Source organism: Protopterus annectens, chromosome 1.part1, assembly GCF_019279795.1.
Source record: "Protopterus annectens isolate FY-2018-M chromosome 1.part1, PAN1.0, whole genome shotgun sequence".
Lineage (NCBI taxonomy): Eukaryota > Metazoa > Chordata > Ceratodontiformes > Protopteridae > Protopterus > Protopterus annectens.
Genome location: NC_056726.1, coordinates 1,026,011,274 through 1,026,083,362, shown reverse-complemented (window position 1 = coordinate 1,026,083,362; position 72,089 = coordinate 1,026,011,274).

The following is a 72,089-nucleotide window of genomic DNA, read 5'->3' as shown; positions in this document are numbered from 1 at the left end:
GACAGTGTACTTGACTGTTAGAGAAAATTCTAAGATGAATATTCTACTTTTTATAATGTTTGAACCATGTACTCAGCAAACACAAATCCACAGTAGAACATTCACAGTAACACGTACAACAATCTTAGCATAATGAGCTCATAGGTTCATGGGTGTGCACTAACCTAACAATCACTGGGGCCTTTTTAAGCCTAGCCATGCATCCAAATCTCTGACAAGTTCTGATACCCTTGATAAGTGTAAACAGGGGCTTGGAAGATGAAACATTTATAGGCTGCCTGTGTCCATTAGAGACATTGGCACCAAACCAGCGATGAATTTTCCAAGTTACACTTGAATTAAGTAGAAGATTTAATTTTGTGAAGTGTTTCACCACAGTGTATTGTGATATGTAAGCCTGCAGTGCACCTTTTGTGGAATTCCTCTTTTCACCACTGTGGTGTGACCATGGAACTGGTATATATAATTTTGGGGGTATGGAGCCTCCAACATTGGGTTTGTATAGGTGTTTTTTAATGTTTTGTTTTGAGCAAGATTTCAGTATTTAACTTTTGATTAATGTTGAGACAAACAAAGGCTCCCCAGTGGCTAATAGGTAAACTGGGTCATGTAGTCAGCAAATGAAGGCTGAGGGATCAAACCTTCCACCACAGAACTATCTCTGTAACAGTTTATATCCTTAATCCTCTGCACTAACTGCCAGTCAACAAAGGAAGGTCAAGGGAGTCAAACCTTGTACCATAGGTTCATAGGTTGATACTAGGCTACCTGCCCTAGAGCATTTATAAGCCTAGCGAGAATGTGTTTGGCTTTCACCACCCTTTTAGATTAGTTGACTGTGCCTCTGTATAGTAGGTCACAGAAGATAGCCCTTTTAAGGTTAGTTTACTGTGCCTTTGTCTAGTAGGAACACAGAAGAGATCCCAGGGGTAAACCTACAATCTCCCATCCACTCGTCAAGATTTCTCTTGAAGAGGGTCATTGAGGGGCTCTGCCTAACATGGATTGGGATTTTGTTCCAGAGTGATGGGAGCCTCTGGGATATGAATCTGTCCCTCCAGCATGTCCTATTTATTTCTGTGCTGAGGTTTAATTCCCTGGAGCATGTAGCTCTAAGGGATTTGGATTTCCTGAGGTGGAGCATGTCCATTAATTCTGGGTTGGACATGGCTTTATACATCAGGCACAGATCGCCTCTGAGTAGGCGGTAAGCAACTGAGTAGAGCTGGAGTTTCTTTAGCCTAACTGCATAGGGCATCTGTTTGTGTCCCTTGATCCTCTTGGTGAGGTATTTTTGGGGTCTTTCCAGTTGCTGCAGGTGTTGGGTAAGGTACATCCCGAATGGGGCATTGTATTCAATTATGGGCCTGATGAGTGATGAGTAGAGGGGCACAATGACCTCTCTTGATCTAGATGTGAACCCTTTCATGATAAGGTGGGCTATATAGAAGGTCTTTCTAACCACTTTGGCAATGTGATTGTCAAAGGAGAGATTGCTATCTACTTGGGTCCCCAAATCCCTAGTTACTTCTTCCATACTTAATTGATTACCACCTATGTGGTAATTTGTGGGCACTTTGTTTTTCCCAAAGGGGATGATTATGCACTTTTTGGCATTTAGCTTTAGGCCATGGCTCTGGCACCAGTTATCTGTCTCTGTGAGACCTTTTTGGATGATGCTTGTGTCAGTTGGCGAGTCGATTATGGCACCCAGTTTGCAGTCATCTGCAAACTTGGTCAGCCATAGTCCTCCCGTGTTAGCCTGTACTTCAGAGAAACATATACCCAACAAGAGAGGTCCCAGGACTGAGCCTTGTGGAATGCCACTTGTAACTGGTTTAGAGCCTGACATGGCACCTGCAATTCTGACCATGTGGGTTCTATCCCGGAGCCAGTTTTCAACCCATCTTGTGACATAGGGGTTGATATTTAAGCTGGTGAGCTTATTTATGATGCCCGAGTGGAGTATTGTGTCGAAGGCTTTTGCGAGGTCCAGGTAGGCTGTGTGGACTACCTTCCCTTCATCTATGGCCTTGGTGACTGTTTCAAAGAAGTCAACAAGGTTCAAGAGGCAAGATCTGCCCTTAACAAAGCTGAATTGGGTAGGATCCAGTGTCTGGAGGTTCCCAATGTCTTTGTTTATGAGTTCCATGATGATACGCTCCATAGCTTTGCAGACCAGGCTAGTCAGGCTTATAGGGCGATAGTTTCTGGGGTCCGTTGTGGCACCACCTTTGTGGAGTGGGACCACTGTTGCTGCACACCATTCCTTGGGTACATATCCTGTAGTAAGGCTGAAACTGAACAGTGACTTTATGTGAGGGTTCAGTTCTTCTTGGAGCTCATATAAGACGCAGCCTGGGACACCGTCCGGTCCCATTGATGCTGTGTTTTTTGCTTTGGAGAGGGCAGCTCTCACCTGTGCATCTGTGATGTCAGGGAGGCTACACTCTGTTGGAATAGACATTTGCTCTTTTGGGGGGGAAGGGGGGAGAAGTTTCCACTGAACCTGTCTGCCAGGATGTTGGCAATGTCTGTGGATTCAGTGTATTTTCTGTCATTTTGCACTAACTCAGAGCATATCAGGGAGTTGCCATCCAGGTTCCTGACATAACTAAAGAAGGCCTTGTGATTATCTTTAGCGTCCTGTGCAATTTTTCTTTTGAAGCAGGCCTTAGATGATTTTATGAGGGATCGTAGTTTCTTGCTAGTACTGATCAGAGATGCCTTCCCTTTTTGGGATTTTACTCTATCATGTAGTAGCTTCCTCCTTCTGTTGTATAGCTTATTTATGGCTGGGGACCACCAGACAGGTCTCCTGCCTTTGGAGGAGTGAGTCTTGATTTTATTTGGGATATCACGATGCATGCATTCCTGTAGGTGTCCATAGAATGTGTTTGTAAAGGATTCTGCGGTTTGGGCCATATATTCCACTGTCTCAGGGGCTTTGAAGGATTCCACCTCGGTTTTGAGTATTGTGAAGTTTGCTTTTGAGAATTTCTTCACTGTGGTTTCCTTGGCTGGGGTGGGGATGGGATATGGATGTCCCGTGAGATTAATTTATGGTCAGATCTTACCAATGAGGGGTATACCTCTGGTATGGAACATAGAGTACCCATGTTGGTGATGATCAGGTCCAATATGTTTTCACCTCTTGTGGGAGTGGTGACCAGTTGTTCCATAGCATTTGAGTTTATAAATTCTAGGAACCGTTGGGCGAGGGTGTTGAAGCTTGAGTAGTGCTCCCAGTCTATGTTTGGGTAGTAGAAGTCACCCAATATAATGGTGTTTGGAGAGACCTTCATATTCTCCAGTGTTCTCAGGAAAGCCGAGTGGGGTTCCTGAGTTTGGGAGGGTGATCTGTAGCAGGCTACAAACTGAAAGGCAGTTTTGCCCACTGTTAGTTGCACATGGATGGTCTCCGATACTTCGTGCAGTGCCACTATCCTGGAGGTCTGAGTATCTTTGATGAATATGGATACTCCTTCTCCTTTTGTGGTTCGGTCCGAGTTTTGGGGCCGAAAAGCATGGTATGAGGTATAACCTGGTAGTGCTGGGGTGCTCTTGGGACCCTTGAACCAGGTTTCTGTTACTGCACAGATATCAATATTCTCCATACTGAGGAGATCCTCGAGTGTGTGCATCTTGAGGTTTAGACTTCTGGCGTTGAGCAGCATTACCCTTAGTTTCTTTTTCCTTGTGTTGTCTATGGAGGTGGGTTTGTCTTTTGAGCCTTGCCTAAAAAAGGCACTATGGGGGTGGCAAGAGCCTTAGCCTGTATTCAAAAGCCCAGGGGTGACAGGTGCAAGCCGTCCCTAGCGAAGCAACATGGCTTATCGAGCATGTCATCCCAGGCTGACAGACACTGGATCCCCTTTGAATGACACCAATACTTTAGCCAATTGTTAAAATTGATCATTTTGTCTTTATACTGTGGCATCATTCTTGTTGAGGGTAAGATGCTACTTAAGGTCAGGGTCATACTGGCCTAGGCTACATGATCAGAGAGCTCCTCTATGTCTCTTTTCATGTAGTCCAGGGAGGTACGTCTCAGGTCATTCACACCAGCATGGACAATGACGGAGTCATATTTGCACTTGCTTTGGAGTGACCTGAGTGCTTGTGTTATTTGGCGGATCCTGGCACCCGATAGGCAGCTTACAGTGACCTTCTCCTTGTTCTGCCTGGTGAGTGGGATGTCAGTGTGTCTGACAATAGAGTCACCTATTACAAGTGTATTAGGTGTGTTGTTTAGCATTAAGGGCTGCGACTGTGTGGAATACTGACTTTGTGAACTATGTGATACGTGGGTATTGTTGTGGGGTAGTGGTTGCTTGGATGTCTGCTTTGGAGGGCTCTGCTGCTTGGGCAGATTTTTATTTAGAACCTCTGAGTATGTTTTTGTGTGTTTATGTGTTTGGTTTGCTGTTGTGATAGGTCTATGTGAGACTGGATTTGTGGTGTGTGTGTTTAACTTCTCCTCCTGACTGACTGTGCCAGTACTGGGTTGAGAGAGCTCATCCTCCAGTTTGGCTATATATTTGCAACTCTCACATATATTTGAGCTTGTTGGGAGGAGTAGAGGGTGGTCGGTGTACATAAGGCAGTTGTAACATTGCCTCAAGTTTCCCAGATTCATCAGCTGGACTGGAGAGTAAACCCAAAACTGACTTTTGGACATGCCAGAATAGTATAAGGAACTACGTTTTGACTGATCAAAAAGGACCAATAGGGAGCCAAGTACTTAAAGGGAGTATAAGAGGGTGTAGTGCTTTAGTTTATTAGTGCTTACTTATAAGATTACTTATACGAGCAACTGCAGGGCTTTAGAATGAACATAGAGTGCTTACTTTGACATTTAGAACAGTTCTAATTGAAAAAGTGAAGAGCAGACTTTGTGGAGCCGGGAATACTTTAAACCCATTTAAGTGGCGCTGCCCGATGCTGCACAATGTGCAAAATTGCACAAAACCCCACAAATGTGGGTTTTAAAGCAGGGAAACTGAAAAAGATAGGAATTGACCCAGAACGACCAATAAGCTACTAGTTTCAGGGCTGAGACCACTTCTCCAGGGAGAGATAGGCTGCTCAAACCTCCCCACTCTTACTGGTGAACAGACAAGCTTCCTCCTATCCAAGTAAGGATATGGGCAATACAGGAAACTATACCACAGTCCGGAATTCAGCAAAACCTTAAATCTGGATTAATCTAGTTCAGCAAAGGCGGGAAAAGAGAATATTTACCAATAGTTCATTAACTGCTTCTTGGCTTAATCCACTGCACTAACTGCATCTTGCATGTTGTTAGTGAGGTAATTTCATAATTATCAAGTCATGGCATGTACATTTTGGATATATTGATACTGGTGCCATACTTTTTATAGGTGTAAGAACATCACAGTGTACCATTTATTTGGAAACAATGCTTTTCTACTTATAGGCATTCAGCTTTACACATCCATAAGCAGAATACATTATAGTTGCAGATTGCACAGTATGTGTTCCTATCAAGATGAGTTCATCTATCCTACTGCAGGGAATCTCTCAGTCAATGGCATGATGTATGGACTTACATCCATGACCTAGCAGACAAGCAAACTCAGGTTATACATGTTGGGGATAGGGTCAGAGGTTGTGCCATGTGTGGGAGAACATGTTTGCATGGGTGTCCCAGAGGATTGGCTAATTTCAAGTGTGGTATTGGGTATATTTTATATATTTATTTTATTTGTTTAACATTTGTTGACCGGGAAAGTCCGACTAGGTTCCACAGAGCCTGTTTTCAGCGGAGGCCCGGGGAATAAATGCTCCAGATGCATGTCTTTGGAATGTGGGAGGAAACCGGAGTACCTGGAGGAAACCCACACGAACACAGGGAAAACATGCAAACTCCACACAGAAGGCACCCCAGCCGAGAATCGAACCGGAGAACCTCTTGCTGTGAGGTGACAATGTTAACCACTGCACCACTGTGCCACCCATAGTATCATTTGTTGGGGGAAGTTATGCTGTAGCCCTCTATCAGGTGGCAGCAGTGTGTCCATTGACACCATATTGCCCATGTTTCCCTCCAACATAAATCAGTTCACTCTGACTGTTGGAATGAAAGTGCTTAAGTATTCTGCTACATTAATTTCCTCCAGGGCTTGATTGTTTCACTCTACTAGGTTGTTTACTGCTTCCATAAATCAGTTCTTATCACACTTTCGCCAGAATCTGATAGGTGACGAAACCCCAAAGTGTGAGAAACAAGCTTTTCATCAAAAGGGAAGAAAAACACCTTTATTTAAGTTATGCTTAAATGTTTTAAGTTGCACTTATAGGGACATTTGTGATGATACTTTTCATGTTTCAGCTTTTTTTCCATGTTTGCATTTTTTTTTTTTTGTTCTGGGAAATTAGTCTTGTAGCATCATTTGCAGTTTTGGAAGACTGAGTATTACTGCAAAATACTACCATTGTTAATACATTACACTGTACTTCTATCTCCATATGTAGAATTAGGAGAGCTCTCTGTTTGTATTTTGACCCAGTATTTGGATCTTAATCTTGTTGTTTCATTCACAGTTGTGGAAGAACTGTAAACTACTGCAATATTTGAGCATTTAGTAATTTTTTATAACATTTCTTCCATAAAGAGTGTTACTGGTAAATTTCTGCAGTCGGATGCCTTAGTCTGTGGTGGGATTGCAGTCGTGGTAGTAATGTCAATTCTGCACCAGAATTTGTGCTTCAGTACTTTTACAGCTGTTTATATTCCAGGTTTGATGTCCATGTTTTATATTCTGCTTATTAATTACCTCCTTATGGTTGCATTCCAGTGCCTTTCTGTTCAGTTTGCTTCTGTTTTTCCCGTTCTTTGTGTCTGATCCAGCCCCCCCACTGAGATATTAGATCAAAGTTTCTGAAATTCTAACCACAGAACTAGCGCTCCAATATTGGCTTTATTTGATTGGATTCCTCTCTAGCAAGTCTGCTTCTTCCAGCTTGAATTTTTTCACAACCCTTCCACACTTTTCCTATTGTGGTTTTAAAAGGCTTTGCCTCTGGCTTCCATCCCTTATAGTAATTTGATTTCCAAAGTCCCTTCCCTCTTTTGCTCCAATTGTCTGATGCTTAAGCTGTTTAAATATGTTTCCCACCAATTGTTTTCCCTAAATGCATAGCATCAAGTCCCCATCCAGCAAAACAGTATTGCTTTTGAGTAAATTTCCCTTTCTACAAATTGCCTCCTGGTCGTTTTCCCAAAGTTCCTATCAGTTTGGTGCCCTCATCACACTGAGAGTCTTGAGTTAATTCTGACCCATCTTTTTCAGATAAAATATTTATTTTATTGTTTTTTGCACTTCATTTAACTGTTTTAGAGTACCACTGTTTTATTTTTGCTTTAGTTTGTTTACTTTTATAATTTTAAAGGTCCCTAATACTTGAAATTCCCTTGTCCATGAAGTTTAAATTTTTTGTTTTGTTGTAGTATTGCAGTCTCATGCAATCTTTTTTGTGTTTTTATATTTACTTAGTAATTTGTTGATTTGTTTATTTTTTCTTACCTGTGTAGTGTAGTGTAGTGATTAAATGAGCAAATCAAACAGCACCAGGATTACCTGGTCTAAAGACTTAAACCTTGCTTGTGATATAAATAGGGCCTGTTGGAGAGACAGGAAAGTATCCCAGAGACTAGTCCTTCTCTGGAACAGTCTCCAAATCCATGTGAAGCAGAGTTCCTCCCTAACCTGATTCAAGTGTAATTTGTAAAGTTTGATGAGGAACGGGAAATTCATACCTGGCGTGGCACCTATGTCTCTAATGGACACAGACAGCCTGTAAATGTTTCATCTCTCAGGCCCCTCCTTGTAAAAGTGTTACCTCCCAAGCCCCTGCTTACACTTATCAAGGTTACCAGAACTTGTCAGAGATTTGGGATGCATGGCTAGGCTTAAAAAGGCCTTGTGGTTGTTAGCCTAGTAAACACCTATGAACCTATTAACCTTAAACATATTTGCAGATACATGTACATGATAAAACCATATACATATTTACAGATGGAGGAATATGCTACAACATTTAGTTCAAGAAGCAGTTTACAATAACAAAGCATGGATTTAAAAGTGGAATTATGCTTAGTAGAGCTTTAAGGACAAGACATAGTCATAATGACTGGGGTTACTTATGCTACAGGGATAGGTTAGCAATGATGTGTGCAGACACAAATGCCTAGCTAGTAAATTTTATCTATAAAACCACCCTTAGAACTGAAACCTGTAAATCTGTGTGGCTAAAACAAAGTCATTACATGGAGACAGGCTTAGTGGAGCTAGTTTGTGAGTTAAACAGCAGTACTATCAAATCCTAGCACAATCTAACCTAGTCCATAACTACAGCAGCCCATCCAAATACAAGTCCAGACAACATGAATATGGAATTTCCAATTGTCAATGTTGCCACCTTCACTTAAACTGAAATCGCTGGCTAATAAATTCAGCTCAGTCTTTGCCTCCTACTCACAGAACACCTCACTCCATGAAATATTCGTTAGCACCCCCCCCAACCAACTATTAACAGGGATCTGATCCTGGCAGAATTCACTAAGGCCAAACACACAGTCTCAGTGGGCCCTGACAATATCCTAGGATGCCTCCTAAATAACTGGAAACATAACCTATCAGGACCACTTGATTCACTTTTCAGCTATAGCCTCACAACAAGCTTTGTACCAAGAAAATGGAGGACAGCAATAGTTTTCCCATTTACGATGGTGGAACATCAACTGACCCTAAAAACTACAGCCTTATTAGTCAAAATAGTCTAGTATACAAAGCTATTGAACAAATTACCATGGAGTGATCATCAAAGACATAAATGACCTTCAGACATTGAACTGAATCCAGTTTGGCTTTGTCAACCATTTTCTAAAGATCTCAGTTTCAGTTGTTTTATTTCTTTTACTATTTTCACTACTTCTAGTATAGTTGGCTTAGATTTTGATTTAAATTTTCTAGTAATTGCTTTTTTGGCAGCCACCATTATTAGACGCAGCAAGGCTATACCATGTCTAGGCAATTCCGATTCTGTATCGTAGCTCAGAAAAATCATCTCACTCATCAGACCAATCTACCCACTCAGCATCTCCGACAGTGCATTCCACAGGGTATCCATAAAATCCACCAATTCACCACACTCAAAGAAAATATGTTCCCAATTACCTCTTTCTTCTCCATCACACCTCCAACATTTGCTGTCTGCCTGAGGAAAAATGCTCTGGAGTCTACTTAAGATATAGAAATATCTATGCAAACATTTCCAGGCAAATATCCTAAATCTTCTGGATTTTGTTGCATATTTGGGAGACATACATATATCCTCCCATTGTTTATTTGTGAATTGCTCATCAAATCTCTCTTCCCAATCCTTTCTAACCTCTTCTGATTGATTCTTATAGTTATCATGCAATATTTTGTATGGTCTACTAATTATTCTTTTTTTAATGGCAGCTTCTGTTCTAGACTCTATTAAAAACTCTACCAGTGCTGGTCTTTTGTTTAGGCCACCCTATTTATTTCTCTTTGCTTATACTCTGATATCAATCCCTGATAGGGAAGGCAATCTCTAACCTGCAGTCCAAATAAATTCTTGGTGTCGTCCCATCTTTCCCTGTCTACTAATTTGGTCCCAATACCTCAGTTCCTTTGCCAGTTTTCTCCAATAAACTCCAACCCCTTTTGCCTATTGTCTGTATCCCTAATTACAATCATCCCTATCGGCAGAATCTTCTTTCTCCAATCCTGTGTTGGCTTAGCTCTTAAAATACTTTCTGCTATTTTATGGATATAATATTCTGTATGATTATTGTTATTCTCCTTAAAGGCCTGCATCCAAAATCCCAGTCTCTCCTTGTTTCTTGAGCTTACCCTGTGTTTCATCATCATCCCATTCCACTTTGAGATATAGTTTTCTGCTTGTGCTATGTATAGGAATCTTAACTGTGTAGCTCTGAAATACCCCTCCAAATTGGGCAAACTCAATCTGTCCTGTTCTACTGGAAGAATCAGATTATCCCACTTGAGTCTTGCTGCCTTCCCTTCCCAGATAAAGTCCATCAGCTGTTTATTTATTGCTATGCACAACTTCTCCTCTGGTTGATACAAATACGCCGGACCTGTGTATAAGACTAAACGGACTAAAAACATCTTGACTGCTTGTATCTTATTATCCATATTCTTATAACGAAGCTTCCATCTTCTCAGTTTTTGTATTATCTTTTCTTTAGTTTCTTCCCACATATCCTTAGATGCCACATTAGAATTATTTTAATCCATACTCCTAAATACTTCATTTTATCATGTTCCCATAAATATGGCTATTCCTGAACCAGTTCCTGTGTTGGTGAACAACTTACCACTCTTGTCTTTGTTTTAGCTTCATTAATTTTGTATCCCAAAAAGATCTGAAACTGTCTCAAAATATTCCACAGCACTGTAATGTCTCTCTCTTTGGTATTGTCAGGTATAAAATAATATCATGTGCAAATAAAGCCAGCTTTTCTTGACTACCATACCAATTATATCCTTGAATTTGACTGCAGAAATATTCTTAGGCTGAGATGAATGAAATCTCATTATCTGGGATATCATAAAGCAAGTTATGATTGGTCATTGTTAGCATAATATCATCTGTGATTTGATATTCATTTATTTATTTTTTATTTGTTTTCTGACATATGGTTACCAGGAAAGGCCAGTTTCAGAACAAATGTTCAAAAATAATACAGAAACATCTACAGTTTAAATAATTATACCAAATTAGACATAATATAAAAACATTGGTTAAGAATAGGTACAATTCATATGACAATGATTTAATATGATTACCTTTACTACCCTTACCTTCCTCCTATATCCAAACTTTCCCTATCTCTTCAGCTCTCCAATGATAGTTTTTCTTCCTGGCCTCTCTCCTTCTGTGGCTCTTCCCGCTCCGTTCGCCCTGCGGGCTCACTCCGCTCCCCTACCCTACCCCAAATCCCACCCACCCCCAGTGCATCTACATTTATAGTCCCCTCCCAGCCCCTCCCCTATTGCACTCAGCCTATCCCATCACATTGCTCCTCCCCCTCCTAGAGATTTCTCTTTAAACCACCCCTCCCCCTCTCACTCCCCTTTCCTGACTCCTCTCTCTCATACATCCCCTCCTTATATCTCTATACTCCATAGCCTACCCCTTCCCTATCTTCCAATATCTATCCTACTCTACTCCTCCATGTCTCTTCCACACTATCTCACCTCACTTACATGTCTTTTCATTCTTACCACTCTGTATAATGCATCTTCCTATTCCAATACCACACTACCCACCTCTTTTTCACCCCACTCATCCTCCACTATCTCCTATCCACATCCTTCATCCCTCCATTTTTATTTAATATCCCCCTCTCTCCTTCAACCAAATCCATTTCATTACTTTAAACTAAAACACCATACACTCTACATAAAATCTCCCACTTTCAAATGTAAATTACATCTCCTTTACTTTACTCCAATTCTAAGTTTCAACTCCTCTATTCCTTCTCTTGTCTTGCTCTTGCAGGAGATGTCCATCCTAACCTGGGCCAACACCAACTAACATTCTCTCCCACTACCTCCACAAATAGGCACAATAATAAATACCTTAAATTCATTACCATTAATACCCAGAGTATTAATAACAAAATAACAAACTTCCATGCCTGGCTAAATGTAACTGAACCTGACATAGTAGCAGTAACAGAAACCTGGCTAAAACCTCAAACTAGTAACTCTGAAATTTTACTACCTGGCTACCAAGCGCTTAGGTCCGATCGCCAAAACAAAAAAAGGAGGTGGTGTAGCCTTAGTCTACAACTGCCTGCTAAATCTTAGCCCATACCAAAATACCATTCCTAACTTTAATAATGCAGAACTAGTCATAGGAATCCTCAAAATAAACAACTTCAAAAGCATCTGTATTATAACCATCTATATCCCTCCTGGAGACAACTCCTCCACCCTAGAGAATATTCTGTGTTGGGCCTCAAACAATATTAAACAGGAGACTTTCATTCTAGGTGATGTAAATATTGATTGGAATACAATTAATAACAATACTCCCCTTCAGTCTATCAATCTTTATAATTTTACTCAACTAATAAACAACATTACCAGACCTAACAAAACTAACCCTCCGGGGTCCATCTTGGACTGGATTCTAGTCAGCCACCCTAACAATATCTCCAACTCAGGTACCTTACCAGACTCATTAAGTGATCATCTCCCAGCCTTTATTAACCAAAAAACCCAAAAGCTCCCACACCAACAACAATATGCCCACTCTCGCAACCTAACTAATTTTAATCCTTCAGTATTTTCAGAAACCCTTAAACTAACAAACTGGGATTCACTAAACACTCTTCCCCTAGATGAAGCCCTAGAACTCTTCAATACTACCTTCCTTAAAATCCTAGATCCCCAAGCCCCTCCCCGTACAAAAAGGATAAAGTTCAACTCTGCCCCTTGGCTAACTAAAGACACCAAAACTCTAATGCGACAAAGGGACAAAACTTGGAAACTATACAACAAAAATAAAAACTCAGCCTCTTTACTGCAATTTAAGCAACTCCGCAATCTTGCTAAAAAACTTATTATGAAGGATAAGAAATCTTACTACGGCAAACTTCAATCTACCCTCACAAATAATCCCAAAAAATTCTGGAATTCCATCAATTCACTCTTACATCCAGGTACAAAATCCAATCCCTGTCCAGACATTAATAAGACTGACACTGAAATCGCAACTCTCTTTAACTCCTTTTTTACTGGCTCAATAGCTGAACTGACTAAATCCTTCTCCACTTCCACCCCTACCCCTAACCCAATGCATCCTTCCACACCCATCCCTCACTGCAACTCTCATAACCCCCCTCCCACTTTCATTCTACATCCCGTGTCTACTACCAGTATCAAACAACTTCTTCTCAAACTCAAACCATGCTCCAATGCCCCTGACAACATCCCATCACTCTTTCTCAAGCTCGCAGCAAATGGCATCGCCATACCTATCAGCATTCTCATCAATAGATCCATCCGAGAATCTTATGTTCCCAAACTTTGGAGAGCTGCTCACATTCTGCCCCTCCATAAAGGAGGCAAAAAAAACACCATCTCTAACTTCCGCCCAATAGCAATTCTTTCCCCAATTTCAAAAATTCTTGAAAAATGTATACACCAGCAACTCATGCCCTACCTTCTCAATAACCATCTCCTCACTCCTACACAACATGGGTTTCGGCCTGGCCACAGTACCATAACTGCTCTTCTTTCCTTCCTAGAAATTGTCAACCAAGCCCGTGACTCTGGAAATATTGTCTCCACTGTTCTTCTTGACCTTTCTAAGGCCTTCGACACTATATCCCACACTCTCCTTCTCAACCACCTCTCTAACCTCAATCTCTCCCACAACTCTCTTTCTTGGTTCAGAAGTTATCTCTCTGATAGATCCCAAGCTGTGAAATGGAATACTGGTACCTCAAACTTCCTACCAACCCCTACCGGAGTCCCTCAGGGTTCTATTCTCGGGCCTCTGCTCTTTAACATCTTTATCAATGATCTCCACTCTTCTATTCCTCTTGCTCAAATAGTACAATACGCAGACAACTCCACTGTTATCTGCTCTGCCCTAGCCTTCCCGAGCTCCAAGCCAAAACCCAATTGGCCTTCACAACCATAGAAAATTGGATGCTTCAGAATCATCTTTCCCTCAATGCCAATAAATCCCACATCATTCTCTTCTCCCCCTCAAAAGCTCTGACTCTTGATAAGTCATCCTTCATAATTTCCAGCCTCTCCCAGTGCTCAATAGAAGTTGTTAGTAGTGCTAAATTACTCGGAGTAACCATTGATGAACACCTGAAATTTAATAATCATATTCAACTAAACATAAAGAAAACTCATCAGAAGCTCGGTATGCTTTATAGAAATGCAAACTTTCTTACTCCATCTTCAAGACAAACTCTCGCCACTACCTTCCTTCTCCCTTCTTTACTGTATGGTGCTCCTCTTCTATCCAATCTCTCCACTTCTATCTCCTCAAAACTTGAAATTTGCTACTACAAAATTGCCAAATTCGCTACTAACTCCGCTCATTCTACACACCACTGCATCTGCCTCCGTAGTCTTCAATGGCTAGAACTCCCTAATCAACTCAATTTCCTCCAACTTACTACTGCACACAAACTAATCTTTAAACCCACTGCTTGTCCAGCATTATCTAATATCTTAACCATATACACTCCTCCAAGGCCCCTAAGATCTAGCCACCAAAATCTTATTTCAGTATACAAACCCAAACGACCCCCTGGCCAGCTCCTACTTTCCTATACTACAGCAAAAAAATGGAACTCACTTCCTCCCCTTCTAAGAGCCACTACAAACTATGAACACTTTAAATCTCTTCTCCATTCTCACCTCTTCCAAAATTGGAAATGTAATTGTATACTTCCTACCTAGATCTCAATATATCCTAGTTCCACCCCCCCCCCCCGTTCCCCTTTTTCTGACACTTGCCTTAGCTCCCCTCTCTCTTCTTCATTATCTCCTCCTTCCTCCCTGATTAAACCCTTTATTTTCCTTCAAGTGCTCTCATCCCACTGCCCATTTGTATGCTTACTCTCACCTTTAAATCTTTTGCCTTTTTCTCAAGGTGTTCTCCTGGACTCAATCACAAAATGAACACTAGTTTATCTGTTCTTTTTCTATCCTCTTTTGGACACCTCCCCTTTAATTTCTTTGCTTCTTCTTCATTTCTCCCATGCTTCCCTGCTCTTGTATTCAAACTCTATCTATAATTTCCTTTTCCTTTCCTACTTTACTAACATTACAGTTGCATTAATATATCATTTCCTTATGTATAGTGCCCAATGCACCTCATTCTTATTTGGAAATTGTTAAAGTATTATGCTACTAGAACAGAGTGTGTTTTTGTGTGTAATGTATTAGTTTACAGCTTTTCTGCTGTGTTTTTGTGTGTAATGTATTATCATGGAGCTTTTCTCCCCGGGCCTCCACTGAAAACGGGCTTTCGGGCCCAGTGGACTTCCCCGGTTATCAAACTGGAAATAAATAAATAAATAAATAAATATGAAAAGAAATGTTATCCAATTTATAGACAAATTAAAGGTAATTTAGTATAATACAAACAAGAATTACAATATGAAGTAAGAAGAAAACAGGGTTATGGTATATTGTGAGAGAGAGCTAAGAGAGATAAATTGGCAGAAGTAAGGAAGTGACTGAAGAAAAAAGAGTAAGGAAGTGTAAGGTATGGATAGGTATTTTATCCTGGTGTTGAGCAAGAACAGGGTCAATCTTTCACTAGAAAGACATACCTTTCAACTGTCCAGATTTTTGCAGAATGTCCAGATTTTTCCCTTGTATTTTTGATTTGTTCCTCATAAAATTTGTGGTTTTCTTTCAAATCATGGAAAATGAAAGTTAATAATTAATTACATATATTTCAGTTTTAGACTTCATATCCTTTGGAAAATGTGTACAAACACAAATTCGGTTATTCTAGCAACTTTCTGAGTTTCTAAGAGCAACTTATAAAATCTGTCCTTATTTTTGGGCCTTTGTGCCCCCCCCCATTATTTTGGGCTTTGTCCAGATTTCTTGCACTAAGAGGTTGAGAGATATGCTAGAAGTCTTTCAGAATGCTTTTAATGGACAAGCGGGAGGGTATTTACCTTATGGATACAGGTAAGGAGTTCTTATTACAGTTACTTGAAATGTATATGGAATTTTTTTATTTGCTATACAGACTAAACTAACAGTCACATTATTATTCTTTTACTATTTAGATCTCCTGTCCAGGACTGAAGAAGGTAAGCAAGTGATCTCAACTGACAGAAGAATGTATATTGATTGTCAAGCCCTTTAACAGAGTTTTCTTGACCATTGTCTTCAGTTGATATTAAGAAGCACAGCCATATATATATATATATATATATATATATATATATATATATATATATATATATATATATATATATTTATACATATGTATAGTTACACTTGAAACCATCGAATGTTCAGAACATCGAAGTTCTAATCATCGAGACCAGAACATTGATGTTCAGAACATCGAAGGTTCAAAGTGAACCACAAAAATACAAACAGTCAAAAACTATTTTATGCAGGGGGGCTTAGCCCCGCTGCACCCCCCATGTGGGGGCTATGCCCCCTCACACCCCCCCTACTTTAATATTCCAACTCCAAGATCGCACTACAGTGGGGTAAGAGAAATCTCCCATTTACCGCTATATGTGGTAGTGCTAAACGGGAGATTTCCCGTACCCTACCTGCAATGCCAACACTCAGATGGCACACACACACAACATGCAGGGCACCTTGCTGCCCTGCATATACATCCGAAACTTACCAGTTTTACTTACCTGGCACTTACACTTTCAACCTTCGATGTTCTGAACTTGGATGTTCTGGTCTCGATGATTAGAGCTTCGATGTTCTGAACATTTGTGGTTTCAAGTGTAACCATATATATATATATATATATATATATATATATATATATATATATGTGTGTATACACACATACACACACACACACACGCACACACACACACAACACACATGTACAATATATATATAAATATATATATATATATATATATATATATACATAAATACACACACACACACACACACACACACACACACACACACACACACACACACACACACACACACACACACACACACACACACACACTCACACACAAACACATCTGCACAATATTCTTAAACATACTGAATATTAAACAAAACATGATCAATCTGTGAATGCTGATGAACTTGTAGTGGAACTGGTGGAAATAAATCGATTAAATTGTCATTATAAAGATGAAGAAAATTAAGGAAAAGCAGTAATGACAATTCTTTTCTTTTATTTCTTGTTTCTGCTATTTGGCTTTTTACTACCAAATTGTCAGTTCCTAGATCAAAGATTGTAAAGCAATTACGATCCAGCTCTGTGGTGCAGATGACTAAAGCCCTGACTGCAGCATAGTGTACTTGCGGTCAACCAGTGTCACAGGCACTGAAGAGACTGGGTGGGACGATGTGAGGGTGCAACAGATGTGGTTTGTGAGGGAGGCCTACAACTGTTGTGTGATGACCAGGGTGAGCTCTGCAATGCAAGCAGTGTGCAGCAAAGCCCTTCCAAATTAAGGAGTGCTTACAGGGACTACAGTTTTCTGTTTAGACTCATTGCAATAATCAGCAGTACCTTCAGTTTATCTACAGGCGATTTTGTTATGTTGGAAGGTAGTTTATTTTAACACTGTCTAAAAAAGGCACAGTAGTGGTGGTTATTGACTTTACCAGTATCCAAAAGCCGAGAGTAGACAGTCACAGACCATCACTAGAAAGCATTGTGGCCTACTGACAATGTCTTCTCAGGCTGACAGATACTGGATCCCCTTAGACTGATACCAGAAGCTAAACCAATTATTAAAGCCAATCATTTTTTGTTTCTATTGTGGCTTCATCCTTGGAGAAGGTAGAATGCTGCTTATGGCTAACCTTACACCTGCCTGTGACACATAATCTGAAAGCTCAGTCATGTCTCTATTCATATAGTCCAGTGAGGTACGTATCAAGTCAGTCACACCCACACTGACTGTGACGGAGTCATACTGGTACTTTTGGTTGAGTGACAAGAGTGCTTGAGTGACTTGATGGATCCTAGCACCTGACAGTCAGCTAACCATAACCCTCTCCTTATCCAGCCTGGTGATGTCCACAATGGAGTCAACTATGACCAGCACTTTAGGTTTTGTATTGTTGCACCATATGAGCTTAATTGTTGAGACACTGGTGTGCATGTTGTTATGTGTTGTGGTTGTTTTTTGCATTGTTATGTGCATAAGTGTTTTCTTTTTGGGAGGACTCTGTTCTTTTGGTAAGTTACTAGTGAGTACCTCCACATATGTAGGCATATGTGTTGTGTCCTTATTTAGTGTGGGAAGCATGCATGTGCTGACAACCTACTTGGCATTCAATTTGCTCTTATGTGAGAGTCTTTCCTCCAATTTCATAGTGTAACTGCATCACTCACATAAAATACTTGCTTGTTTCAGGAATGAATGGTTGTCAGTATAGATAAGACAATTCCTACATTCCCTCAGGATTCTCATGTATATCAGGCTGGCCGGAGAGTTGATAGGAATCTGCCCATTCATGATAGCAGGTCCTCACTGTATGTTTTATTAGGGAAGGGAATAGTTTAATTTCTCAGGACTGTGCTGATAGCACCAAGACTAAAAGATGGACCTATACTTTGTGTAGGCTAAGGTTGATGAATAAGGCAACACCATTTAGTGAATAATTGATTTGCTCCTAAAACCACAGAAGAGCTTGGAAGGGCTTATTTGATAGCTACTTAGGGGAAAAATGAGCTTCTAGGCTTTTGTGTCTTTACAAGGCACTGCTAACTGCCACTGAGCAAGGAGCAGCATCGAGCAAATTTGAGGCTTAAATCTGATCAAAGAGAAATAGGTTTTAAGCTAACTACCAATCAGGAAAGCATACAATAAGCCTTTTACAAGCAATTCCCAACTCATACAGGTTAGATCAGCACACATCTGCCACAAGGGAGCAGAAAAACAGCTTCTTAATGTAGAATAGCTGGTTTGGAGCCCAAGTGTAACAACACCACACAAACTACCTACAACAACCCTACAACTAACAGATATAAAGGATACAGTGCAATTAACTATTTAAAATAGCAGTAGATAATACAGATATTTTTCCTATGAAATGCAAAAATAACAGCAAATAACTTAAGAAACTGCTAAAGTACAGTCACAATATATAAGAAAAATGGATTGCTCCAGGTTCTCAGCAATCAGTAGCAAAGTCATTAAATGATGAGCAGCTCTAAGTATCTATGCCAAAACCCACACAAATGAGAGACGTAAATACTAGCAGAGAGAAACAAGTTTTAAGCTATCAATCAGGAATACACACAATAAGCCTTCCATCAGCAATCTGCAATTCAGACAAATTAGATCAGCATACTTCTGCCTCAAGGGGGCAGAAAAACACCGTCTTAATGTTAAATAGCTTGTTTGGAGTCTGTGTAACAAGACTATACAAACTACCTACAACAGCTCTGATACAATGGAATTAACTACTAAAAGCAGCAGCAGACAGTACAGTTTTTTTGAAACTACTGAAGTACAGTCACAGTATATAAGAGAAGTTCAAAAATGTACTTAGAGCTCTTATACATTCATAGGTTCATAGGTTGGTAATAGGCTATTGGCCCTAGGGCCTATACAAGCCTAGCCATAACAAATTCCCTGGATATTTCTTCCTACAATATTTATTTCCATGGACCCTTATCTAGCAGGGTGACTGACTTGATCCCCGGGGCAAATTTCCTATCTCCCATTCAATCGTCAAGGTTCCTTTTGAAGAGGGCCAAAGCGGCGCTCTGCTTGACATGCATGGGCAGTCTATTCCAGAGTATGGGGAGTTACTGAGTCAGGAACCTAACCCTCCAGCATGTTTTGTTCATTGTGATGACAAGGTTTAGATCCTTGGTGCGTGTGGCTCTGAGGGATTGGGATTTTTTAAGTAGAGCATGTTCAACAGCTCAGGGTTTGACATGGCCTTGTATGTTAAACAGAGATTGCCTCTGAGTAGACGATATGTGACAGAGTGTAGCTGGAGTTTTTTTAGATGGTCAGCATACAGCAACTGCTTTAGGCCTGTGATTCTTTTAGTGAGGTATTTCTGTGGCCTTTCCAGCTACTGCAGATGTCTTGTGAGGTACATACCAAATTTGGTGTTGTACTCTATAAAAGGTCTAATGAGGGATGAGTACAGTGGGATAATGACCTCCTTTATTCTGGATGAAAAGCCCTTAGTGATGAGGTGTGCCACATAGAAGGATTTCCTGACTGTTGTGGTGATGTGGTTATCGAAGGTGAGACTACTGTCCACCTGTATTACTAAGTCTCTGAAGTTGACTGCTCATGGGTTAGATGCATAGGAGATCTGGCAGTATCAATAGGTCCTGCATGTGTGGAAATTGTAGATGACATCATGTTAGAGGCTCCACTATCTGCTGAAGAACAGGGCCATGGACTATCCAAACTAACATTTGCCTTTGTTGAGGTTTCTTTTGTGGTATGCAGTTGCTATAGAAAGTGTGCAGAGTTTACTGCTGAAGTAAATGGGTATTTATAGTGGACTGTTGTGTTAGTTTGTATTTGTAGTATCCCTCAGCTCAGCAACAGTCATCTTCACATCTTTGTTCCTAGAACCAGAAGTCTGTCTTTTACAACTTGTGAAGGAATACTGGCAAATGAAGGCAAAATCAAACAGGTATTAGGGTAAGAGGCATGTGTTAGCAAGTGATATTGGTGCCACACGGCCTAAGGTTGCAGCTATCAAGCAAATATTGAGAAAGGTAAACAACTGTAAGCAAGATTTATCATTGTTCTGTAATGCTGAATGATACAATTAGATGGTGAGAAAGTGAGATGCAGAAATTATGAGACTAAATATGCTTCCACTATGAGTGAACGAATGACATTACATTGAGTTCCTACTCCTCAAAAGACACTGCAGTAAAAACAACTTACTAAAAGCACTGTTTTGAGTGTTTTTTTGCAGATGGACTAACTATTATATTTAACTCCATGGTCACATATTAAAACCATGAAAACTTAAATCATAAAACATGTATGTTTAAAATCCGATAAAAATGAATAAAAATACTAAGAAAAAAGTAACTTAATTTATTGCTTTCGTCTTTAATGAACCAAGACTTCATCAGTACAAAACCGTCAGTTCACAAGCTCTGTTTATACTCAACAGCCCTCCCCTAATTATTTACAACAAATAAATTAAAGCTGTTTCCTTTTAACAGGAATTATATGTTTACAGCATCCTTTAAATCAGAAGGAGAGCTGGCAACCCACCTGATTTGTTAAATCCATTCTTAATGTTCTAACCATGTAGTTTTAGGAAGTGATGTGCTTAGTTATAGAGAGAGGAAAAATAGTGACTGGTTTTAGACAGAAAGGTAAGAACGTGGTACTTAATGAGGGTAGGAAATTAGCCAGATGTAGTGCAAGAGCAGAGCCATTTCTTTTGTAGATGTTGCTTTAGTAAATCTTTGAAGCATTTTTCATATTCTGCTGGTTTTAATAGTAGTGGAATGGAGTTGCACAGTTTTGCAATGTAGTGAGGGTAGAGCAGTTACCCTGATTATTACTTAGTTTTATTGCTGAGTAGGAGAGCTTTGTTATTGGAACGTAATGATCTTTTGCTACTGTAAGGTTGCAATAACTTTTTTGGAGAGGGGCAACATTCTGACATGTAGGTAAGCCTGTGAGTTATAGCAAGCTGAGGGAATGTGAGTTGTTAGGGGAGGTTTACAAATTTAAGTCCTTTAGGGCTGTGCAGTGATGGGTTTTTGAAGAGAGTTTATGGCAAACTTGGCAATTTAGATATAATGGCTGCCAAGGTTTGACTTGAGGATGATGGTAAGATTTGTAAGGAGAGAGGATGTACAAGAGAGTTGAGAATACGTAGGCTTTGCATTTTGTTGAGGTTGCTGTTTAATATTGTTTTTCTTTCTGAAGAGAGCCTAGTTTTTTATGTGTTTTTGATGGCCTGAAGGAGATATTGGTCATATTTAAGTTTGTTGTCTATGAACATGTTGAGTAGTTTGGCTTCCTTCATGGTTTCAGTTGTGGTATTGCCAAAGGAGAGAATGTAGAATATTTGTTTCTCGTTATTAAATTATTTTGGCGCAAAGAGTATTACTTTAGTGTTTTTTGCATTTAGTAGTAGATCTACAGTGCAACCCATGATTCAACAGATATGATTGAGTCTTGGGTAAGTTCTTGAACAGTTTTTAGAGCTGGTGCTAAAAACATAACAGCTATATCATATGCATTCTGAACACATTTTGATTGTTTGGTTGTGGCATGGAATTTATTAATTAATATATTGCAGAGAAGTGGGTCCAATATTAGACATTGTGGGACTCCAACTATGGCAGATAAGAAGGAAGAGAAGTATTGTTTTTATATTACATATTGTCATCTGTTAGAGAGGTTACTATGACAGGAGACAGCTAAGACTGGGTTACCTTCATTTCTATCCTGGATGACAGTATCAGTAAACATAAAAAGAGCCATTGTAGTACTATGACTGGGACAGAATCCATGCTGGATTATGGATATGAGATTGTTGTCTATAAGATATTGGAGGAACATGGAGAGGATACCTTTCTGAGTATTTTAGAAAGAGGTGACAGTACTACAATTGGTAAGTAGTTGTGTACCACTTTTGAATTACCACCTGTATGGAGTGGTGTTATGCATGATTTTTCCAAATGGATGGTACATGGTTTTCTGTTATGGGATGATTAATTAGTATAGAGGTAGGGATGTTGGCAGTCAGTTACTAAGGTCATTGTTTTAAGATTGTGTAAGTCTTCTTTTTCGTTCACCTGTTCCCTTTAGGGGTCACCACAGTGGATCATCTGTTTCCACATCTTGCTCTTTCACACCAACCACCTGCATGTCCTCTCTCACCACATCCATAAATCTTATCTTAGGTCTTCCTCTTTTCTTCTTACCTGGCAGCTCCATCCTTAGCATTCTTCTCTCAATATACCCAATGTCCCTCTTTAGCACATGTCCAAGCCAATGCAATCTTGCCACTCTGGCTTTGTCTCCAAACTGTGCAACCTGAGCTGACCCTCTAATATACTAATTTCTAATCCTGTCCATCGTTATCACACCCAGAGCAAATCTTAACATCTTTAACTCTGATAACTCCAGCTCTGTTTCTGTCTTTTTGTCAGTGCCACCCCCATCTCCAATCCATATAACATATCTGGTCTCACTACCTTCATGTAGACCTTCCCTTTCACTCTTACTGGTACTTGTCTGTTACAAATCACTCCTGACACATTTCTCCACCCACTCCACCCTACCTGCATACTCCACTTCACCTCTCTTCCACACTTAACATTACATTGAATTGTTGATCCCAAGTATTTAAACTCATCCACCTTCACCACCTCTACTCCCTGCATCCTCACCATTCCTCCGTCCTCCATCTCATTCACACACCTAGATTCTGTCTTAGTTCTGCTGACCTTCATTCCTCTCCTCTCCAGAGCATATCTCCACATCTCCAGGGTCCCCTCAACCTTTTCCCTGCTTTCACTACAAATCACAATGTCATCTGCAAACATCATAGTCCATGGGGACTCCTGTCTGATCACATCTGTCAACCTGGCCATCATTATTGCAAATATAAAAGGGCTCAGAGCTGATCTGTGATGTATTCCCATTTTAGGATTATCATAGGATCATAGGAAGTTAGTAGGCTATTGTCCCAGAGGCCCTTATAAGCCCAGTCAAGAGTTTAGATCATGTTAGGACAAGTCAGCACCCAGAGCTCCTGTTCAGCATGGACCCAGGTGGAATCCCATGGGTGTATATTCTGTTTCCCATCTAGTTATCCGGGTTGCACTTAAAAAGGGATAATGAGGTCCTCTGCTTGACGTATGCATCCATCACTCCTACTGCAGATCTCGCCACTGTCACACTGCCCTCATTCATATCCAGTACCACTCTTACATACTTCTCTGCCAATCCCAACTTCCTCATACAATACCACAATTCCTGTCTAGGCATCCTGTCATATGCTTTCTCTAAGTCCACAAAGACATAATGCAACTCCTTCTCACCTTCTCTATACTTCTCCATCAACACCCTCTGAGCAAATATTGCATCTGTAGTTCTATTTCCTGACATGAAGCCATACTGCTGCTCACTAATCATCAACTCCCTTTTTAACCCGACCTTCCCATAACTTCATGCTGTAGCCGATCAATTTTATCCCACTGTAGTTACTACAGCTCTACACATCCCCCTTATTCTTAAAAATTGGTACCAAAACACTTATTCTCCACTCCTCAAGCATCCATTCAATTTCAAAGATTTTGTTAAGCAATCTGGTTAAAAACCCCATTGCCATCTCTCCTGAACATCCCCACGCTTCCACAGATATGTCATCTAGACCAGCCTTTCCATTCTTCATCCTCTTCATAGCTGTCCCTACTTCCTCCTTGCTAATCCATTGCACTTCCTGAGTCACTATCCGCACATCATCCAACCTTCTCTCCCTCTCATTCTCTTCATTCATCAGCCCCTCAAAGTACTCTTTCCATCTGCTCAGTGTATTCTGCTCACTTGTAGGTATGATTCCCTCATTATCCTTTATCAACCTAACCTGCTGCACATCTTTTCCAGCTCGGTCCCTGTGCCTAGCCAATCAGTACAGGCCCTTTTCTCCATGCTTAGTTTCCAATCTTTCATACAACTCATCATATGCCTTATCCTTAGCCTCTGCCACCTCTCTCTACACCATATGTCTCATCTCTTTGTACTCATGTCTATTTTCATCTCTCTTCTCTCTGACAATCCCACTTATTCTTCTTCACCAACTTATTCCTCTCTATACTCTCCTGTACTTCGTCATTCCACCACCAGGTCTCCTTCACCTCCTTCCTCTGTCCAGATGTCATCCCCAAGCACCTGTCAAGCTGTCACCCTTACTACCTCTGCTGTGGCTGCCCAGCTATCTGGTAACTCTTCACTGCCACCCAGTGTTTGTCTTAACTCTTCCATAAACTCCAACTTACAGTTATCCATATTTAACTTCAACCATTTGATCCTTGCCACTACATTCACTCTTGTCCTCTTCTTCTTGATCACCATCATCCTACAAACCCCCATCCTATGCTGCCTAACTACTTTGCAGTCTTCAATCTCTTTCATACTGGCCCTCCTACATTGGATATAATCCATCTGTGTGAATCTTCTTCCACTCTTGTATATCAACATATGCTCCTCCTTCTTCTTAAAAATATGTATTCACGACAACCATGTCCATCCTTTTCACAAACTCCACCCCATCTGACCTTCTGCATTCCTCTCCTTAAAACCATACCTACCGATAATCCCCTCATCCCCTCTGTTCTCTTCACAAGTATACCCATTGAAATCCGCTCCGATCATCACTGTCTCACCCTTGGGTACATTCTCCACTACTTCATCCAACTTACTCCCAAAGTTTTCTTTCTCATCCATTACACACCCAACTAACAGCATTCATCATCACACCATCAGTTTTTTGCTTCATAAACATCACTCTATCCAACACTCTTTCCACCCCCAAAACACTCTTAACATACTGTTCCTTCAGGATAACCCCTACCCAATTTCTCCTCCCATCCACACCATGGTAGAAAAATTTGAACCCACCTCCGATACACCTCGCCTTACTTCCCTTCCATCTGATCTCTTGCACACACAATATGTCAACCTTCCTTCTCTCCATCATATCAGCTAGCTCTCTCCCTTTAACAGTCACACTGCCAACATTCAAAGTTCCTACCCTCACTTCCACACTCCTAACATACCTCCTCTCCTCCTGCCTCCAGGCATGCCTCCTCTCTTCTTCTTCTTCTTCTTCTCCTTCAGCCAACAGTAGCCCAGTTTCCACCAGCACCCTGTTGGCTAACAGTACTGGAGACAGTTGGTCACTGTTAACCCTTGACCAATCCATTATGGAAATCTGTATTGTTATCTGCATATTTGATTTAGAAAAATTTTACACCGGATGCCCCTCTTGATATAACCCTCCCTATTTATCCAGACTTGGGACTGGCACAAAGAAATACACTGGCTTGTGCATCCCTATTGTGTAAGTATTTTCTTATAATGATAGTTGGGAATGGCTGAAAGAAAAAAGATGAGGCTATTTTGTTATGTGGGTTAACAATAGACTATGTATTCTGTAAGAGAAAGAATTGTGTTGATAAAGTAGGTGTTGAACTGGGTAGCTATACTGTCAGAGTGGTTACTGGTTGTTGGTGAGGGAGTTAAAGTTTGTTTATATATGTAGTCTATTTGTATTGACCTCTTTGTCAGATTTCTTAGGTATCTAAATTGCTGATAGGTGAATTGGGCTTTGTTTGTGGACCAAAGTCACCATGCTTTGTCTCTTTGAAGGAGTATATACCTGGTTTATTTGTTAGCAATGGGGCATGGTTAGACGTGTCCCTCTTTCTTCTATCTAGGGCTTGGTTGTTTAGAATTTTTAGAAATGTATTACTGAAATGTATTACAGCATCATGTAATGGCAGGAACTTTAGGACATTCTAATTGTTGTATATAAGGATAGAAATGAAGTTGCAACAATTTAACTTTATTATATTGCATGCCCATTTATAAAGTATCTGTCTCTATGTGTTGATGTAGCTTTGACAGTTATAGGTTCACATATGGTCACTGATATTGTCAGCTAGGCATCCAGAGGAGTATATTACATTTTGCATATTTGTAAGTATCCAGTCTAAGATAGATTCCTCATTTGTATTCTTATGTACTCTTGTTGTAAATTTAATCCTTTGGGAGAAACCAAAAAGGGAGTAATTACTGGGTCAGTTCCCCCCAGTTTATGTTGAGGTCACTCATTATGATATTTTCATTGACTATGTTGTCACGTATCAAGTGTAGAAAGCTTTTGTCATTCTGACGAAGTCTTCTAGTAAGACAAAAGCAGTAAATTCTGTGGAATAAAAACTTAACATATACTGCTGTTCCTCCTAGGGCCAGTGCGTTTTGTGGTGTGTTCATAGGATCATAGGAGGTTACTAGGCTATTGGCCCTGAGGCCCTTATATGCCTAGCCAAGTGTTTAGCCCATGTTTGGACAAGTCAGTACCCAAAGCCCCTGTCCAGCAGGGACACAGGTGGAATCCCAGGGATGTATTTCTGTTTCCCATCCAGTTATCCAGATTGTGCTTAAAAAGGGATAATGAGGTGCTCTGCTTGATGTGGAGAGGGAGTTTATTCCACAGATGGGGGAGTCACTGGGACACAAATCTGTCCTGCCAACAAGTTCTATTTATATCACAGACCAGGATGAGGTCGTGCATACTGGTTGCTTGAGTGGAGCTTGACTTGTGGATATGCAGCAGTCCCATCATGTTGGGGAGATTGCTTTATATGCCAAACAGAGGTCACCCCTGAGGAGTCTGTATTAAACTGAGTAGAGGGATATGACTTTTAGCCTATCTGTGTAGGGTAGATGTTTGAGGCCTTGGATTCTCCTGGTGAGGAACCTCTGTGGTCTTTCCAGCTGCTGCATGTGCTCTGATAGGTACATGCCAAAGGGGAGATTGTACTCAATAATTGGCCTTATAAGGGAAGAATACAGGGATGTTATTGCATCTTTGTCCCTGGATGAGATACCATTACTTATGAGATGGGCCATGTAAAAAAGCTTTCCCTACAAAGGAAGCAGCATGATGGTCATAAGTCAGGTTGCTATGAGCCTGAGTGCCCAAATCCCTCACTACTGACTATGTATTTAGGACATTGTTATTAATGTGATAATATGTGGGGATGTCATTCTCTCCAAAGGGGATGATGATGCATTTTTTGGCATTCAGCTTGAGGCCATGTTTCTGGCAGCAGTCATTTGTTTGGGTGAGACCCTCTCAGAGGATGTCCACATCACTTGGGGAATGGATGACTGTGCCCAGCTTGCAGTCATCTACAGACTTGGTCAGCCATAGTCTACTGGTTTTGGCCTGCACCTCAGAGAAGTATATCCCGAATAACAGAGGACCCAAGACTGATCCCTGGGGTATGCCTCTTGTTATGAGTCAACTGCGTGAGGTGGCTTCCCCTATTTTGATTAGGTGGTTTCTATCAGTGAGCCAGTTTGCTACCCATCTGGTAACATATGGATTGATGCCTAATTGAGAGAGTTTATCTGCTATGCCTGAGTGGGGAATATTATCGAAGGCTCTGGCCAGGTCAAGGTAGGCAGTGTGCACTGTCTTCCCCTCATCCATGGCTTTGGTGACAGTCTCAAAGAAGTTGACCAGATTTAACAGACATGACCTCCCCTTGACAAAGCCAAACTGTGTGAGGTCAAGTGCTTGGAGGTTGCCAATGTGCCTGTTAATAAGTTCCATGATAATCCATTCCATGGCCTTGCAGATCAGGCTAGTTAGGCTGATGGGTCTATAATTTCCTGGATTGGTGGATGCTCCACCTTTGTGTAAAGGGATGAAAGTGGCTGCCCTCCTCTCGGCTGGGACAAAGCCAGTACTCAGGCGTTGGTTGAATAGGGTTCCTAATGGTGCTGCAAATTCATGCCTGAGTTCATGTAGGATGCAGCCAGGGATGTTATGGGGTCCTATGGAGGCTGTATTTTTTGCCTTTGAGAGGGCAGTGATGACCTGTTCCCTAGAGACAAGGGGTGGGGGGCAGGTTTTGGGAATGTCCTGATGTACTGATGGGAGGACAGAGGCGAGATGTTTTCACTGAATCTGTCAGCCAGTAGATTGGCTATATCTACAGCATCTGTGTATGTGGTGTCCTTGACCACCAGTTCTGAACAGATCTGGGTGCTTCCTTTGAGATTTCGGACATATGTGAAGAAGGCCTTAGTAGATGTGGCCAATTTGGACTCGAAGTTGGCTTTAGAAGATTTCACTAGTGCTCTTATTTGCTTGTTCAGGCTAAGGAGAGATTGCTTCCAATTGGGCACCTACTCCTTCTTGGTCCAGGAGAGAATTTTTTTTCCTTTTGTTATATTGTTTATTTATTGCAGATGTCCATCAGACAGGTTTACTCTTCCTTGCGGAGGATGATTTTGTCCTGTAGGGTATTCCTGATTCCATGCATCTATATAAATGCTTGTACAGTGCTTTGGTGTAGATTTGGACATTGGTGCCAGTTCCTACAGTGGGGGAGGGGGCTGTGAAGCTGTTTATACCATCCCTCAGGAGGTTGTAATTAGCTTTGGAGAAGTTTTTGTGTTTAACCCTTGGTAGAAGGGGGTCAGGGGAGATGGTGACTTCGAAAGTGACAGCTTTATGGTTGGATCTTACCAGGGAGAATGATACTGTAGGGGTGTTGCAGTTGTCACTCATGTTGGTTAATACCAAGTCCAGGATATTATCACCTCTTGTGGAGGTATCGACTAGCTGTTCCAAAGCATTTGCATTGATAAAATTGAGGAATCTCTGGGCATTTGTGTTCTGGTATGAGTAGTTTTCCCAATTTATGGTTGGGTAATTAAAGTCACTCAGGCTCAGGGTGAAGAGTTGAATCTTGACAGATTTGAAGAGGGCCAGATAGGTGGAGTGGCATCTTGAGTCAAATTTGGGGGCCTATAACTAGCTATAATTTGAATAGGGGTCTTTTCAATGGTTAACTGCACCTGGAGTGTCTCCTGTGTGTTGTTCTGTTTGACCAGCCTGGAGGTGTGTGTATCTTTAATATATATTGAAACGCTACCACCTTTTGCTTTGCTGCCCACAGTTTGGGGTCTGAATGTGTGATAGGATAAGTAACCAGGTAAGGCTGGGGTGCTCTTCTTGGACTTAGAGCCATTTACCAGGGTCTATTTAATTTATTGATCTTGAGCTGTGCTTGCTTTTGTTTGATGTTTACTCTATTTAATATCTATTATCTCATATTGTTAAATAATTGTTTATTATGTTTACTGTTCATATTATAGCTTGACTATGTTTAATTATTTGAAGGCAGTGATTCTGTGGTGAGTTATATCTTTAGAAAATTATATGGTTTTAGGTCAGGGCATATATTTAACTTAAAAGTGCAGGGAAAATGTTTGTGTAGTCTGTATATAGAACTAGCTTGTGCTTTGGTGCTTGGTAGGGCTTGAGGCCTTAACAACATGGTCTGTAAGTTAATACATGGGATGACTGGCAGTTAGTGTAGAGAATGTCTGGCAGTTAATGACAAGAATGTAAGCACAGGCTACTAAGACTATGAGCTGGTAATGAGCCTGTTTCTTTAGTCCAGTGTTTGAATCTCTCAGCCTCCATTTACCTATTGTTTATCTGTGAACAAGTCATTTAAGCAGACAATGCTCCCAAACCGAGTCCAAAACATGTCCTTGTGGATCAGCACTATATTCTGTTGGCAGATCCGAATAAATTCCAGGGGTAGCTATGATCTTGCTACTATGAGTGGGTGGACATAAGTCTTTCTCTTGCCATTAAATTTGGAACTATTCGTACTAATTCCAATATTTACATCTTACATATAAGTGTATATCTTATGCATTTTCTCATTTAATCACATTGTTTTGTAAATATTTTCTTTTAAACAATCTAATGCACTATTTTGTACGTTTTAATTTTTGCACAATTTCTAAATCTTTGACATCGTTAAACAATCCTTTCAATCTTTGTATTAATTAGATTTGCTAGTATTCATTCTGTTTGTGAATAATTTGCAATCTATATACAAGTTTCTTACTTGTGAATCCTTATTCACCTAGGCAGCATCTGGAAATGTTCAGTAATGATCACGCCACACCCAAGAATATAAACCTAAATAAAGACATAAATACAGACCTGAATAAATAAATAAATACTGTTTAAAGGTAGGAGATAGAGTTATTAAAGGTAACAAGAGGAATGAACTGATGAGGATAGTTTTATGAAGAAATAGTACAGCATGATAAACAGATTATGGTGAAAGGTATAGTCCAGACTTCTGTATCAGGACTTAGTGGGGCCTGCATTGCATATTATAACTGTTCTTGTTTAACTTCTGAATAAACTATATCCCTAAATATGAACAAGTACCTTTTCATACCTTACACCTTCTTACTCTCCATTTTTCACTCACTTCTCTCTCTTGATTCCTCTTTGAAACATGTCATAGCCCCTGTTGTTTTCTTTTTTTTTCTCCTACTTTACATTGCAATTCCTGTTTGTATTACACTAACTTTTAGTTTTTCTAAACTGGCTAAAATTTCTCTAAATATTAAATCTTTGTCATGTAAATTATCATTTTTAACTGTTATTTTCACTTTATGTTAACTTTAGTATAATTAAACTGTAGATGTTTTTGTATTATTTTTTGAAGATTTTAAAATCAGTTTTCTTAAAATGTTGTTGTAATACTTTGAAGTTCATCTCCCCAGGCCTCCAGTGAAAATGGGCATCTACCCAGTCAGACATTCATGGTAATCAAATGTCACTAACTAACTAACTAACTAACTAACTAACTAACTAACTAACTAACTAACTAACTAACTAACTAACTAACTAACTAACGTATATGTTTTCATGGACTTTACCATGGAATCTTGAACTACAACAACTCAAAGATCACTTGTTTAGTGAGGTTTGAGCAAAACAAGTGATTCCCAGAGACCATTGTGCACTAATTGTGCACAGTATTGTGCAATGCTGAAGTTGGTGTATATACGTTTTGTGGGATGTGGACATATAGGGAGGGTTGTCCCCCTGCAAGGAACACTTGTTTTACCTGAACTTCTGCTTTATATATAGCAAATAGCTTTCAAGGATTTAGAATTGAGGAATAGTAGCCCAAGAAGCATTGCATGTGTAACGGCGGTATTGTTAAGATAATGTAAATGAAGAAAAGATTGTTTAAGGAGAACATATGTTCAGAGGCCAGGTTAACATGTCCTTTGCATGGATAGGCATGTCTTTGGGCTGCATTAACATTTCTTCTGACGTAGGGATAACTCATTGTAGCTGTGGACTTTTAACTGTTGGAGGGGAGCAACCAAGGGCCTTCTTAAACTATCTGCAACAGAGCAGTTGTGGGTTTACATTTTGGGAGATATGGGAAGTAAAGGAGAGTTGTGAGAAGTATAACAGTATGCATTAATATTGTGCCTTTCAATATACATATTAAGAGACGTGAATGTACACAAGTCAGCTACAAGTGTGAAATTATTTCCACCTACTTAACTATAGACCCTGCATTTGTCATTACCTTCCACCTAAGAAATATAATTTTTGTTCTTTCTTTCCAGGATCTTTACACCCATTTTTTTTAAAGTGCTTTTAGGATTATTGTATTTTGGAGTATTTACTGTGCTGAAAAATGTTTCTGCTCATCTGAGAAAGGATGTAATCTTGGACTTCTTTTCTCTATGTGTAGAATTTTCATGGTGTTTGATTTTTGCAACTAACAAATGCATATGCAGTCCATAAGTACAGCGCTCTACACATTGTCAGTGTTGGGAGGCCAATGCATTCTCTGGACTGAGAAATATATAATCATGTGATACTCTAATTTTTATACACCATTTACTATGCATGCTATATCATCTGATTTGAATGACACAGTTTTCTATTTCTTTTATCTAAACTGAGCTAAAGCATTTTTGAGTGGCTTGGTCACAGCAATGCTGTAAGTCAGCACATGAAGTACATTTTATTTTATTTTATTTATTTATTTATTTTATTTATTTTATATTTATTTATATTTATTTTATTTTAGTACTAATTCTCAAGATCGTTTCCACATTAACTGAAAACTACCAATTGAATATTAGTCATACATATCTAGACAGGTTTTGATATTACCTTCAATTTATTTATTTTTTTATTTTATTTATTGCCTTTCTTTACTGGGAAATTCTGACTGTGCAACTAAAGCCCCTTTTCAGGAGAAAAGCTACAGAGATACAAATAAAAAAGTGGGGAAACAATTACAGTTATAGAAAACATTACACACATTTTTGAATGTGCCTTACTGCCAAAAACAACCAACAGAAAAAAGTAAAAGAAAACATTTTTTACAAATTTTAAAAATATTTTGCAAGACTATAAGATGTGTTGTACAGTAGTATTATAGCATAATACACACAGACTAGGTGACAAAGATTATGACAACTGACCTAGGAGTTGCAGGATTATGTTTTCATTTCAACATGTGCATACTAAGTGAACTATATATCTGTACCTATATATCTACATATGTGTGCATATATATATGTATATATATATATATATATATATATATATATATATATATAATATATATATATATGTTTCATTGTTTAGAAAAAATAAAAAGAAGAAGACAGTGACAGCAGATAAAAAGAAGAACAGCAATAAGATCTGTTGATGGAAGGGGACTAATAAACCTAATAAACAAAAGCAATAAAGTGACAGAAAGGAGTTTGTAGACAGAGGAATCAAGGTGAAGAAGTAAAACTTTAGAAGAAGTAAGCGACAGGTGATTAAAGCTGATAGTTTACAGGAGGGACAAGTGAATGGATGAAAACAAGTGGTAGGGAGAGATGTGCTGGGGGGGAGAGAGGACAGGTAGCAAGGTGATGTAACAGATGCTCGACGAAGGTAGTTGAGCAGGTAGGAGAAGGCATGAGAAATGTTGGACCAAGCAGTTGGGTGAGAAGGGGTGTCAATTGAGGGGTCAGTCAAAGTGGGAGGATAAGCATAGATGTGCTTAATTTAATTGTATTTTAGATGGTGTTTGAACCAGGATGTGTTGTCAAGTTCTCATATTGTAATTAGTAAGAAGTTCTACTTCTTAGCAACATAATTTGAATAGAAGGAATTGCAAGCTGCTTTGTTTGATTTGCTGATGTTGAACAGGAGTTTGTTAATACTGAGTGCCCTAATAAGCTGAGTATGTCTTAGGTGATTAGGAAGTTCAAGCCAGTTGAGATTTTTGAGTTTTATACAGTGGTGTGTTCAATGGAGAAGGTTGGATGTAAATTTAGCTGTTTTGTTGTAGCAGGCTTTGAGTTTGCTTTTTAATGTAGACTTAAGATTTGCAAGGATAGGAGAAGCATATAAGAGTGAGTGGAGAATGTATGATAATGCTAGTTTTTTTTAGATGAATCTGTTAGAAAGGGTTTGGTATAACAGAGGAGACAACACTTTTGATGTGTTTTCTTTATGACTTGTGTGATATGTTGGTCAGTTTTTAGATTGTTGCCTACAGTGACTCTAAGCAATTTAGCATTGTTATTATTTTAACATTGGTATTGTTTGCTGAGGTGATACTGAAAGACTCTATGTTGACTTTCAGTGATTTGGGGTAAACAGCATCCGTTTTTATTTTATTTTATTTATTTATTTATTTATTGTTGTAGTGTTAAGAAGTAGTTGTGGTCGTCTTGCCATGATTCTTGGGTCAGCTTTTGCAGGTGAGGGAGACTTGGTAACATATACATATGGGTAACATCATCAGCATATTGAACTAGTATGGCATGCATGGCTGATTTATGAAGATTGTTGGAGAATATGTTAAAGATTAGGGGGCCTATGATAAATTCCTGTAGTACTCCTGTGGTGACTGGTAGGAAGGAGAACAGCTCCAGTTTCCATTAAACAGCCAGAATTCTGTCTGATAAATAGCTGTGGAAGCAGGAAAGGGATAGCTGGATGAGGGCTGGGGATGTCAGTACATGAAGCAGTTTTTGATAAGGGACTCTCTCAAAGTCTTTAGACATGTCTAGAAAAATGTGTTGATGCTAAGTGTCTGGCATTTCTATTGGTGTTTATAGTAATGGTGAAGTCAAGGATAGCAGTGGAGGTACTGTGTGCCATGTGTGGGTAAGGAGGTTGCTGTCAGTGAAGTGGGTGAGGAGTTTGGAATTAATATATTTTTTCCTAGCATTTTTAGAAGGGAAGGTAGAATCATTATTGGCCAGGAAGTGGAGAAGTCAGTAGATGTACAGCCTTTGTGTAGTGGAATTATGTGAGAATTTTTTTCCAAAGAAAGGGTACATCATTTTCACTAATGGATCAGTTGAAAAGTATAGAGACAGGGTATGTATTAGCACCAGCTGCTAATTTAAGATATTCAGGTAGTTGATTATCAACAGCTAGGAATGTAATATTTAGTTTTAATAGATTTCTTGTAGTAGCAGTTGGAATAGGATGGAGGGAGAGATGATTTAATTACTTATTTTGTTTGGGATGTATAGTGAGGGTCAAGGCTGGACTGTTTTTTATTTAGTAAGGAGAGTACAGATTAGGTAAAATAATTGCTGAATTGCATGACTAAAGAGCTGGAGACATTGGTGGTAGAAGGAATAGGTGTGGTGGTTTAGCCAGGGTGAAGTAGTCTATTTATTGATGACTAGAAACATTTAGGGTTGTGTTGTTGTCAGTTTTGCACTTAAGAGTAGTATGCAATCTTGTGAGCCCTAACATTTTATTTTGAGAGGTTTGGAAGGTGTCTAAAGTTATGCCAGGTTGGTTGAGCTTGATTAATACACCGTGATCTCCAGGCTTTCCAGGTATTGTTTGGAAGCCAAAGGTCAGGATTGCACTTGATTATTTTTATTCTAGTAGGATCAAGAATATGTGGTGAATGTATGCAGCAGTAGTATCTGGAGGGAAGGTTCTTAAAACATCCCAGTTGTGTTTGTTGTGGTAGGATAAAACATTGTCTTTCTTAAATGCTGATAGCCTACATATTTGTTTAGACTTTGTGTAGTTACAATTAATATTTGTTTGCCTCAGAGTGAAAGTGGGGAGGTAGTATCTGATGATGTCTGGTAGGCAGCCAGCAGTGGTAATCCTACTGGGGTAGAGGTGTGGATGCAGTTCAGTATGTTTGCTGCTGGTTTTGTCAATTCTGGTTATAGTTGTAATTAACTGTATGAATCCAAATAAATCTATAGTCAGGGAGGATGAATTAAGACTGATTTGGTGGTAGTCACTATTAACATCACCTAAGATTATTGTTTTCACAGTTAATGTTTTGAGAGACCCAGTAAATTATATCTTCAATAACTGGGATATTATTAACTGGAGGGATATAAATGGCAATAATGTGAATTTACTTTTTTGCTTGATTTAGTGAAAAGAGACAATAATCTGTAACTCTGAGAAAATGGGGGGTATGGCTGTAGGGAGTGAGTATCACAAGATAGCTACTCTGCCAGCTTTTTATGAGTTCTGTCACTTCTTATGGTATTATAGCAAGGGGGAGGATTTCCTCTTCTTTGATATTCTGATTTAACCAAGTTTCAGTGGCAACAAAAGTATCAGGAGTATGAGGGGTTCTGCAGGTTTGTAAGTCAGGTAACTTATTATAAATGCCCTGCAGGTGTGTAAGTCAGGTAACTTATTATAAATGTTAGGTAACTTATTATACATGCCCTGCAGCTGTGTAAGTTAGGTAACTTATTATAAATGTTGGGTAATTTATTATAAATGCCATGCAGCTGTGTAAGTTAGGTAACTTATTATAAATGTTGGGTAACTTGTTATAAATGCTCCGCAGGTGTGTAAGTTAGGTAACTTATTATAAATGTTGGGTAACTTATTATAAATGCCACTGCAGGTGTGTAAGTTAGGTAACTTATTATAAATGTTGGGTAACTTATTATAAATGCCCTGCAGGTGTGTAAGTTAGGTAACTTATTATAAATGTCGGGTAACTTATTATAAATGCCCTGCAGGTGTGTAAGTTAGGTAACTTATTATAAATATTGGGTAACTTGTTATAAATGCCCTGCAGCTGTGTAAGTTAGGTAACTTATTATAAATGTTGGGTAACTTATTATAAAGGCCCTACAGCTGTGTAAGTTAGGTAACTTATTATAAATGTTGGGTAACTTATTATAAATGCCCTGCAGCTGTGTAAGTTAGGTAACTTATTATAAATGTTGGGTAACTTATTATAAATGCCCTGCAGGTGTGTAAGTCAGGTAACTTATTATAAATGTTGGGTAACTTATTATAAATGCCCTGCAGGTGTGTAAGTTAGGTAACTTATTATAAATGTTGGGTAACTTATTATAAATGCCCTGCAGGTGTGTAAGTCAGGTAACTTATTATAAATGTTGGGTAACTTATTATAAATGCCCTGCAGGTGTGTAAGTCAGGTAACTTATTATAAATGTTGGGTAACTTATTGTAAATGCCCTGCAGGCGTGTAAGTCAGGTAACTTATTATAAATGCTGGGTAACTTATTATAAATGCCCTGCAGGTGTGTAGGTTAGGTAACTTATTATAAATGCTCTGCACGTGTGTAAGTCATAGGTTCATAGGTTCATAGGACAATACTAGGCTATTGGCCTGGAGGCCCTTATAAGCCTAGCCAAGAATTTCACCCATGTTCCCACAAAGTCAGCATCTGTTTTCCCTATCTAGCAGGGAAACAGGTGGGGTCCCAGGGATATATTTTCTGTTTCCCATCCAGTTATCCAAGTTCCTAGTAAAGAGGACTAGTGAGGTACTCTGCTTGACTTGGAGAGGGAGTCTATTCCACAGATGGGCGAGTCATTGGGACACAAATCTATCCCACCAACCAGTCCTATTAATGTCACAGACCAGGTTGGGGACTTGCATGCGGGTTGCATGAGTGGAGTTTGACTGACAGATATGCAGCAACTCCATCAAGGCTGAATCTGAGACAGCCTTGTATGCCAGACACAGGTCACCTCTGAGCAGTCTGTATGAGACTGAGTAGAGGGACAGGGCTTTTAGCCTATCTGTATAGGATAGGTGTTTGAGACCCTAGATTTTCCTGGTCAGGAACCTCTGTGGTCTCTCCAACTGCTCTATGTGCTTGGCAAAGTACATGCTGAAGGGAGCATTGTACTCGATAATGGGTCTGATAAGGGAGGAGTACAGGGATGTTATGACCTCCTTGTTCCTGGATGAAATACCCTTACTTATGAGGTGGGCCATGTAGAAAGCCTTCCATACAATGGAGGAAACATGGTGGTCAAAAGTCAGGTTGCTATCAACTTGGGTGCTCATGTCCCTCACAGCTGATTGCATGCTTAGTACGTTGTTATTAGTGTGATAATTAGTGGGGATGCCATTTTCCCGAAAGGGGATAATGATGCATTTCTTGGCATTCAATTTGAGGCCATGCTTCTGGCACCGGTCATTAGTTTGGGTAAGGCCCTCTTGAAGGATGTTCACATCACTAGGGGAATTTATGCCAGTGCACAGCCTACAGTCTTCTGTAAACTTCATCAGCCACAGACCACTGGATTTGGCTTGCACCTCAGAAAAGTATATCCCAAACAACAGAGGCCCCAAGACCAATCCTTGGGGTACGCCACTTGTTAAGGGTCTACTGCTAGAGGTGGCTTCCCCGTATTTTGACTGAGTGGGTTCTATCAGTGAGCCAGTTAGCTAACCATCTGGCAACATATGAGTTGATACCTAACTGGGAGAGTTTATCTATTATGTGTGAGTGGGGAATAGTGTGAAAGGCTTTGGCTAGGCTAAGGTAGGTGGTGTGCACCATCTAGCCCTTGTCCACAGCTTTGGTGACTGTTTCAAAGAAGTTGACCAAGTTTAATAGGCACAATCTCCCCTTGACAAAACCAAACTGTGTGGGGTCAAGCATTTAGAGGTCACCAATGTCCTTGTTTATAAGGTCCACTATTATGTATTGGCCTTGCAGATCAGACTAGATAGGCTGATAGGTCTATAATTGCCAGGGTCAGTGGAGGGATAACTTATTATAAATGCTCTACAGTTGCATAAGTTATAAATGCTCTACAGGTGTGTAATTCAGGTAACTTATAAATGCTCTGTAGGTGTATAAGTTAGGTAACTTATTATAAATGTTCTAAGGATGTGTAGATCAGATAACTTATTATAAATGCTCTGCAGGTAAGTCAGGTAACTTATTATATATACTCCGCAGGTGTGTAAGTCAGGTAACTTATACATGGTCTGCAGGTGTGTAAATCAGGTAACATAAAAGCTCTGCAGGTGTCTAAATCAGGTAACTTGTTATAAATGCTATGTAAGTGTGCAAGTCAGGTAACTTATTATAAATGCTCTGCAAGTATGTAAGTCGTATAACTTATTATAAATGCTCTGCAGGTGTGTAAGTCAGGTAACTTATTATAAATGCTTAGGTTTAAATTATTAAATTATTAAAGTATGAAATTGTTGGTGTTATTTGTATGTGGTGGATCGGTCAAGGGGAATGTGGTTAGTGAGCTATGTGCATTTTGGGATGTAAAAATGGGTGTAGGATTTGGGTGGATGTCTCCAAGTAATAGCACAGATAACAAAGAGTTGTAGGCAAATAAACATTATGTTTGGATTTGAGCTTGAAGTAACATCTAAATGCAGGGTAGTCCTTGAGGTAGGTATATCTAAAGAAAGAGTTTGTGGAGATAAAGTCCCAGAGCGATTTCATAGTGATAGATTAATACATTTCGAGGTAAGCATAGTGGGTTGTGGGGAATAAGAACATTTGGATGAATGTGGATGTGGTATGAAGTGGTGGAGGCTATAGCAGATAAATTAGACATAAGAAAATATGAGAGACAATAACAGTGCTTAGATGGGATGTAGTGATGAATCTAGTGTAGAGGAATGTGGGAGGGTGGTTAAAATGATTTATAAAGAGTTTAAGGGAAAAGAGTAGGTAGGGAAGAGGGGCAAGTAGATGGAGAAGTAAGGCAGGAAAAAAAAAGATGAAGTCAGTAGATGGAGAAATAAGCCAGTGAGAAAATTAAGTAGAAGGAACATGACAGTCTGGAGGAGATATTGGTTATGCATGTAACAGGAGGGTGTGATTTGTGAAATATAAATGTAGATGTAATGTGGGTCGGTGGGAATTGGGGGAGGGTAGGGGAGTGAGGGTGAATGGACTGAGGCCTAAACTAGTAGGAAGAGAGAGACACTACAAAAATTATATTCATAGGTGATTACTAAGCTAATGGCACAAGAGCCTTTACAAGCTTAGCCAATCATACCCAGGATATGACAGTATTATATCTTAGTTCTCCAAATATGGGTGGGGTAGTATCAAGGTAGTGGGTCTTTGGGTTTTGGAGCCCCGAGTCATTTTACAGACTGCCTGTTTTCATAGGGGCCATGGGCAGTACCCTGGGAATGAATTCACTGTTCCCCATCAATTTATCTAAATTCTTTTTGAAGAGAGTGAGAGACGTTATTTGTTTTACAAAGATGGGAAGTTTATTCCATAGAGGAGGTAGCATTTTGGATATTAATCTGTCTCTCTGACAAGTTCTGTTAGAGTCACAAATAAGGTTCACATCCATGAAATGTGCAATCATCGTATAATTTTTCTTGAGCATATGTAACATTTTCATCATGGCTGAATAAAAGAATGCCTTGTAGGTCAAGCATAAGTCACATCTCAATAAACAATATGAGACAAACTAAAGGCATAGGTCCTTTAGTCAGTCTGTCTAAGATGTCTTATGCTTTTGTATTTTTTTATGGGAAACCTCTAGGATCACTCCAATTGATGTAAGTGCTTGGTTAGGTACACGCAGAAGGGAACATTGAACTCAATTATGGTCCCGATGAGGGTCGAGTACAATGACACTATTACTTTCTTTGATCTTGATGCTGAGCCTTTATTTATAAGTTGACTCAAAACCAGAACCACAAAACTGCAAATCCAAAATACCAGTCCAAGTGTTCCAAGTAGAAACCACACAGCTTGTAAAAACAATAGCATTTATTGACCAAAAGATTGACTGCTTTCATCTGGTTGTAGCAAAAGCCTTCTTTAGAATCTAACTACACATCAGTAAAAATCCATTTAAATCTTATTTGAACATTGTCACCTGACCCATTAACTAATTAACATCTAAAACAATAATTCCAAATTTAAAGCAATATAGCCATGAATGAAACTAATAAAGAATTCCTTACTTCCAATAAATGTATAAAAACAGTTATCATAGCATCAAAATCTAAACAACACAGGACCTAAGTTTGAAAACACTATTAATACTTAAATAATCACTAAGCCCAGGATGGCTAAGGGCCTGCATTCTAATTTGCCATCTCAATTCTTTGACCTCGAGTAAATCCTGCCAAGCCCCCCGCCCCAGGATTCTTTTCAATCATTTCAATACCAATGAATGTGAACTGATGCCCAGAATATTGGTTCACGTTTGGCCAAAGCATTACTCATTCTGAGATGCCTGATGTCTAACTAATGTTCATAGATCCAATCTCTAAAATATCTTTGCGTCTTGCCAACATAAGAACTAGCACATTGACTGCATACAGCAACATAAACAATACCTTTGGTGTTTCAGCTGCAATAAAAGTTGGGGTTAAGAAGTTTTCCATTCACCATAAAAGTTTCTCCCTCCCTAATGTGGGAGCATTGGGAGCATGCTCCACATTTATAGGTACCAGATCTGCTAGAGTGACTGTTGCCAGTCTGTTCAAGATAGTTTTTGATAGTTTTGCCCTTTTTACGTACCACTTTTGGTTATTTACCAATATATTCAAGAATCCCATCAAAACAAGAAAAAAATGCACCAGTTCTTTCTTAAAATGTTAACTATTACAGAATGCTCAGTGCTGAAAGTAGTGATAAATGCTCGTAGAAAGGTATTGTCCCCACTGTCTTGTCAGGCACCCATATCCCCCAGATTGGCTTCATCATCCCTCAAGATAGGCTTATAAACTAAATGAGCTCTTTTTCTCACGTACTTCCGCAAAAACATTTTGAACCAAAGGGCCTGGATAACCATGCCCGGTGAGTATAGCCCTTAATCTTTTACCTTCTTTGATGAAATCATCATCGTCAGAGACCATACGGACCAGTCTAACATATTAGCCCTTAATAAGGCCTCTCTTTTGATGATGCAGGTCGCAACTATTGAAATGTAAAAGACTGTTAGAATACGTGGATTGTCTTTACCAATTTCAACATCCAAATAATTGATATTATTTGGATTCATAGTGTAGGTAAATCTTAGAAAGGTTGTAGTGTTGTTGCAATAATCAAGAAAATTGGCTATTTCATCATATGGCCCTTTCCAGGCCACAAATATGTCATCCAAAAAAACGACAATAGGTGACCCAGAATTGTTCATAACAGGAGCCTTGGAGATGCCTCTTTTCCCACTCAAGCATAATTATGTTAGAAAAAATTGGGGCAGAAGCCACCCCCATAGCCACACCATATTTCTCATGATAATATTGTCCCTCAAAGTAGACATAATTGTTCTTAAGAACTGCCTCCATCAGGGTGGTCAACACATAAACCTCGTTATTGGAAAAATTCCCAAATGCAAATAGGTAATTCTAAAACCATTCAATGCCTAGGTTGTGTGGGATAACATTAAATAAGTTCATAACATCTATGGTCAAAAAGGTAATTTCTTCATGAAATATTCAATTTCGTATTTTTCCTAGAAAATTCCATGAGTCTTTGCATAGATGTACATGTGCGGCTAAACATTTCTTAAGTTTAAAATCCACACATTTAGCTAATGGATGTACCTTGGACTTAGAAGCATTAACAATAGGCCTTAATGGGGGATCGACAATGTTTTTTTGAATTTTGGGAATCCCAAATATCGTGGGGATAGTGGGGAACTCACAACACAAAAATCTGTATTCATCATAGCTAACAGTACCTTGGTCAAACATGTCTTTCAGCAGGTAATCAATGTGAACATCAGAAAGGTTGACCGTATTTACGGATGCCTCCTCATACATGCTGTTATCAAACAGCATGGTGTCCATTTGGTTACAGTAATCACCTTTTAGTGATGATTACAACCCCCCAACCCCACCCTTGTCAGACTTCATGACCCTTATGGTTTCATCCAAACTAAGTTTTTTAAGTAAGTCAAATTCTGTTTGGGTGAGGTTGTAATCCACATTACCTTTTGATTTATCCAACATTTTCCTGAACTCAAATTCACAACTTTTCTCAAAAATAATAAGAGGAATTTGTAACGGAGGTTTAAAAATACTCTTATGAACCAATTCTTGTGATCTATCTCAGCCATATTTATAAAAAAAATAAAAATAAAACACATATTTAACTTTCTTAAATACATCTTAAAATCAATAACATTTTCAATTTTTTGCATGGACAGAAGGTACAAAATTAAAGCCTTTGCTAAATAGGTCACAGCGTTCAATACCAAAAGTCTGCTCTGTGAAATTATAAAGTTTGAAGTCACCTTCAAAGTTGGTAACAATACCACGTCCATCCAAATGCTCATTCATATCAAGTAATCCATTTTGGGAGACCATGTCAAAGACAGGAGCTGTCTCATCTGCCCGAAGTTGGAAGTTGTTTGTTGTCCTCCTCTATTCTTGTTGAGCTGCTTGTTGGTTGGTATTCTGATTCTTCAGGAGATCCAGATGCCTCAGGGGGGCTTGTTCTAAAGGGACACCTTGATTTTCTAGCTCTGGCTCATCCCATTGAAGCTGGCTACAAGTTTAATCATTGGGTGTGTTGCTTTCATGAATGTCAGGTTTCGGTAAGGGGTAGGCATGTCCTTGACTGTACGCGAGCCTGTCCCTTTCAGTTTTCTTCAACTTCCTTTTCCTGACATCGTTGGAAATGCTGTCTACCTTTTCTAGTATTTTATCATACTTTTCACCACAATGAGAAAAAAGTACATCCCCTGTGAATCATTTTTCCAACTCAACAATATCACGCTGGAGATTGTCAAGTTCTTTTAAGTTGTATTTAATCATGGTTTCCATCAACTCACATCCCTGCCTATCAAACAAATTAAGCAGTTCAAGGTGCTGGGGTGAGATCAGAAGAAGTCCATTAGGGAACTTCCATGATCTTAAACCCTTTGGAACCTGCTTATTTTCTTATTTTTATACATTCACAGAAATACTCATTTTCAATCAACAGCGTTCTGTATTTCATAATTCTGAACTCAAAAAGCTCCAAGGATTTATTAAAGGTAATGTTGTTGCTTGCTATAGAATTCAAGCAGGCTGGTGGATTGTTTAACTACATAGTAATACTAACAGAGGAACTAACGTTACCTTGTGCAGCAGCAAACAGTTCTTCATTGTCCATTTCTGTCCATTAATAAAAACATTGAAAAATAGGTGGAGTGTTCTGCCTGTTACTAATATCCTCTTTTGAAGAATTACTAGAAGTCTCCAACTGGATAATCCTGGCAGTCAGTTGTGAAACCTACTGTGAAAGTTACTGATTTACTTGGGTCAGGAGCCCAATTTCAGGGACAAACCCTCCAGGTTGTGCAGGCGGTGGGGTCCCACAAGTACCACATGAACTGGGATGAGGCACATACAACATGACTCAGAACCAGAAGCACAAAACTGCAAATCCTAAGTACCAGTCCAAGTGTTCCAAGTAGAAACCACACAGCATGTAAAAACAAAATGTATTGACCAAAGGACTTAGCACCTTCGTCTGGTTGTAGCAAAAGACTTCTTCATAATCTAACTAAACATCAGAAGAAACACATTTAAATCTTATTTGAACATTGTCACCTGACCCATTAACTAATTAACATCTAAAACAATAATTCTAAATTTAAAGCAATATAGCCATGAATGAAACAAATAAAGAATTCCTTACTTCCAATGAGTGCATAAAAACAGTTATCACAACATCAAAATCTAAACAACATAAGACCTAAGTTTCAGTTTTTGGGCTTAATGATTAAGTATTAATATTATTCTCAAACTTAGATCCTATGTTGTTTAGATTTTGATGCTGTGATAACTGTTTTTGTACACGCATTGGAAGTAAGAAATACTTTATTTGTTTCATTCATGGCTATATGGCTTTAAATTTATAATTATAGTTTTAGATGTTAATTAGTTAATAGGTCAGATGACAATGCTCAAATAATATGTATAAGTTGAGCCACACAGAAAGATTTTCTCATTACTGTAGCTACCTGGTGGTCAACGTTTAAGTTATTATCTACCTGTGTTTCTAGGTCCCTTACCACTGGCTCTAGTTTTAGGGGTGTGCTATCAATATTACAATTTGTATCAATATTTGATTTACTGAAGGGTATGAATATACATTTTTTTAGCCTTCAGTTTAAGACAATATCTGTGAAACCTTGTGTTTGTTATTTGTAGCCTGTCTGGAGGATGGCAGCATTGTTTGGGGATTTAGTGATTGCTCCTAGCTTATAGTTGTTGGTGAACTTGGTGAGTTAGACACCCCAGACATTGGCCTTCACTTCAGAGAAGTATATACCAATCAAGAGGGGTCCCAACACTAAGCCCTGTGGGACACCACTGTTTCAGGTTTCTTATCAGAGGTGGATTCACCTATCTGGAGAACATGTGTCCTATCAGTGGGCCAGTTTGCTATCCATTTGATGATGTAGGGGTTAATGCCTAACTCCATAAGTTTAGCTATGATCCCCAAGTGGGATATTGTGTTGAAAGCTTTGGCCAGGTCTAGATAAGCAGTGTGTAACATTTTACCCTCATCCCTGGCCCTGGTGATTTTCTTGAAGAAGTCCACTAGATTCAGCAGGCCAGTCCCCCTTTTCACAAAGACAAATTTGGTCTGGTCCAGTGTTTGCAGAGTTCCCATGCTGTTATTGATCAGTTCCATGATAATTCTCTTCTTTGCCTTGCAGAGAAGACTGGTCAAGCTGATGGATCTAAAGTTCCCTGGGTCAGTTGATGGGTCCCCCTTGTGCAGAGGGTAACTGGTGCAGTCCTCAATTCCTCTGGGACAAAGCTTGTCTGGACTTTGTGGTTAAAAGGGTTTCTAGTGGCTTTGATAAATTCTGTTTTAAGCTATTTAAGAAGCATCCTGGAATGTTTTTCATACCCATGGAGGTTTTTTGTTTGACCTTAATGAATGCAGTAAGCACCTTTTCCCTTGTAATGACCAATAGGGGGATGATTACTGGTATTTGTTTGGGTGTGGTAGGAGGTGATGGGGGAGAAGTTTGAACTGAACTTGTCAGCCAACAGGTTTCCTATAGTTACAGGCCAGGTTTAAGTGTTGCCATTCATGACTAACTCTGCACATTGCTGAGCATTTCCCTTGAGGTTATGAACACAATTAAAAAAGCCTGACGGTTATCTTTCAGCTGGGAGACTATCTTTGCCTCATAGTTTGCTTTGGCAAATTTGATCAGCTCTCTAATTCATTTGTTTAGACATGTGAGTGTCTTTTTGCTCTGTTTTGTCTGTTCCTTCTTGACTTTGTAGAATATTTTTTTCCTTTTGTTGAATAGTCTGTTTATGCTAGGGGTCCACCAGGGTGGTTTATTTTTGCCCATAACCATAGGTTTCACTCATACAAGTACTGCCTCCTCTGTGCACCTATGAATGCAGTTGTGAAGTGCTTTTGTGTACATCTCAGAGTAGGCGTCAGTGTCATCCATGTTCAGAAGAGCTTGGAAGTTTAATAATCTGTCACTTAGTTTGAGGTAATTGGCCTTAGCAAGGTTCTTAACATATTTGGAGTTTGATGGAGATTCTAGGATACTAAAGGAGATCACTTTGTGGTCAGATCTTACCATGGAGGAGTTAATGCATGGGAGGGATCATCATCGACCCATGTTCATGATTACTCAGTATAGGATATTTGTATCTCTATCTGGGGAGCTAACTAGTTGTTTCAGGGTGTTTACATTGATGAAGTCCAAAAAACAATGAGCAAGTGAATTATGGGTAATATAAGTCTCCCAGTTTATGGAGGGGTAATTTAATTCACCCATACGTACGGTGTTAATCTGAATATTAAGAGATTCCAGTAGGTTTAAGTAGGAGTTATGGTTTTCCAGACTCATGTTAGGGGATCTGTGTCTAACAAGGATATGATAAGGAGCTGCACCTATGGTTAATTGGCCATGGAGCAGCTCAAGCAAGCCATTTTGTTGGACCAGTTTAGCAGTGTACCTGTTCTTTATAAACACTGAGACACCTCCTCCCTTTGTTTTATCCTGTGCTGAGGGGGATTTAAGTATATGAAAGGCATTATAGGCTTTGATAGCTGCGGGTGCTTTCAATGGATCTGAACAATATTAGTGTGACTGCACATATGTCTGCATTCTCCAGGGTGAGGAGTGCAGTTTTTTACTTAAATTCCTAGTATTGTGCAGCAGTATGTTCAGGTTGTTGTGAATGGTTCTTGTTATGCTGGAGGGTTTAACAACTTGGCATGGCCTAAAAAATGCACTATGGGGATAGATAAAGCTTTTTCCAGTATCTGGAAGGGAAGTGGTGACAAATGCAAACCATCTCTGGCAAAGCATCGTGGTTTGTCAGTTACATCTCCTCAGGCTGACAGATATTGGATCCCCTTGTTGTGACACCAGAAACAAAGCCAATTGCTGAAGTCAATCATTCTTTGCTGGTAATGTGGCATCATCATTGGTGAAGGTAGTATGCTACTCACTCCTAGATTCATACCCATCTGAGACATATTCAGAGATCTCCATCACATCTCTCTTCATGTAGTTCAGTGAAGTACATTTAGAGCTTCAAGGCTAATGGCCCTAGAGCCTTTACAAGTATAGCCATGTTATACCCATAATCCCTGATGAAGTTAACACTTATTTAATGAAAGCACTCACATTTATACTTGTTCATTTGGGGATTTTACCATTAAAATATGTTTGGTTTCATTATCATCAGAGTGATTTGTGCCTGTGATACTCTGCCTGCCAGCACTTTTCATTTATACTTATTATCCATAACTGACCTTGCCTAGATGGTCATTATTCGCAGAGCTAGTCTATGATCAGCACCAACTACACCTGTCCATGACAGACATAGGTTTCATGCCCAGGTTGAATTTACAGTCTCCCTTTCAATTGTCTAGGTTGTACTTGAATAGGGTAATCAAGGAGCTCTGCTTCACATGAAATGTGCATTTATCCAAACAATGGCAAACTCTGGGCATATATCTGTCTCTCCAGCATATCCTCTTAATGTTACAGGCTAGGCTGAACCCTGGGAGTGAGTGACTCTTTTCCCATTTGATTTGACGATGTGCAACTTTTCCATTAGTGTAGGGTCAGAGACTGATCTGTAGGCCAGGCACAAGTCGCTTCTCAGCATCCTATAAGATACAGAGTACAGTGACAGACCTTTCAGTCTTTCCACATAGGTCATGTTTTTTAGGCCCTTAATTTTCTTGGTGAGAAACTTCTGTGATGTGTCCAGCTGCTGCAGGTGTCTGGTGAGGTGCATGCAAAGGGAGCATTGTACTCTATTAGTGGTCTGATGAGGGTTGAGTACATAGGAGCTATAACAGCCTTAGTCTTGGATATGATGCCCTTATTTATGAGAAGCACAACATAGAAGGCTTCCCTTACTACTGTGGACACATAGTGATCAAAGTTTAGATTGCTATTAACCTCTGTTCCCAATCTCAGCATAGTGGGGTGCTGTCAGTATTGTAATTGGAGGGAATTCATCATTGCCAAAGGTAATTATAATGCACTTTTTTGTGTTTAGTTTTAGTCTGTGGCTTTAGTACCAATCATTTGTGTTTTTATATGCAGCCGTTGAGTAGTTATTTGGATGTGTTTGTGACAAATATTTTTGGAAATAGTATCCAGAGACTACGTACTACTGACCATTACCTTGTTTGTGTTTGGATATTCAGTTCTTTTTGGATTGTGGTTGGCAGCAATGGCAGAAAGTTCAGTTACCATTGACTCTTCCTCTACAATAAGCAAGGGGAACTGCTCAAACAGAGTGATAAATGCTTCTGAGAAATCAGGTGAAACCTTTGCTTCTAAAATGATGGACTTTGTGAAAAGAAAACCAAATTTTTTATTGGAGAACACAACGGATGTGAGTAATGAACTGAATAATGATTATAGTGATGTAGATTTTGCAGCATTCTTGAAGGAAGTACACAGAATGGAAGATTTATTATACAACGTTAAAAGGATTCAGGCACAAAGGGCACATCTTGAAGCAAGTTTGAAGAACAAAGTGATACCCAGAGGACTTAGAGTCCTAAAGATGCCCGCCTATGGTGAGCAAAATTTAAAACTCTTTTCTAGATGGCAGCAGTTGAATTTGTAAGTAAGTTTTAATTATATGCGCTTGCTTCTAGAGTTCAGTGATAAAGAAGAAGAGATGATTTTACAACAAATTGTCTGCCAGAGGGTTAAGTTGTTTTGCACTTATCCTTGTATGTTGGTAGAGGAGAAAATTCAACATACAATGGATTCTGTCCATTTTTTCAAAGAGAGACTTATGAGACAAAAAGCAGGCAAACTACAGAGAGACATTGCCGATTTTAAGGCAGGCCATGTATTTGTGTGGCTGAGGAATCACATGAATGAGCGTGCTGAACAGCAGTCCACCTTAAACATACAACCATTGACTGGAATCAGTGACGTACCCGGAGACAACGCGAACATCAGTGAAGTTGTTCCTGCTGAGGAGAGGTTAGGGGCCAAACGGAAAGCTAATGCTGCACCAGTGAGTGTTTTGGACATCGGAGAAGCAGGTAATTCGAATAAGAAGGCATCCCTAGATAGAGATGGCCGAGCGGAGAGAAATGAGCAACTACCATCTACACAGGAAGCAGTATTGCAAGAGACAAGATCACCCAAGGAGAAGCAGGTTTTTCTAACCCTGCCCATCCGGTTGGACAAAGACCCGACTCCCAGAGATGGAAGCAAAAGCCGAATGAGACAGAAACCATCACAGGAGTACCCAGGCCGCACGTGGCAGAATGGCAGAAGGAGAACTTAAAGTCGCATTTAGATATCCCTCTACTGACTACAACAAGCAGGGTTTTGTTCACAGAATTACAGAGTCCCAGTTTGGGAATTTCAGTTGATAGTCTAGAAGGAACAGATGTGAATCGGTGTCAACCGAAATGGACTACATGTAGTCCTATGTGAGTATTGGAAGACAATCTTGTTTGAAACATTTCACAGAAAACTTTGACTCATGCTCAATGTGTACTATTAAACAAAGGACTATCGTTTATTCCGTCCAGGAGGACAGAGGTAACAGAAACTTTGTTTAATCTTAAAATGTTTAATAGGAATGTGTTGTTAAAGATTATGTTTAAAGATGAAGGGGAGGTTGTACATGAGTTTAGGAAACCGAGCAGGTTGTACATGAGTTTAGGAAACCGAGCACCTTTATAACACCCACTAATACAACGGCTGAGGCCTTCTCACTGTTATGTGAAGCAGAGTTATTTGTCAGGCTTAATGGACAGAGAAAGGGAGGATTTTTTAACACGAGTAAGACAGATGAGGAAGCTCTAACTAAATTACAACAGGATGCTCAGATTGTTATCAAACTGGCTGATAAGGGGGGCCCAATAGTAGTCATGGATATTGATTACTATAACAAGACCATGTATCAAATGTTATCAGATCACAATGTGTGCAGTGAGATTAGTTTCACTGACGTAAGGAAACTGATCGCCAAGGTAAAACATCTTTTTTTATGATATGATGTTAGAACATATTATTGATTTAGATCTATATGATTATTTTAAAGTAGAGAAACCTATGGTACCGGTGATAAATGGTTTACCTATGGTTCACAAAAACGCAGCTCACCCTGCGTTGAGGCCCATTGTCTCTGGGAGAAATTGGATTACTGAGCCCAGCTCTATTTATGTGGAGAAGAAGTTGAGATCAGTGGGCAATAAAAATCTGAACATTCTCAGAGATTCCAAACAGTTTTTGGAAGATCTATTTAGATTCAACAAGACTGTTCTATTATTGCAGGGTACAGTTATTTTTGTCACTTTAGACATAAAGTCTTTATTCACAAGCATCCCTAATGGACAGGGTGTTGAAATGCTGAGAGATTATTTACTTGTTGATCAGACCTATGATGGGAGACAAATTGACCTACTTACCCAGCTGATGTTGATTATTTTGGATAATAATGCATTGAAGTTCCAACATAAGCTATACTTGCAAAAAGAGGGCGTAGCTATGGGCACGTCTTGTGCCTATAGCTACGCCAGCTTAGTAATGGCTAGTTGGGAGAACCAGTTTGTATTGTTGAATAGTATGTGGAGTCAGATTATCTTTTACAAACGCTTTGTAGATGACCTCTTCATCTTATGGAATGGTGACTTAACAGGATTGAACAATTTTTGTGAATATATCAACAGTAACACAAGCTTCCTTGAATTTGAGGTCAGCTTTTCATATGAAGAAATGAACTTCCTTGATGTATGTGTATATTGGGATGATAAAGGGACACTTTCTACCAAGATACATAGGAAAGAATGTCATAGGAAGCATCTATTGCATAGGACTAGCATGCATACCCACCATGTTTTCAGCAATGTGGTTAAGGGACAGGCATTAAGAACCTCAAGGTTGACTACAGAGGAAGGGAGATATAATACTGAGATGGAGGTATTAGAAGAGAGGTTTGTTAATAGGGGATATAACAAAGCAGAAGTTCCTGAAGTAGTTTCTAACGTTGGGGAGCTTAGGAGTGATAGAGTGAAACCTTATTTCTCTGAGAGGGAGGTAATCAGCAATGTTGAGCATGTGAAAGGTGGAAAATTCAAGAAGAGGCATGTGAGAGTGCCAGTTGAATATTCCAGTGATGTCAGAGTAGTCAACTGCTATCATTCGGAAATATTGGCCAATACTCACACAGGATCCTCAGATAGGACCCATAGTTGGTGATAGACCATCGTTTCTATACAAAAATAAGAAATCTTTAAAACAGATGCTGTGTTATTCTAAGGATAAACGAGAGTTCAAGAGTCATGATAAGTTGGGGATGGTCCCATGTTTGAACTGTAATCAGTGTCAATATATCGACACAATTTTCACACCCTGACCTTAGGAGAGACTTTTATTTCAAGGTAAAGGCAAACTGCAATAGTATCAACATTGTTTATTTGGCCATATGCAACAGATGCTCTGCTTACTATGTGGGTAAAACCAATAGAAAGTTGAGATATAGAATCAGAGAGCATTTATTGAAAATTAGAAACAAAGACAACACTAATGCATTGGCAAAGCATTGGATTTTAGTTGTTTCCTGTTTACTTTCTGTTTCCTGAGGGGGAGCAATGTGCACACCAGCTTAAACACGCTCACAGTCACTTAAACACGCGCACACATCCCTACACGGTGTTACACGCGCGCACACATCCTTACACGGTGTGAACCAGGCTGATTCATGCTAAAACGCGCGCACACTGCCTTCCACACGTGCACGCCCACGCAAACCATTGTAAACGGTTTGCAACATGCTCCCACATGTTGAACCTGCCTTACACGCGCGCAGACGTGCGCATGCACGTATTTCAAGAAACTTTGAGTGTAGGGATAGTGTATACCCTCAATTTCTTGACTTTCCTAGTGTTCTGTTGGGACACACCTCCCTCCCTGATGTCTGTCTGTCATCTGTTACCTTACATTGCCCTCCAATCTGGTACATTTATTGCTATCATCCCCCCCCATGATGTCACCTACCTCTTACTCTGTTTCTCCCCCGTCTCTAACTCTTACACTACTCAGACAGTGCTCATTACCTATGTGACAGTGTGATTCAGTATTGTAACCCTCATTTACATAGGATTGCCTAGTAATGACTAGTTACATGTCTTACACGGAGCTTCCCCCCCTTGACAACCACTAACAGGGGGCCAGATTGTTTTTGGTCTGCAAGTCCCTCCATTGACATTCAATGTAATACATAAATCCCACAATTGTGGGCTTATAAACTTCAGTTTTCAGTTTTAGGTAGCGCACCCCGTTTGCGCGGGTGTGCGCTGCAGTTAAACCCAAAAATCCCGTGAAAAAAAAAAAGTTATATAACTTATTTTTGCAACAGTTTTTCATGCCAATGGCCACATATTTGGCCATTGGCATGCTTAATGCAACATATGCACCCTTTATTTGGAGCTGACATAGCTCCGTTTTTAATTTTGCAGAAATGTACTCAGTTGTCAGCTGAGTACATTTCTGCAGCTAACACGTCCGTTACACGGACTGGTTTCTGCTTCGTGGATTGCTCAGATACCTCATTTGCATATCTTTCAGCTGCAAATGAGGTATTGAGCATTTCCACGCCCAGTCCGTGTAAGAGACGTGTTAGCTGTCTCTTACACAGAGATTTGGGCTGTTCCTGAATCAGGAGGCTTACACTACTCTTGAACTCTGTGTAAGCCTTCCTGAATCTGGCCCTTTATGTTGCTCATACTTATAAGTACCAACTTTATGTTGCTCATTAATAACCTTATCTATAGCTGTTTGAATACTAGCTTCACTATAGCCCCTCAATCTAAACATCTCACTAGTCACACTAATTTCTTTAAAGAAGTCCATGTCAGTGTTACATAGCTGTCTAAGTCTCATACATTCCCCATAGGGCAAAGATACCAAAGTAGGAACTGGATGACAGCTAGTCCCCATCAAATACTGATGACTATCAGCACATTTTCTATGCACAGACGTACGTAAAGTATTGCTGTCCTCCAGAATCAGATGTATATCTAAAAAAGTTATATCTTTGCCCACCTGTATGCCATCAAAGGAAAGTTCAAATCTATTATGTTGCATAACTTCTATAAACTGACCAACATAAGATATCCCACCTTTACAAATAAAAACAGGATAATCAATAAAACAAAAATAACTAACTACATAATTTAAAAAAAAATCTATATGATATAACCATTCTAACTCATACAAAGCCATAGCCCCCATGGCAGTTCCCTTGCTTTGTCTGTATATTTGTTCATTAAACATAAAAAAATTATTATTCAAACAAAATTCCAATATTTCAATAATATAATACATTACTGGATTATCACCCAAAAATATTTTACTGCTTCTAGTCCAAACTGACACTGTTAGTATACAAACTAACAACATCAACACTTCTAAAAACATATCTCCACTCAATTGTATTTTAGATAATTTTTCCAAAAAATCAAAACTATCCCTAATATAACTAGGTAACTTTATTACATAAGGGAATAAATATTCATGCAAAAATTTCCCAATATTAGATAAAAAATATTTTTGAGCAGAAACAATAGGCCTACCACGTGGGTCAACCCCACTTTTATGAATTTTTGGAAGACAGTAAAATAAAGCCAACTCACTGTCATCAGTATTAAACTTTTTATAGTTGTCATTTTGTGAAAAATATTTTAACCTCATTCCTTTAGATATAAGGGTGTCAAAATCATTCATAGCCTTAATATATTCATTTATATTACTCTTAACATAGGTATTAGTATCATCCAGATATGGCATACACATTTTATAATATTGAGCAACATTCATCACCACTATCTTACCACCTTTATCAGATGGTTTTATAATAAGATGTTCATTATTCGCTAATGCCTGTAATTCCTTCCATTCCTTATTATTCAAGTTATATACCAACTTATGCTTATACTGCATAAAATCACAAAAAGCATTTTCTACAGCAAAATTCAACATTTGAGAAAAACCCTTTATATGTTCATGTTGGTATGGAGGAATAAAATCACTTTTGCTCATTATTTTATCAGTTTTAACACATTATAGGCATTATAGTCAAAGCATTCCTCAGGGTCAGATACACAAGAATAAAAACTGTTCCCCAAACTATCAGATTCTAACCAACTACCATCACCTTCTTTATACTGGTTATTGGCAAAAAAATATATTAAAATGTATCTTTCCTACACATCACACTTTAATTCAGGTAACCGAGGCAGCACAGTGGGTATATATTTAAGACCAGAATTCAAAACATTCATCTGATCTGCAAATAAAGACACACCAGAAATGTTATGAATATAAATAATTTTACACTCAGATGCAGTAGTTACATGGATTGTTTCACCCACATCTTTGTAAACAAAAGACACAGAACTGTCAAGAATATCTTGTACAACATTATTTTCAGTCACACTAATACCATTTGCTTCTCTTGTTGTCATTGAAACGGTGTCCTTCTTGATTGTTAAAGTTCCCTGACTGAAATCTTCCTCTCTTCCACTCACTCTGCTCTTCCTGAAACTGCTGGCTCCCTCTCTGAAAATCTGAGGTTAATCTAGATGGATTTTGAGCTGCTTGTAATACTGGAAAATGCTCCCCTTCACCTCCACCATTAGAGGAAACGCCCGAAACATCTGAAGCAAGAGACACACTCCTAGAAGGAGCTGGTGATTTTTTAAAGGGACCAGAGCCTAATTTGAATTAGAATTGTGAGCCAGCATAAAATGTGTATTGTCTAGGTCTTTAGGCATTTCATTTCGTAGAGGTAGGAATTTAAAAGATATCTTGGTACATAATAAATTTAAATATCCCATTGAGACATTACAATATAGGACCATGCAGAGATTAGGAACTTCACCCTGTGGTCATTGCAATGTATGTCATTATATTGTTCCAACTTTTAAGTATATAAATGGCCATGTATTTGAGGTTAAAAATATATATAGCTGTAATACTATAGGTATTATTTATGCGTTGAAATGTCGTTGTTACCTTGTATATATAGGAGAAAGTAAAATGAAGTTTAAAACTAGACTGCAGGAGCATGTCAGGAATATTATAAATAATAAAGAAGATAGCCCTGTTGCTAAACATTTTATGCTGGCTCACAATTCTAATCCAAATGCGTTACAAGCCACTATCTTAGAACATATTGTGAAAGGTATATTTTCTGATGATTTGTATAAAAAGAAGTTGTTATATAAAAGTATTTTCATTTTGAAATATGACACTTTATTTCCTCAGGGTCTGAATGTAGAATGTAACTGGAGGCTTTTTATCTGATGAGGAAGCAGCATTAAGTATTTTTTAATGTTTATTGATTAATTGGTTTAGGCTAATTGTTTAATTTTTAGATGTATTAGGATATATAAACTGTATAAGTTATATGATGTTTTATACTCCTTGAAGGTGGTTGCCAAAGTGCTAGAGGTGTAATAAACTGGTGTTTTAAGTGGATTCTTTGTCTGTGGTCTTTAGTTTTACCTTTTCTTTTTGGTTCATACAGTACTGTATAAGTGTAACTGTTTCACAGTTGCAGTACTCCATTTATTTGGTTGTCAGTATTTGAACAGCTATATGATATGGCATATAGGACCCTTATGGTACAGAATTAAAGAAGTCCCATTTCTGCAAACCTGTGTGTGGTGTCTGTACTATGACCTTTCTATGGGCATATGTTGCAGGCAATGATTGGCATTTGTATGTTTAGCCCATACAGTGTCCACTTATTTAGGTGTTAACTGCAGGAATACTGGTTGTTCCATATTGTGTGCACCTCCTACATACTTATCTGACTGTACATATATCTGCGTGTGTATGTGTAGTCACATGTGTGTATGTGTGTGTGTATATATATATATATATATATATATATATATATATATATATATATATATATATATATATATATGTATATATATATATATATATATATATATATATATATATATATATATATATATATATATATATATATATATATATATATATATATATATATATATATATATATATATATATATATATATATATCTGTATCAGCATATATGTGCATGTATATCTGTATCCTGGGGACATCGACGGCTTCCACATATTACATGTCCTATGGGAGGCGGACTGTACTTGGTAGTGTAGTGCAGGGTGCAGGTGTTTGGCTGTGGGGGTTGCTTATTTGTACAAGATGTATAGTGTGTGTGGGGCCTCTGAAACCCATTAACGGTGCATGTGGACATTGGTGTATTTGTCAATCTGCAATTGCTATCTACAGATGTATGGCCATATATACCTATATAGATATATTTACCTGCTAACAGATATATAGGTATATGTGCATAGATAGCGATATATATGGATATAGAGGTAGTAAAACAACATATTTATTTGAATACATGTGTATCTATACATATATGGGTATGTTGTATCTGTTAAGGTTGCACTATAGTTACACATGCAGACATCTAGATGTTGGTAAACATTCTCTGCACTGTTTCATGACAGGAATGGCTGATATGTTTCTGAATATTTGTGTACCTGTCAGGGCTTAGTGGTACATCGGTTTGTCTAGGGTGTGCAGGGTCCTTGGTTTGAGCCTTGCCAAAGTTGTTTAATTTGTTGCTGGCCAGAACATGTCTCGTTGGATAGAGAGTGATTAAGACACCGTAAAGTGGTTGTAAGTAGATTTGTGTGTCCTGCCCAGGAACAAAATTAACAGGTCCTTCAAGGCTCGTAACCAGGACCCTGCACATCATACACAAAGTGATTTACCACTATGCCATGGCAGATATACATAATCATGATGTGTCCACATACATATCATCCAGACCAGGTATACAACACTACAGGGAATATATTCCACCATGTAGATGTATTTGTGCGTGGTTGTGTGTGTGTGTGTGTGTGTGTGTGTATATATATATATATATATATATATATATATATATATATATATATATTCATCACTAAATGGATATGACATATATATATATGTAGTTATAGGTATAGACATATCTATATACATATATATAAAAGCCAGTACATACAGATATACATAGATCCGCATACAGCCAATGATATATATGTATATATCTACATGTGCACATATAGGCAGCACTAGGAATGCATATATGTTAGCATATATATGGCTCACCTTTCAAAGAGAGACGTCCATGTGTCTGAAGGCTGGTAGGCCTAAAGTAGGTTCCCAACATTGCACAATCCTGCAATACATGCATAGAATGTGCAATGTGCGAATGTCAGTATGTATTCGCTCATTGCAGATTAGGCAATTTGGTTGTGGATGCCACTATAGTGGGGATGGGGAATAATTGCCTATCCCTTCTGTAGTGCACACTAGGAGTTCGTATATCTCACTAGGGGGGTTGTGGGGGGCCCGGTCCCCCAGAGGGGGGTGCAAGGAGTCATGCACCCCACCAGTACGATATGTATTCCAACTTGCAGTTCGAGTGTCAGTGAAGGTGCCTGTAGAACTGCAGTTCTATTAACTGTGGTGCAGTAAGAAACTATGGGTTAGTTCTTTCTGTTTGCAGAAAGGGCCGTTCAAATGAATGATTGTCCCCCTGTCAAAGGGGAACACATATATATCAATATAGGCATATATGGACATGCATCTGTAAATGGAACTGGGAACGTAACCACAACAGATATTTCCACATGCACCACTGATGGGTTTGAGAGACCCAAACAACATACATCTGGCATGGATAGGTATTCCCCCCGCCCAAATATATCTGGCCTGCAATAAAATACCAACCTTAGCAGATCCCATAAGCAGGACCCTACACGACAAGGGCAGTACATGTTAACAGTACTCCATCCTACCTGTAGGATGTAAGGCTGGCATTACTAACATATCATGCAGTACGGTCAAGTGACATGTCATGGTTGGGAGAACCCCCTGGGCAGGTGCAGTAAGTAGCTGGGATCTCTCATACAATCCAATAGCCCTACACCTGACAATGGTTTTGCCAATGTTGGCAAGGACATCCACAAACCCACCATATCAGCTGGGAACTACCACCTGGTAGCCTGATGACCATGGTCTGCAGAGACATGGAACATACCAACAATGAACCCATGGCCAATGTCACTGGTAATCTCAACACACAGGACCCTGCCAATGTTGGACTTGTCAAAGGTCGAGAATGCAACCTGGACCTGGTATACCTCCTCAACCCAATCATGACAGATGTAGATGAGGGTTAGGAGGTGCACAATACCTATGTACATCATAGCTGGCTTTTGTACACCATCCCGCTTGTAGGAATGTGTGTAGTTGTTACGGGATCTACCTCCGTTCACAGGATATGTTTCCACCAGGACTGCTTGGCATATGCCAACATACCACATGCGCCATCCCATGGGCATACAGTCCTTCACAGGTCATAGATGCGTCAATGCCCTCCTCCACACTGTTTAGGTGTGCAGCACTACTGGGGTTGCTATAGCTCACTGGGTGTGGCTGTTGTGGACACAACTGCCATAATTGCAGTTGTTGTTTCATCTATCCCCATATAGTTGTCTGTAATACTGTACAGTGTATGTAATCAGGTTGTTAGTTGTTGTCTACACCATTCACAGTAGTGGAGCACCTCACACCCCCCTAAGGGTAGGGTTATGCCACTGGCATTGGCACACACATGTTACTTAGGTGAGGATCGCAGTGGAGTGGGGAGAGGGACATACACCCTGCTGTTAGCATGTTCAATGCCATCCACATTGCAGACTGCATATATGCCACTGTGTGGTTGTGCCTATGCTGTCTTGGTGGAATTACATGTGCAACAGATGTGTTACCTACACGGGGACATGCCTCCATGTGTACAGTCCTGTACCTGTACTGCATCCTAACCAAAGGCACTGTGTGTTGTACCCGGCCATGGCATGTGTACCACCCACTACGCTTACTGGTGTCCACTGTATAAGGCCTGCTGACACTACTACACCCATCAGCCATGAGGCACGTGGACAAACACAACACAATCTGAACAGATACCGGTGACAACAATACAACATTGTTAATTAAATCTAGGATGCATCATGGCTGCACAGCTACACCTTCCATGATATTAGCATTTCACTTTACTGCTGACAACATGCTACACATCATTCCATTGCTACACTGTTGTACAGTCACCCTGTGCATCTGTATCATGTTATCATGTTAGCCTATCCCTGCATCGATGTTAAGGATGTCAGGCAGTGGCACAGGTATCATCATATGCACAGGGTGTGTTGTTGGCTTGCCACAGGCCTAGGCTAAGCCATACAATTGACAACATGTGTGTGTGTGTGTGTGTGAGGGGGCTGAGTATTGTTATGGGCCACTGGTGATGTCGTGTGTGCAGGTATGTGGTTGACCTAGGTTTGTTGTTTATGTGTGTGTGTCTACATGCACACAGTTCCTCCATGTAGCTGCCTATACAGGGAATTGTGGGACAGCTGCAGACTGTACCTGGCAGGGTTTGCAGTTCACTGTCTCCGGCCATGGACATGGGACCTGTGCCTGGGTGGGGTGCTACAAGCAATATCACGTAAAGAGCCAGACCGAGTACTGTTCCCCAAGTTTGACAGACATCCACTGGATCCAGGTCCTTCCTGGGACTGGTCAGGGCCATGTGCATGTCGTCTGCTCTGACGTGTTGTGGACAGCCCCCCCTCCCACAGTGCTGGGGCTGGTACTGCCACTGCGGGAGCGGCTGTGACTGGATGTCCACGGTGACCTCCAGCTGCTGGTGCTGCTGGCATACATCCACGTGGCCATCGCAACTGTCCTGCCCTGCCCTGATGCATGGACATGACATTTTGGATTAGTTCCAATGTCTCACCCCACCATCTATCCAAGACCTCAGTGTAAATATGGATGGCACCTGCTAGGTCACGGATGATTTCAGTTACAGAGGTGTGATGAGCCCTCTGTGCCCTTAGACTCTGCCTGATGTACCATTCCATTTATACATGTGCCTTCATGACAGTCTGGAACATGCATGTGGTTGAAATAGGGGCTGCATGTCTGTCAGGTACATGATGTCCAGCAGTGCTCCAACGAGCACCCCTGCATATCTGCCTGTGTGATACCCCACCACGCATCTGGCTATGGCTGCTGTGTCCTGACACATGTGCCATAAATACCACACTGTCCTGGCCCACGCCAACCGTAGGCTGTCCCTCAGCTTGGACAATGGTGATGAGGTGTGTAGCGGCAGTGTGACTGTGTGCATGGATGGTGTGGATACGTGTGGGTTGTCAATTGCTGGCCCAGCTACAGCCCCTGATGTCCCTTCCTGTGCCTCAACATACCTATCTTCATGGTCACTGTCTGTATCAATGACATCAGATTCCTTGCTGGGAGGACCCAGCTGCACCTTGCCACCTGTGAGGGGAAAACAGAGAATAGACTGTAAGTCCTGTACAACACCGCTACACAGTAAATACACACAAACAAACACACACACACACACACGTGCAGACATGGTCACACACACAAACATACACACATGCAGTTGACATACATGGCAACCCATACATTACACCAGACAGCACCTACAGACAGCTGCCACAATCCCATAACACACACAATAGCAGGTGATGGTGCAGTACAGTATCACACACATACCTGTAAATACACACGTCAGCATGCAGGACATGTGGGGCTGAACAGCATGCAGTGCAACTGTAGTCAATCCCCGTTACCAACATTATACATGGATGTGATGCATGGCTTCTCTTTGTAGGTGATGGGCCTCCTCCTAGAACCCACTGCACCCATGTCCACAGCATTGCTGTGCATCCATTCAGCACCCTGGCATGTACTGTGCACCATACCTCATGGGTGTGCACACCATTGCAGGATGTGTCTCTGTGTGTCTGGTGTATTTCTGTTGCTCCTCACAGCCTCTGTGTGTTCCTGGATCATGTGTGGACAAGTGTTTAGTGACTGTTTGATGTGTATTCACATAAGTCATCATCAGTGGTGCATGTATAAGTGGTAGATTACCATTAGACCAACCACACAGACATTGTACCTGTCCTATGGTGAATGTAGAGACCATTACTGACCATGATTAGGCCCTGGCTGATGCTGCCTGTGGTACACAGAGGTTCATAAGTGAGTACTGTTCTATTGGTCCTGGGGGCTACATAAGCCTAGCCACAGGGGTTCCCTGTCATGCACCACCCACTAATGTTATTCTCCTGTGCTCCTGTCAGGCTGTGGCACACACATGTTACCCAGGGTGTATTCCACATTCCCCATCCAACTGTCAAGTGTTTATGTCAAGAGGGCCAATGAGTGACATTGCCTGACATGTATGGGTAGTCCATTCCAGAGTGTGGTGATTTCCCAGGAGAGGGCCCTATCCCTCCAGTATGTTTTGTGTAATGTGTTGATTAGGTTTAGGACCCTGGAGCATGTGTAGCAGAGGGAGTGGGATGCCATTATATGTAGCATATTCAACTGCTCTGTGTATGACATAGCTGTGTATGTTGGGCAGATGTCAGCTGTGCTTGGGAAATGTGCACTAGAATGTAGCCACAGTTGTCTGAGATGGTCTGTGTATTGCATGTGTTTGAGGCTGTTAATCCCATTAGTGAGGTGTGTGCTGTGTCAGTGCACATGTACAGCATACAGTATGGGTAGGTGTGTTAGATGTGTACATGGCCTACACCTTAGCTATGACATGCACAGTGAATTGCCAAGCATAACCTTAAATCATACTCACCAACATCTGGCTGCTGCCTTGCTGGTATCCCAGAGGTACCTACAATGACATGGGATAGAGTTGATGTCAGTGGCCACAGCTATGGCATTGCTACAGGGTGGCTGCAATATTACACTACAACAACAGCTAAAGTCCACATTACTACAGTTTATGCATTACTGCTTATCAGTACTACACAGCAACATACCCCACATCTCACACATGCATGGTCTATCTGTACAGATGCATACAATACAGTAGTCTACTGATATGCCCTGGAGCCTTACCTGCATGCTCACTGTGTGGTCTGTGAGTAGCACCCACCTCCATGACCATATAGGTCTGGAGCTCTTGCAGGTGGGCAGGTGCTACCAAGCTGATGAGCATCATACTTGCCAGAGCAGGTCACTACAATGGTGGAAGACCTGCTCATAGGTTCAGCTGTACAACCCCACCTCATTCACCCTGTGGACCACATCAGTCCACATGACTGTTCTCTCCTGCTGTTCCATGCTTGTCCGTGAGAAGAGCAGCTGATAGTTGTGGATCATGCTGGTGATGATGATCCCCTCCTCAGTGGCACTGTATGCAGGGTTTCTCAGATGTGCCATTCTCCCTGAAAGACATAATCATGGAAATATGTCTGAGAAATTCATATGTCAAGTTTACCATAATACAATACACATGTCAGTCTCCCGCCACCATATCAGCTCCAACATAATGTTCACACTATGCTACTGGTATGTGTCCGGTGTGTGCACCATTGGGCTATATATTGTATTTTACAACACCTTCTGCTATGTGGTTATAGACATGCTTCCTGTGGGGACACTAGAGTTGCAGGGCTGTTACAGGGTATTTCACCTGCATGCCATTGTCACTGCCACTATGTTTCTACATATGCATGTGGTAGGCCTGCTATGTGATTGCTACACATCTGCCATTCTGTAGTATTGGGAATATCTATGCATGCTGTTGGACATGTTCTGGGATTGTGTGGACTATTACAGCCCACATATGTTCCATGACAGTATGCTTAGGGTTATTTGCCAGCAGGAACACCACTTCAACCTAATGTGCACATGTTACCAGTCCACATCACATCCATGGCCTACCATGGAACCTCATTTTCTACTGTTCCATCACTACCTTCATGTGGAACCACCTCAGGGGATGGTGCTGCCCCCCATGGAGCACACACAGACATGTGTCTCCCATCCAGGTAGGTCACTGGTATTGGGCACAGGGAGGTCCACAGTGACATGGTCTATGTGCTACATCACCTGGAGGTATGAGGTACACATACACAAATATCGATATGCATGTCCCTCCTGCCCAGCACACAGCCCAAGCACCTTTATGTCCATGTAGATGCTGTCATGACTGTCCATGGGTGGCCACTATGTTCCCTTTGTTCCCATGAGGGGGCTCATTGGCCTCCACATTTCAAATGTAACTACCCATTTACAGTGTGTAACCACCACATGTGCCATATACCAGCCCTGTATGCTGTCTTGTTTGTCACCCAACCAGACCTACATACCAATATGTGCCTAATACTATTCACCAACATATATACCCCACCATCCCATACCATTGCAATGTGTTCCCAACACGGGTTACGCACCTCACTCCATCTTGCAGCCATGTACTGGTGTGTAGGAATGTTGTGTATTGATGTGTGATGTTCTCTCACACATGTCATGGCTGGGAAAAAGTATTGACATGTATATATATTTTTATATCTACACACACACATATCTATATATATATATATATATATATATATATATATATATATATATATATATATATATATATAATATGTATCTAGATATATAGCTATATATTTAGCTATATATATATATATATATATATATATATATATATATAGATATATATATGTCTCTCTCTCTCTCTCTGTATATATATATATATATATATATATATATATATATATTTATACATATATGTCGACATATGCACACACATATATCTGTCTGTATATATATATATATATATATATATATATATATATATATATATATACATATGTGCATATATGTGTAGATATAATTTTGTGTTGTTTATATACCTATATAAATGTATAACTGTCTGAGGTTCTGTACACAAACACAGCTGTGAGTATGTATCACACATATATGTATCTGTATGTGGGGTGCGTAGGAACATCTATACCACACTCATGTACCCTCTTTGCTTCACAGCTGAACTGTTTTGCCTTGCTGCAACACAGACAGGTGTCACATGTGAACACAGACTAACATTATGGGGGTATATATGGTGACAAACTTTAGATAAGCACAATATACTGCTATGGCAGTGTAGGCATGCTATGCTACACTTTAACATGACTGTCCTGCAGGTGGTGTGGTCTCTCACCCATGAGTCTATCATGGTGGTATTAATTCCCTCACCAGCCATTGGCTACAGTAATTTACAGAACACATATATCATGGGTCACAGCCTTGCCATTCACTGCTGGTCTGCACATTTGACAGGTATGTCCCACTGCCCACATGGACTAATACTACTGTCCAGTGCAGTTGTTGAGCACAACAACATTACAGGAACATGTATTAATGGCACATATACATCCTTTCACAGTATACAACCTATTATTCTATGCCATATACTACATGCCAGTAAATGCATATCTGTTTCACATACATATGTTGTTTCCACTGTAACACAAACCTGAGCTTTCTGAACCTTTTTGAAGTGTTTTCTCTCTCTCTCTCTCTCTCTCTCTCTCTCCAGCAGAGTGATTGAGCTGGTTGATATTGCACATGATCAGGTGGTGGCCTCTGCACCAGTCAGTGTCCACCAGTTGCTAATTGAATGCAGCCTGCTGTGTAGTACTTCAGATAACCACTGTCATGTCAACCCTGTACTATAAATTGCTGCCTTCTGTGGGCGTTGTCCCTTCACCTTTACAGTATGGATGACATCCTTCCTGTGTGTGCAATCAGTGTCACAAACAGCAGGTAGCAATACCTCTTACAGCAGATCCTGCAGACACAGGCCATATCCACATTTGGATAAGATTCCAGACCTACAGACAGCGCAAGTAGTGTTGTTGTGTGCAATGTATCTTGCTGTTCTTACAGGGTTTCTGTGTACATGGTACTGTTTCATGGAATGTTGTCTGTCTGCATAGCTCTCAATTGTGGGCCTATCCATATCATACCAGGGTGATTGGCTGTTAGGTTTTTGTCTGTGCATCACACAGGTATTGTCCCAAATATATCTGTGGCGTACTGTCTGTTGAGTGCTATCAGTACATGGCTACATCCATTTGTATATCAATGTCGTATCCCTGCATAAGGCTATGCTGCAACAAATCCTGTCACACCAGCAATTTCCAGGGTGTGTAACAGCAATAATGCAAATATGGCCCTATGTCCCTGCCTTTATCCTCCACATTTATGCCAGTCTTTGTCCCACTGTGCCTGCCTTTGTCCTCCACATTTATGCCAGTCTTTGTCCCGCTGTGATACAGGAAGGGTTGTTAGGTAATGGCCTATCATTACTTGCTACTAGCGTTACTGCTATCATCCCAGTCATGTCATGGACTTCCACACCAACAGTTGGGCCATGTCCATATATATGGGGACAACAGCTGGTGAACACATTTGTGCCCTTGTACATTCCTGAGGTAAGTGCATGGTACACAATGTTCCTTGCCCTTGTACAGCCTTTTATGGGGGGGGTTCTATGCCATTAACCTAGGCTATGGCACCTTTCCAGTAATATAACTGTTAAGACAAGGGCCATTCAGTGTGATAGTGAGGTGTTAGAGTAAGCAATGATATGTACAAGATACTGTGCATTAACACAAGTGCTACCTTCCCCCTAGGGCTTGAATCCAGGGTGTAATTGGAGGCTGCTGAATTACATCTGTAATTGTTGATTGTTACATATCCTGAAGGCAAATCCTGTTCCTACTGTTGTACTAATTGAAGGCCTTGGCCTAGACAGCATAGTATGGTATATATACACATTGCTTGCATCTACTATTTTGTGTGGGCCTTGCATTCATGACAGATTACATATTTCAAACCTTATGTGGTGTCAGTACTAGCATACATTATTGTATAGTACAGGAATACAGGTTATCTATGTATGCATACCTGTGTGTCGTGTCACGTCCTTTGATTTGTGGGTGGGTATATGTTTAATGTCAGTATTCTCATTTGTGGGAATGGTTGCCACACTACACATTTCACAGGTGCCAGTTGAAGGGCTTGTGGCTGAGTGATATACTTTGCACCCAGTACTGCTACACTACTTCTACATATGTATGGCTACTGATACCTTTTGTGTGTGTGTATGTATATGTACCTATATGTATCTCATATGGCTATATATATATATATATATATATATATATATATATATATATATATATATATATATATATATAGATATATAGATAGGTATATAGGTTCATAGGTTCATAAATAGGTACTAGGCTATCAGCCCTGGGGCCTATACAAGCCCAGCCAAAAAGGTACCCTGGCTTTTGCCACCCAAGAAAATTATTTTCCTGAGCCACTGTCAAGCAGAGCCACAGAGATGATACCTGGGGTGAATTTCCTATTTCCCATCCAATCATCAAGATTTTTCTTGAAGAGTGCTAATGAGGATCTTTGTTTTATATAGATAGGTAGTTTATTCCAGAGTATGGGAAGTCTCTGGGACAGGAATCTATCTCTCTGGCATGTTCTGTTTATTGTGTTGACAAGGTTTAGGTCCCTAGAGTGTGTAGCTCAGAGGGATTGGGATTTCTTTAAGTGGAGCATGTCCAGCAGCTCTGGGTTTGACATAGCTTTGTATGTTAGGCAGAGATCACCTCTGAGTAGGCGATATGCGACAGAGTAAAGCTGGAGTTTTTTGAGACAGTCTGCGTAGGGCATCTGTTTGAGGCTGGTAATCCTCTTTGTGGGGTATTTCTGCGGTCTTTCCAGTTGTTGTAGATGTTTTGTGATGTACATACCAAAAGGGGAGTTGTACTCTATAATGGATCTAATGAGTGATGAGTAGAGGGGAACAAGGACCTCTTTTTTTCTGGATGAGAAACCTTTTGTGATGTGGTGTGCCACGTAGAAGGATTTCCTGACTATTGTGGCGATGTGATTTTCAAAGGAGAGACTACAGTCCACCTGTGTCCCAAGGTCTCTTATCACACTTTCGGTGTAAAGTATACTACTGCCTCTGTTGTAGTTCATGGGTACAGAGTTTTTACAAAAGGGGATGACAATGCACTTTTTGGCATTGAGCTTGAGGCCATGGCTTTGACTCCAGGCATCTGTCTCAGTGAGACCCTTTTGTAGGATGTCCACATTGTTAGAAGTTTTGATTATGGCTCCTAGTTTGCATTCATCTGCAAACTTCATTAGCCAAAGACCTTCTGTGTTAGCCTGTACTTCAGAGAAGTAGATACCAAACAGGAGAGGACCCAGGACTGAACCATGTGGTACTCCACTTGTCACTGATCTGAAGTCGGATTTGGAATCCGCTACTTTCACAGTGTTGGTTCTGTCAGTGAGCCAATTGGCAACCCATCTTGTGACATCGAGATTTATACCTAGTTTAGTGAGTTTTTCTATAATTCCAGAGTGGGGGATGGTGTCGAAAGCCTTGGCAAGATCTAGGTAGGCTGTGTGAACCACCTTACCCTTGTCAACGGCTTTGATGACTGCTTCTATCAGATTTAGGAGACATGATCTGCCTTTTACAAACCTGAACTGGGTGGGGTCCAGAGTTTTGAGATTACCAATGTCTTTGTTTATAAGTTCCATGATAATATGTTCCATGGCCTTGCAGACCAGGCTCATCAGGCTAATAGGGCGGTAGTTCCCAGGGTCCGTGGTGGCTCCCCCCTTGTGGAGTGGGATAACCATCACTGTGCGCCATTCAGCAGGCACAAAGCCTGAGGTGAGGCTATGATTGAACATGGTACTTAGGTGGGGTGCCAGTTTGTTCTGTAGTTTGTGTAGAACGCAGCCTGGGATGTTGTCTGGTCCCATGGATGCTGTGTTTTTGGCTTTGGAGAGTGTGGTTTTTACCTGTGCAGCCATGATTACAGGAACTTTGCATTCTTCCAGTATAGAGATGGGCTCTTTAGGGTGTGAGAGGGGGTAAAGTTAGCACTGAACCTATCTGCCAGGATGTTGGCAATATCAGTTGGGTCTGTATATTTAATGTCATTGTGCTGTAATTCAGAACAGATCTGAGTGTTGCCATTGAGATTCTTGACATAGCTATAGAATGCTTTGTGGTTGTCTTTAGAATCATCTATGTATATATATATATATATATATATATATATATATATATATATATATATATATATATATATATGTAGCTGTATATATATGTATACATATAGCTGTTTATTTGTCTACATTTACAGATATATCTGTCCATATGTCCATGCATGTTCGGCTCATATTTTGGCCTGTTCCTCATTCACTTGGCAATTGTCATGGATGATCACAGCATTGAAGTCAGTAACTAGTGGCAGCACTTTTGTGTTTCAGACTTCATCTCATTCTACATATGTGTTCTAATACATATAACTGTGTAACTAGCAACATTTTGAGTGTAACAGAGCATTAGTTGACATATATCCCCATTTGTACCCACAGTGTGGCATACTTTGTCCAAACTTCTTGCATTAACAGGTTATGTGGTGTCATAATAATACATTACCTGTACTGTTGACTGATTGTGCTGCAGGGTATGTTTGTGCAAACTTCGGGTTATGTATATCTGCCATGGTTTAGTGGAAAATCACTTTGTGTATTGAGTGCAGGGTCCTGGGTTCGAGCGTTGGAGAGGCAGTTTATTTTGCTGCTGAGCAGAACAAGGGACGTTGGCTACAGAGTGATTGAGGCACTCTTAAGCGGTTGTAAGCAAGGTTGCATAGGTTTGCACAGAGCTAAGCAATGCCTACACCGGTTAAGCAATTCAACAGGTAACTGAGTATAAGAAACTTTAACCAGACTTTAGCAGTGCTTACCCCCACACAAATGCACTTAAACATGCTTACTACTGCTTATCTGTGCTTAAACCTGCTTACTACTGCCTAAATACATTATGACACTGACACTTCACATGTGCATTTCATGCAGTACTCCAGTTCACGTTTAAATGCTATTATGTAGGTTTTATGGCAAAAAGGTGTACAAATATGTTCATATACAGCTTTCACATGGAAAATGATATATGCTGCAGTGGGACTTGAACCAGGAATGCCTGTTCGTTAGGCGGGTGTTCTAATCACTACACTATTGCCGTGCTGCTTCATTTGCATATATACCCATATACCCATGGATCCTAATTCCCCAAACGACCACCCCAACACGTCACTGACACATCAGTCATCCATTCTCCAGTTAGAAACACGGTGTATCCAAACCACTACACATTGGCCACTCCCTACTTCTTTGGACCCATCCCATGGATTGACTCAATCTAAGTATCCTCAGACATCCCAACCTTTTAGTCCACAAACATTGTGACATGAGTGACCAGTAGGACACTATTCAAAATTTTTGGGTTGTCCTACCTGGGACACACATCTTTATTTCAAGATTAGACTCTGTACTTCATTACTTCCTTACTCCAGTTAACAAGACACTAAAATAAATTTATAACTAAGACTATATGATAACGCACATGTTACACATGTAAACCAATGTTGTACGAGTTTGGCAACATTATATTACAAATAAGACTGGTTTAGTGATTGGCGTTGACATAGGCGGCAACTCACAGGAATGATTCAAATATTTCATAATGGGAAACTCCTCACATTTTATTCTTTTGAGAACAGCCCTAACTTCGAAACTAAATACACAACTCTGAATTATTGCAGATTCGTCCCTTCCCTCTATCTTCTCGTAACTATAATACTATAGTACTGCAATATACAATGGAAACAAAACAACAGCTTATTTTGCCTTGGAAGTTTATATCCCAGCAGAATCGTGGAAATTTCGCAAAGACATAATTTATTTTATTTATTTTACATTTGTTAACCGGGGGTGTCTGACTGAGCTGAAAAGGCCCTTTTTCAGCAGAGGCCTGGGGAGAAAAGCTCCACAAAGAAAAATTACAGACACATTTAGTTATTTAGACATAATCAGTATACACACAAATTACAAGAGACATGTTTTTACAGTGGCATGCGGCACAAACAGTTACAGTGGAGAGAACAATCAAAAAAGATATTAATTTTAAAAATAAAGGTAAGTAATAGATTTGTGGTGTACAGCTGAACTTTGGAATGTAGGTAGAATACATACATAGTACACAGGTACAGTACATACATTGTAGATTAGCCAGTGTTTGTGAGTAAGATTGAAAAACTATTATAAATTGCTCTAGATTTAGTATGCATATGTTATCCGCTTTCACTAGCCTGGGGAGCAATCATGGCACTGCCAACTTTGCTTGAGATGTTGCCTGATGAGGTCTTTAAAGGAGGCTTTGGATGATGCGTTTTGAATGCTAGTAGGGACAGAGTTCCATTTTTAGCCACCGAACTACTATATAGTGCATCTCCAAAGCTATTGTAGCTGTTGGTGACTTCTAGTAGTAGTTTGCTTGATGATCTAAGAGGCCTTTTGGCTGAGTGATGTTGTACTAGGTTTTTGAGGGCAGGACACTTATTGGGGAGGTAATAGATAGAATGACAGAGGCAGAGCTGATTGTAGGTTAGGAGGTTGGGCAGTTCAAGCCAGTGGAGCTGTCTCAAAGCAGTACAATGATGACTTCTATATGAGCAATTTGCAGCAAAACGGGCAATTCTGTTATAGCAAGCTTCCATTTTGCTTAGTTCTGTTTTGTTGAGATTAGTCAGAATGGGAGATGCATAGAGTATGGTGGATAGAAGTTGGGAGCGAGCAATGGCTGATCTTGTGTTGTTGGTAAGAAATGGTTTGATACGGTAGAGTGACCCCAGTTTGGCATGTACTTTTTTAATAGTTAAGTTCAGATGACTATCAAATTTTAGGTGGGAGTCTATGGTTATTCCCAATAGCTTAGCCTGTGCCACTGGAGCAATTGGAGTAGCATTTGTGGAGTAGATAGTGAATTGACTGTTAGTGTTTTTGTTAGAACTGGTTATAATCATAAGCTGAGTTTTCTTTGGATTGAGGATAAGTTGGGCTTTGGTAAGGTAGTTTTCAATGTCAGAGAATGCTAGTTGAGTTGTTTGCAGGAGGGTGGGAATGTTTTGTGCAGCACAGATTAAGGTAGTGTCATCTGCATACTGAATTATAGATGCATGCTGTGTGGAGATGTGGAGGTCATTTGTGAAGACTGTGAATAGTAGTGGTCCTAAGATAGAACCCTGTGGGACTCCTATAGTTATGGGCAGCTGAGGAGAGAGAATTTTCCCATTTCACAGCTTGGTACCTGTCAGTTAAGTAGCTTTGGAACCAGGTAAGAGTGGAATTAGATAGATGATATTGGTTTAGTTTGTTTAGCAAGATTTGGTGTGAGACTGTGTCAAATGCTTTGGACATATCCAAAAAAAGAGTTGACACTTGCAGGCCTTCATTTTTGAGACGGTTTACTGTGTCTGTGAAGCAGAGGAGAGCTGTAGTGGTACTATGGGCAGGTCTGAAACCATGCTGAGTAGGTGACAGGATGTTGCAGTCTAGGAGATAGTTTAGCATCTGGGTATGGATGCATTTTTCTAGGATTTTGGCCAGGGGGGGAGAGTAAAGCAATGGGTCTGTAGTTATTAAGTTCAGTGGAGGTCCCGCCTTTATGTATGGGTGTAACATAGGATATTTTCCAGAGTTTGGGCACATAGTTTTCAACAATTGATCTGTTTATGAGAGTGGAGACTGGGATAGCAATAGCATCTGCTGTAAGTTTCAAGAAATAGCTGGGGAGTAGGTCGGCTGCTGTTGATGAGGTTTGTAGTTTGGAGAGCATGCTTTTGATTGAAGTGGTGGAAACTGTTTTGAGGGTAAAGTTTGTATTAGTGTTAATTGTGTTGGGGGGGATAGTGAGGAAGGAACTGTCCTGTGATACTAAGGATAGAATTGATTTCACAAAGTGGGAGTTGAATTGTGTTTCGATGGGAACTTTAGTGTCAGGGGTGGTTGGTTTGGGTGTAGCCTTTTGGGTGGGTTTTAGTAGCTGGTTTACATTTTGCCAAGATTTTTGCAGATTGTGTTAGTATTTAGTT